This window comes from Pleurodeles waltl, chromosome 7 (genome assembly GCF_031143425.1).
Source record: "Pleurodeles waltl isolate 20211129_DDA chromosome 7, aPleWal1.hap1.20221129, whole genome shotgun sequence".
Taxonomy (NCBI): domain Eukaryota; kingdom Metazoa; phylum Chordata; class Amphibia; order Caudata; family Salamandridae; genus Pleurodeles; species Pleurodeles waltl.
The window spans coordinates 793,407,483-793,479,571 of NC_090446.1; the positions used below are offsets into that span (position 1 = coordinate 793,407,483).

General features: G+C 47.3%; 1 protein-coding gene across 1 annotated transcript; it reads right to left on the reverse strand.

Moving 5' to 3' along the window:
* Positions 1-23,428: 23,428 nt before the first annotated feature.
* Positions 23,429-36,619, reverse strand: TLX3 (T cell leukemia homeobox 3). The gene is made up of 3 exons (XM_069199332.1): positions 36,140-36,619; positions 31,198-31,438; positions 23,429-25,049 (listed from the first exon to the last, which is right to left on the reverse strand). Exons 1-3 carry the CDS (start codon positions 36,528-36,530, stop codon positions 24,839-24,841), a joined length of 843 nt encoding a protein of 280 aa, XP_069055433.1. The 5' UTR covers positions 36,531-36,619; the 3' UTR covers positions 23,429-24,838.
* Positions 36,620-72,089: the final 35,470 nt, after the last annotated feature.

A 72,089-nucleotide genomic window follows, 5' to 3' on the forward strand; every position in this document is an offset into this window, starting at 1 on the left:
TTCTGACTCCCGCCGGCCGCGGTAACCGTGGTGCCGGCGGGAGCCGCCAGAATACCGCTGCGCGGTCAGACGACCGCCGCGGTTATTCTGTGTTTCCCGCTGGGCTGGCGGGCGACCGCCAGAAGGCCGCCCGCCAGCCCAGCGGGAAACCCCTTCCCACGAGGAAGCTGGCTCCGAATGGAGCCGGCGGAGTGGGAAGGGTGCGACGGGTGCAGTAGCACCCGTCGCGATTTTCAGTGACTGCATGGCAGACACTGAAAATCTTTGTGGGGCCCTCTTACGGGGGCCCCTGCAGTGCCCATGCCATTGGCCATTGGCATGGGCACTGCAGGGCCCCCCAGGGGCCCCACGACACCCCTCACTGCCATCCTGTTCCTGGCGGTGAAAACCGCCAGGAACAGGATGGCGGTGAGGGGGTCAGAATCCCCATGGCAGCGCATCCGTCTCTGACCGCGGCCATACCGCCGCGGTCAGAATGCCCTTGGGAGCACCGCCAGCCTGTTGGCGGTGCTCCCGCGGTCCCCGGCCCTGGCGGTCCAGGACCGCCAGGGTCAGAATGACCGCCTAAGTGTCCGTCATTTTCAGTGGAGGATTAGAGGACTGCACATGGGAGAGATTTCTTTATTTAGGATTGCTGCTCCAGATTTTTTACTACTGGGTGCTGGAATATTGGGATGAGCTAATAGGGGTTGATGGACATAGTTGGAGCTGTATATTTCTTTCCTAACCTAGTCCCTCTTAAATTGTTTGGTTTCCTACATTGTCAAGTGCATCTCTTGTATTAAAGCTATACCAACTTTCTTGGAGAGGGGATAAGATGGGATTTTCTTTCTCTTAATGCAGTTTATCAAACCGTTCACGGTTATTGTGATAATAGTAAGCAGTTCAGGAACCATTTTGGGGTCAAGGAGGAAAAAGCGAAGGGAGACAGTGGGATGCTCAATCTGTCCACAAGAAGGGTATAGAGAATGTAATGCAAGTCTAAAAGTTGTTTTGATAATTTAGAGAGGTATGATATCAGATAGAAGAAGCTGGGATGGGGAGGACAATGATAGATAATGGGCATTGACTATGGTGAGGTAAGGTAAGGTAAAAGAGGGGGTCAGGGCAGTATTATCTCTTTATACCTGATGGGTGCTGGCAGTGTATCTGTGTTGATTTAGCTAGGACAGGCACCAGCCTGTATCGTTCTAATGCGATCCATGTATGGTCAAGGCCAAGGATAGAATGATAGTAGAATTGTAAAAGTTTGTACTATCTGTTGTCTTGTCAGCGGCTTGACAAACTTCTCTAGACGGTGCAAAATGTCACAAGGGGAAGCACCGCAACTGAAATAGGCGATACAAGTGATGCCACAGGGCATGTAAGGGATTGTCTGAGAGCAAATGGGGAATGAGGGTATTCAGGGGACTAGCGAATCATGGTGAATATAGGTGGGGTGAAGAGATGAAGTAGCCATTAGGGAACCATAAAAATCTAAGTAGTGATAAGTGGTCAGTGGGAGGAGGTCTGTGGTTGGTAGTTAGAACCCGGAAATTAAGCAGGGGGTATATGAATATAAATAGTTAAAGGGGGATGGGCATTTGATTAGGTCCCAGGAGTGGAGACAATATGATGATTGTGTCTCTTTTTTTTTTTTTCTCGGTTAGTGAGCTGTCCATTACATTGTTGCTAACTGTTCCGGAGTTGAGTGTGATCAGACTTCAGAGCCATGTATTTCAGGGTCATGACTGATAGTGTGAAAGCTGAATTAATTACTAATAAATTTGCATTGATTAATAGTTAAGGATTTACATGAATTAGGCTAACAGAGAAAATTGTGTGTCCTGGAGAGTGTGCCCACTTGAGTGGCCACAATAACGCGTACGACAATTAATAAAGAACTCGCACTTGTAGAATAAAATGTATTAATGGATCATACTAATAAGTCGATGTTATGTATTTGCTTAAATAATATTAGACCTTGATTGTTTTCGAGGTTTGGACCTAGTTGACAGAGCCTCATGTTAAGTTGCATGGCACAAATAAATATTCGTAAATGTTTTGTGAAAGCAGAGAATTAATGTTGTTCATTGTTCACATAGAGCTGACCAAGCGATTTGTAAATGTCTTAAACTTTCTCATGAGAACTGCTTGTTGAAATGTCCTGCACTAGAGTTTAATACTTTGTAGATTTGATGCGTGAGAAGAAGGTGTTCCCAGGATTCAACAATGGCCTCACTGACTACAGCTAGGATTGCAACAAAAAAGTTACCTGACGAAGATGACGATGGGAACGGGAGAAGAGGAGCCAATCATCGACGTGTGAAAGATTGACTAGTTAAATTTTAGATTAAGGATTCAGAATCTATTGGTCCTACTGCAAATGTACGATTTCCTGACCAATGACGGAGTGAGAAAATGCTTTATGGATTTTAGTATAGCCAGACTACACTTTTGCAGGAGAGTCAGTCGCTTTCCCATTCTAGTCAGTCAGTTCAGTAGTTCTATCCCATTCTCTATCCCTTAGCGTTCCAGTCCGAGGAACTGAGCATTTCCTGATGTTTTCTTTTCCTTATATTTTTAGCCCCAAAGAGTAATTGTGTTAATGCTGATTCTTTAGCTTGATGCCCTTTAAGCTTGGTCAGTTAAGTTAGAACCCAACTGTGGCTGAGCCATTTCCTTTAATTATCCCGTGGCTTATGCTGGCCAGGCGGATGTCCAACTGACAAAGAAATCGCAGCTTATTGATCCATTCAGGAGAGGTATAACAAAATGTTATTGTTTCTGTTATAGATTTTTGTTCTTTTCTTTTAAGGTACCAACCGCTATTTTGATAGAGCCCTAGTTAGATGTTTTCCAAATTAACTTTTGACTAAATTACTTTTGCATGAAGCTCAAACATGCTATTTGGATCAGAGGGTTAGTTAGAGTGTCACGTGTTTAGAAATGTTATTAACATGTGGTTCGGTTATTGATGCTACTAATTTGTACTGTAAATCTTGAATGATTATTAATTGATGTTTTAGTTAAATTGAGATTCTTTCGCCACTTTGGTCTGCCTGTGTTGTTTGTATATGCTTATCTTTGGTTTGGAGACTAATCTACATATTACCATTTTTAATAGAGGGAAATAAATATTCTAATTTTAATAAAAGGTGTGGATATTCATGGCCACATGGGTCATGGTGCGGAAAGTTTATTGACTCCGAAATGTTGATGATGTTTTATTGAGTATGTTGCTGTATTGCTGATTGAAGTTATGATCCATGGTGGAATCACTCTAAGCGTAGTCAAAAGGTCTATCGAACCTCTAACGTGTCCCCTTATAAATAAATAACTTCACAGATCTTGGTAGCAGAGTCGGATGGTTAGTCTCCTTAAGAGGCCACTATAATTTTCCAGTTATTGATAGAAAAGTGGGATGGTACGTCTCCTTAAGAGGCCACCATAAATTTGTTAGATTTTGGTAGCAGTAACAGAGTGTTGCCTCTCCTTAAGTGACCACTATGATTTCCAAGATATAACAGCCATAATATTCCAGATTTGGTAGAGGAAACAAAAGGTTATGTCTCCCTAAGAACCTACCATGACTTTCCCTAAACCTTGGAGTTTGCCAGTGCTTGTTTGAAGATGTTCTCAGCGTTCCTAGTGAGAGTGTGAATGGAATAGGATTTGTGCTTGCACAGCTTAAGCAAATCAAAAGTTTGAGAGTAAATAGGGAGTCTGTGTTTTCCAAATGAGGTTGTTTAAGAAGTATCGTACTCCAATGAGTTGTTTAGGGAGTTTGCTTACTCCAAAGAGTGTGTGTAGGGAAGTCCTCGTACTTCACATGTCTGTTGCCCTTTGTGGTCACAATTTGCCCACGTGGTTGTTGGTACACAGGCTCTGCGTGGTCTAAGACTCCGGAATACTGGTTATTGTATGAGTGTATGAGACACTTGGTTGATATTGTAATTTGTTTAATAGGTCAATCAGGCGTGGTTGACAAACTCAGAGTGCATGTTAATGTGAGTGTTCGTTTTCGAGGGAGATTTGGTGAATCCTATGTGCACCAAAAGAATCCAATGATAAGTTAAGGGTAAAATTTGCTGGTCGAATTTTGCTTGGAAGTCAGGGAAACTGAGATAGAAGGAGTATCTGTTAGATCTAAAAGCCACAGTTGAAAATTCAGTACGGTTTTTCAAGCGATTGTGCTACCTACCTACAATGAACAGACAAGTTGTGTGTTGATTTTTATTTAGTGTTCGCAATATTTGCTTTTAGTTTGGTGCGGATCTGAATTGAGGAAGACAAGCCGAAGGGCTCACAATGTGAGTGAGACATCACTAGATCCACGCTGGGATAGGTTAGTTGGTGAGAAAAGCCGCAAACGGATTGGTGGACAACCATGAAGCATTATTGGTTAAGAAGACAGACAAAAAGGATTTTGGGATTGAAATTTACTTCCTGATTCAATTGAACATCTGCATATGTTGTATTCAAAGAACAAGGTGCTGCGCCATGTCTTTGGCTAAAACAGTGGTGCAAAGAGACAGAGAAAGAAGGGAGTATAGCATTTCCTGCTCATGGAACATTTAATCTGAGAATCTTAGAGAATTTGAGGAGCGTACTATATGATTTGAAACCTCCTCACAGACCTGCAGATTTGAAACTTTAGCGATTTGGGAGTTAGTGGCCAGACGGCAACAGCAGCAGAAATTTGAGAGATGAATGAGAAAAGCTGAGAAAACTGTAGCGAGGTGAGATGGGATAGTGAGCAGGAATTTTGGAGAACTGAGACTGTTTCCTGCAATTACACAAGAGAACGAAAGCCATGCCAGAAAGAGTACCAAAAAGAAGGACTCGTATCCTTCTGAGGAAAGGGAGCAGAGCTCAAAAGAATCTAAAAAATCCTTGACCTATGATGAAGAATCAGATGATGAAGAGTTTATTTTGCAGCTACCAAGTCGTCCGCCACCGTATGCAGCACATGAAACAGGTCCAAGTACTAGTGCAGATCCTACAGCTCCGGAACCTATTGAAACTACACCAAGGCAAGTACAGGTTAGCCACAATGTTCCTCACGCCTCCATAATTCGACACCTATGCTGCACGTTGAGATACCCAGAATTTATCCAGATGTACCTATTGTAGATACTGCAACAAGTTTAATGGTGCCGGAAAGACAAGCTGCCCAAATGAGACAGATTTATCAGAAGTCGACATTGATTCAGATAGAATCTACACCTAATCTGCTACCCCAAATGTAAACTCACACAATCCCGAGGTACTCCCCCATAGCCATGTCACAGACAAATACAGCTGCACTGACAAGTCAGAATGCATGGGTAATATACCCTCAAGACCAAAACGGCTGACCGAGTCCAGAAGCTGTGTCAGTAACTGTTACTATTGGTCCCATCATACCATTGTTTGCCCAGGCAAACAATAAAAGCAATGAACAGAAGATTAAATATAAACACAGAGATCACGTCTCCGATCAACCAGACATATGACATGACAGGCCCTTTAATTGACTTGAATTATTCCAGGACTCCACTGAATAATCCGGGGAGATCAGATATAGGTCCTACTCCATTTTTGATAACACCAGAGACTCCATGCCTAACGTTGTAACAAGTGCCCAATGTGAGCAATAACCAAATCTCGTTACAAGGTTTGACAGCCTAACAATTAACTGAGTGGCTGGAAAAGCTGAATAGCACACCAGGGGATTCAAGTGGAGGCAGTCCACTAAATTTGACCCGGTTTAAATTAGAAGTAGAAGAATTAATTTAGGGAACAATTGGATTGAACAGACTTGACTCATATAGAGATGATGAGTTGCGCTTTTTGTGCAAACAAATTACCAACAAAGCAGGATTGGTACATCAGAAATTAGCAGATCTGGCAGAGAAATACAACATAGAGATTGAGAAAAAAAAACATTTGAGAAGAAGTTACAGATTAGAATTTTACTCAAAAGACATTGAGAATACCAGGAATGAAAATTCACATTAGGAAATTAATCCAGAGTAATCAAACATGGGGAGCATGAGAAAAATGGGAAGGCAGATGGGTAAAGAAATTAACAAGAAGAAAAGGGATTCTGCAAATTTAACTGCTAGTGTGCAGCAGATTGATAACCCAGTAAAAATATTACTAAATGAGAGAAATTCCGGGAGGGAATTTTGTCCATGTGCCTTGGAGCAGAAGTGACATTCTTTCATTTAGCAATGATTACCCCAGGATGAGAGAGAAACCAGAAGAATGGTACCAGCAAACAGACAGGTTTGTGAAGCTTGTGAAATGCGTGTGGAAGGATTTAAACACTCTATTGGAAATAGTGGTTCCAGCAGATTTATGGGTGGAATGCAAAAGAAGTGTAGATTGGCCGACAGGAGAACCTCCTGAGATCCAGCTACAGGTGCACCATCTCCTGATGTAATGAAATACTACTATAAGGTGGTTTAATTTTTGAAAAATTAGAATTTCTCCCAAGAATATTGATTGGCAAAGAATAGACAGGACAGCTCAGGAATGAAAGGAGTCCATACATGTGTACTATGAGAGATTGTTGCAGGCATTCAAACATTAAAGTGGTACTGAAACAAATGAGCCGAAAGACATGATTAATTTTGTGTTCAGATCTGTTGAAGGATTGAGGCCTGAAATTAGCCAGATGATGAAGAGTCATTTGACTTGTTGGCAAGCGAAGCCGATTGATGAAATATTGCAATATGCCATGTACTGTAATGATGAGATTGAACTGAAGGAGAGAAAGTTGAAAGAGAAGGCAATGGTGATGCAGATTAAAGCAGCACAATCAGGAATGCAAGGGAGTTTTCCAAAGCAGCAGGAAAACATGTGGTTTCACAATCAGGCGAAAGGTAGAGGTGGAAATGGAAATGTGAATCGGGGTGTTGATTTGAATACGGTAGTTACTCAGAATGATACACAGGCAATGAAAAGAACGTTACCTTGTCATGCTTGCGGAGGCCTCGGTCATTGGAAGCAGAAGTGTCCGACACTAGGCCAGGAAGGTGTTGTCCCACAGAAGAATTAAATCAATTCTTTTTCAAACATGAGAGGACCAAGAGTGAGAGTTTAAAATTTTGGTTTCCAAAACAATGTGAATCAGGTGCAATGTCCTCAGCCCATGCAACAGATGCAAATGCAATGCTTACAGATGCCATAGTCAGAGCAAATGCAACCCCAAGTTCAAATGGTACCAAGGCAACGAATTCAGATACCTCAAGCCCCAATGAATCAGAAGCAAATGATACTTCCTCAGCAGAGCACAGGTCAACGGTTTAACACAAGTAATAACACAATACACCAATACCCATTAAATAGTGAGGATAAAGCGAATGAGGACTGGGTGAGTGAGAGTTTTAGTTAAGAAGAATGCGTGTTAGAAGCTTCATTAGAAGTAGACCAGAGAGGTCCTTGTGTGAAGGGAAAGGTGAGGGGTCACAAAGTCTCGTTCCTAGTTCATATAGGAGCTACACACTCTACTGTGAGAAGTGCAGAAGTCCCTAACTTACCTCTTTTAGGGAAAACAGTACAGATTGTATGAGTTGCAAACCAGTATTTGACAAATCCGATCACAGAACCAGTTACAGTTAAAACTGGAAATTTCAAAGGATTACACAAATTTGTAGTTTGTGGCTCGAGTCCGGTTTCCTTATTAGGAAGAGATTTGCTATGCAAAATGAGATGTTCGATTACCTGTTCAAATGATGCGATTGCCATTCAGACAAATAGTGATGACAAAGATGAATAATTTGAGGCAACAGATTGTAACTCAGCTTCTTTCCTGCCTTTACTGTACAAGATCTTCCTTCCAACTTACAGGAAACAGTCCAAATGAAAATATGGGATTTTTCAGGGAAATGCATTGGTCTAACTAAAGGAGTTGAGCCAGTCAAAGTCCCAGCTAAGCCAAATGCATTTTTTCCCCAGATTCCCCAATACCGCATGACTATTGAAGGGATTGCCCCTATAATTGCAGAATCCGTAAGGCAAGGTGTCTTAAAGGAACTATTTAGCAGCCCATGTAACTCACCTATAATGGGATTGCAAAAGCTATGAAAGAAATTTTGAATTGTTCAGGATTTGAGGAAAATCAACAAAATTGTGATTAAATGTTGTCCAGTGGTGCCAAAACCAGCAGTGATATTATTTCAGATCCCATGTGTTGCTGAATGGTTCACCATAATGGGCCTATCACAAGCATTATTTTCTGTACCTCTTCACAAGGATAGCCAGTTTCTCTTTTGTTTTAAATTTCTTGATCGCGTACATTGTTGGTGCAGAATTTCTCAAGGGTTTTCAGAGGCACTGCCCAACTTTAATCAAATACTGAAGAAGAATCTGGAGTCACTGGAAATGCCTTTCCAATCGACATTGGTTCAATACATTGATGATTTGTTAGTCACTTCAAAGATGTAGGAAGAGTGCAGGCAAGATACTATTGCCTTATTGTTAGAAATGGGGTCTTTGGTTGGCAGTCAGGTTACCCCAAGTACAAGCAAGAACCTTCACTCTAGTCAGAGTAAAGGAGAATCACCCTCAGTTAACCCCCGCTTACCACCTTGATAGCTTGGCACAAGCAGGCAGGCTTAACTTCTGAAGCAATGTGTAAAGTATTTGTACCAACACACACAGTAATACAGTGAAAACACTATAAAATGGACACCACACCAGTTTGAAAAAATAGGTAATATTTATCTAAATCAAAACGACAAAACTCCAACATACAAAAGTCAAGATATGAATTTTCAAAAGAATAAGAGTTTTAATCCTTAGAAAACAGTGAGAATGCTGTTCTTACACAAAGTACCTGGTTAGCGTCAAAAATAAAGCCGCATGGGCGAGCGTGTGTCAGAAAAGGGTAGCGATGTGTCAATTCCTTACTTGCAACTGAGGCCGTGCATCGTTTCCTTCTCTGGTCGGGTCGGCGATGTGTCTTTTTTTGTCCCTTGCAAGAGAGCGATGCGTCGATTTTCGGACGGGCACCATGGATCTGCGCAGAGTCGGGTTTACTTGGACGCCCAGGGACAATGCATGGAAAATCCATTTGCGCAGTATTAGAAAACCGTGCTGTGTGGGGTTTGCGTTGTTATCAGCCTGCGTAAGCGGGTGTTGTGCATTATTCCCCAGCCGTGTTGCGTCTATCTCACCACCGCGATGCAGGTGGAGCATAGATTTCAGCTGTGGAATCAGCGGTGCGTCGTTTAGCAGCCATTGTGCAGAAGGTGCAATCATTTCCCCGCATGGCAGTCTGTGCATGGATTTTCAGTTCTTGTCTGCCAGCTTCACCTTTTCTGGGACCATGGACTGGATAGAGCACCACTTGGCAGGGCAAGAGTCTCATCAGAGAATCCAGGTGCTGGCAGGGGAAGTCTTTGATGGCCCTGAGACTTCAACAACAGGAGGCAAGCTCAATTCAAGCCCTTGGAGAGTCTTCTCAAGCAGAAATTGACAACAAAGTCCAGTCTTTGTCCCCTTTCACAGGCAGAAGAAGCAACTGCAGGATAGCCAACAAAGCACAGTCACAGGCAGGAGCAGCACTTCCTCTTCAGCTCTTCTCCTTGGCAGGGGTTCCTCTTGATTCCAGAAGTGATCTAATTTTCAGGGGTTTTGGGTCTACTACTTCTACTCCTCTCTGCCTTTGAAGTAGGTAAACTTCAAAGGAAAGTCTCTCTTGTTTGTAAGATCCTGCCTTGCTCAGGCCAGGCCCCAGACACACACAGAGGGTTGGAGACTGCATTGTGTGAGGGCAGGCACAGCCCTTTCGGGTGTGAGTGACCACTCCTCCCCTCCCTTGCAGCACATATGGCTCATCAGGCTATGTAGGCTACACCCCAGCTCCCTTTGTGTCACTGTCTGGAGAGAGGTGCAAACAGCCCAACTGTCAAACTGTCCCAAATAGGGAATCCACAAACAGGTAAAATCACAGAATGGTTTAAGCAAGAAAATGCCTACTCTCTAAAAGTGGCATTTTGAAACACACAATCTAAAAACAAACTTTACTGAAAGATGTATTTTTGAATTGCGAGTTCAGAGACCCTAAACTCCATATTTCTATCTGCTCTCAAAGGGAATCTGCACTTTAATAATATTTCAAGGCAGCCCCAATGTTAACCTATGAGAGAGGTAGGCCTTGCACAGTGAAAACCGAATTTGGCAGTATTTCACTGTTAGGACATACAAAACACCTTAGTATATGTCCTACCTTAAACGTACACTGCATCCTGCCCATGGGGCTACCTATGGCCTACTTCAGGGGTGCCTTACATGTAAAAAAGGGAAGGTTTAGGCCTGGCAAGTGGTTACACTTGCCAAGTCGAATTGGCAGTTTGAAACTGCACCCTCAGACACTGCAGTGGCAGGTCTGAGCGCTGTTTGCAGGGCTACTCATGTGGGTGGCACAACCAAATCGGCAGGCCCACTAGTATCATTTGATTTACAGGCCCTGGGCACCTCTAGTGCACTGTACTAGGGACTTACTAGTAATCAAATATGCCAATCAGGAATAAACCAACTACACATACATTTTACATAGCAGCACTTGCACTTTAGCACTGGATACAGTGGTAAAGTGTCCAGAGTATCAAAAACAGCATACACAGACTCCAGCACACATCAACAACCTGGGAAACAGAGGCAAAAGGTTAGGGGAGACCACGCCAAGGATGCCAAGTCTAACACTTATTAAATAATTTGGGAAAGAACAGTCATAAAGTGTTCCCAGCAAAATTACAGTATTGCCAATAAGAAGTGAAATATTTGGGACACCAAATTGGAAAGGGAGCTAGAAAGATTTCCAGAGAGCGAGTCACAGCCATATTACAGATGAATCCCCCCGTTATGCAGAGAGATGTCGGGATGTTTCTGGGAATGGTGAGCTACTGTCACCAGTGGATTCCAAATTTTTCAATCATTTAAAAACAATTGCAGAGGCTGACTCACAAACAAGTTATTGATCCCCCAGCGTTAGACCAAGCTTGCATGAAAGCCTTTACTGAGCTGAGGGAAAGTCTGTGCAAAGCTCTGGCTTTGGGAATGTCTGACTACACAAAGCCATTCATGTTGTTTTGTCATGAGCGTGATGCATGTTCCTTGTCTGTTTTGACTCAGATGCATGGTGGTGTAAACCACCCAGTAGTATATTATTGAGCTACTTTGGACCCAGTTGCAGCAGCGTTACCTGGCTGTTTGCGAACTCTAGCAGCAGTTGGATTGAGCTTCACTCAGAGTGAGAGCACTGTGATGGGACATCCCTTAACTGTTTTGATTCCTCACGCCATTGAAGTTTTGCTTACCCAAACTAAGACCCAACATCTTACAAATGCGAGATTGACTCGATGTGAATCTATAATTTCGGGTTCAACCAAGGTTACTCTGAAAAGTTGTACAGTGCTTCACCCAGCAACCTTGTTTCCAAAAGAAAATGTTGAAACTGATAAATTGAAAGATGCTGAACATGACTGTCTGGAGGTTACTGATTTGTGCACAAAACCTAGACCTGATATTCGAGATTTCTGATTGGAAGAAAATTACCAAATTATTTTTGTTGATGGTTCCCGTTTAAGAGATAACGTGGGAACATTGAAAGCAGGATATGCTGTGTGCACAATTTCTGGTGTACACAAAGCTTCCTGGCTTCGAGGAGTGTATTCTGCACAAGTGGCTGAATTGGTAGCTCTTACTAGAGCATGCCATGTCTCTGCAAAGCTTAAAGTTACCATTTATCAGAAAGCCAATACAGATTTGGAATAGTCCATGATTTCAGTCAGCTGTGGTCACAGAGAAGTTTCCTGACTTATTCTGGTTTGCCAGTTAGAAATGGTGATAGAATACATGATTTGTTAGAAGCTTTACAAATGCCTTAAAAGATTGCTGTGGTGAAATGCAGTGCACAACAGAGATCACAATATTTTGTGTCAATGGGAAATGGATATGTAGATCAGGTCGCAAGGTTTTGCGCATTGAATTGTATATCTTTCAAGGACAAAATGGGAACTGTTACCTGAAGAAGAGATTTGTACGAATTATGCTTTAACTGTGATTGACACTTGGGAAGAGCAGAAAGCTCTCTAAGAAAATGTTGACAAAGATGAAAAGAGAATGTGGGTTAAATTGAAATGTGTACAGAGAGAAGATGGCGTTTGGGTTTCAGGGGAGGGCCAAATAGTCCTCCCAAATAACCTGTTGACTCAAATGGCTAGATACTACCATGGTCAAGCACATGTTGGGAGGGATGCCATGATTCGCACCTTTAAGCAGTTTTGGTTTAATCCAGGATTTGGACGGGTTGCCAAAGTAGTTTGCCACTGTTGTATCATCTGTCAACAGATGAATGTGGGTAAAAGGACAGTGTTTAATATGAGCCACATTGGAAGAGTGGGAGGTCCATTTAGCAGAATTCAGATGGATTTCATTGAAATGCCTGTGTGTGGAGGATTGAGATATGTGCTGGTGATTGTTTGCATTTATAGTCACTTGATTAAAGCTTACCCCACACGAAGAAATTACACCCTTACTGTAGCAAACTTATTGGGAACTGATACCTCGTTTTGGTTTTCGGGGCTCTTTAGAATCGGATAGAGGAAGTCACTTCAATAATGATGTAATTACATTACTATGTTCAGCCTTAAACATTGAGCAGAAGTTGCATTCTAGTTCCCACCCTGAAGCATCAGGACTTGTAGAGCAAATGAATGGTACCCATAAGTCACGACATGCAAAGATGTGTGTGTCCACAAATCTGAAATGGCCAAATGCACTATACCATTAGTTCTGATGAGTATGACAAACACACCCAACAGGAAGACTGGACTGTCGCCACATGAAATCCTCATGGGCAGAGCAATGAGGCTGCCAGCAGCTCCTGCCAATGCTCTTGTGAACATAACAGATGATATGGTGTTGGACTACTGCAAGGGTCTGGCTGATGTGGTTCGCTCTTTCTCTCATCAGGTGGAGGCCACAACTGTGCAGCCATCCCAAAACCAGAGTCACAACCTGAGAGCTGGAGACTGGGTTGTGATGAGAAAACACATAAGTAAGATTTGTCTGGAGCCTAGGTGAAAAGAGCCTCACCATTTTAGTACTGGTTACTACTACTGCTGTGAAGTGTGCAGGAGTCCCGAACTGGATTCATGTCTGTCATACTCGAAAAGTACCCTGTCCGCTGGACAATGAAGAACAGTTGATGAGAGTACCAACAACATCCTGACAAACTCCAGAATCAGAGGAGGAAGCTGGAGAATCAGAGACAGACTCTGAGCAGATCAAAGAAAATACGGACATTCATGTAAGAGACAAGACAGAGGACCTACAGGAGAGTGACATCGAACCAACCTCAACTGAGGTAGCAGGAGAGTCTAATCAGAGGAGGGCTCTCCTAGAAGCAGATGTGCTTGAAAGACAAGTAGAGCAACCTGCAGACCCGGTGGAAGGAGTTGAGTTGGATCAAAGTCAAACCTATCTGATTCCTCCAAAACAAATCATAGGTACATCAAGTCAAAATCCTACAGAACTAGAAAAAGCTGAAACATTGAAAGGAGCAGTAACCAAGAGTTCACTGAAAGCAGATAAGTGGCCGAAATCACAAGCTAATAGAAAAGAACCGATTACAGTGTCACAATTGAAGAAGAAGTAGACACCACAAGAAAGAAAGATTTGAGTGATGGAGAATTAAGTGGAGCTTGAAGACTGTAAACAAAAAAAATAACAAATCGAAGGTACGCAGGTCCTGAATGAGCGTATGCGACAACTAGTGATTGGCAAAGTGAATTTTTGTAATTTTGTTTCGATCAGGAGCTTCAAAGTCAATATTTTGGCATGTGAAGTTGGCCAATTAACTGAACATTGAAAATCCTGTGAAACTGAAAACTGAAAAGCGACAATTGAAATAACCTGAAAAGACTTTGGAAATAACCTGATTTGACAAGCTGTTAACCCGATTTTGAGAACAGTTACTGATTTTTGACAAAGAAGTTCTGGAAAAGTGACTGAAAGCTGTAAATAATTGCAAAGAAGATTTTTGTTTTGCTGCATAGTTGTATTTATTATTCCTTTTTCTCCTTCTACTTTCTGGTTCTTTACAGATCATGAGCAACTACAACAAGCAGATTAGAAGTAGGTGTTGTACATACTTAAGTATGGGATTGGCAATTGAATGTATGATAGTATGTTTGCTATTGATTGTGAGTGTGAGCTTTTTCAATAAAGCTGTAGCTTATCATACCTTTGCTTTAGAAACTACCACTACCAGTACCCTTACAGAGTTAGACAAGTTTAGAAGCTATGAGATATATTTACACCTAGATAATTCCCAAGGAGATCTTTCCACCAATTTTTTCTATCGCTTATTACGTGAATATGTTGAAACAATGAATGAGAGAGAATGTTATGTTTGCACCAAATTCCTTCATCAGTAGAGGAAGGAATAACCTATCATAGCGTTCCACTAACGCATGGAATTACTTGCAGTCTTCTATTAACAAGGTTCTATAACCAAGAATACATACAGTGTTTTTATTCAAATCATGATTTGGTGTTTCTGTTTGTTCCTATTATTAAATACCTGAGTAGAGTGGCTAAGGAGAATAATATAGAATTAGTGAGGGGTTTCTTTGAACCAACACTGACATTTGGCACAGCTTACGCGCACAGGAACAATCTCACATGCCTGCTTACACTAGTAGAAAAGAGTTTTCTAGACCAGACTGATGACAGGAGAAAGGCATTAATGGAGAAATTAGATATGGGCTTAGTGAGAAGGACATTTAGAAATGATTATGCATTTAGTGAAATCAAAACACAATGGAAGTTAGCTTCATATGCACAACACGTAGGGATGCTTTGTATATCTAGGCCAAAATCTAGAACTAATACACTGTTTGTGGGAACAAGTGAATGCAGACATGTGTTTCTCTTCCAGAGTAAATGGACTTTCATATTAAATCGACAAGACCCAGCAATTCCAGGGGTTTATTACGTACGTGGATCTAATGCTTATTATTGTCTCCCGAGAGGATGGTATGGAACATGTTACTTGGGAATAGTTTTCCCAAAGATTTATCAACTTGAAAGCTTAAACAAGACACCTAAACTGAATGAATTACACCTTACTAGACCAAAGAGAGAATCTTTCTCTGGCATAATTGGAGATATATTTGGAACTATCGTTCCCTCAGTGGAAACTATCCTAACTTCCATGTAAATTCTAAAGTTGTTTACTATTGTGAATAACATGCCGACTCGTTTTTCAGGAGCCATTATCCTAATGGACACTGAAATGGCTACAGTAGGATCTATGACTCTTCACAACAGCCTTGCGTTAGACATCCTTTCAGCAAAGGAGGGCGGAGTTTTCAAAATGCTGAAATCACAACATTGTTGCACATTTATCCCCGACAATAGTAGAGGGATTAAAAGCTTTTTTAACAATCTAACTAATATTAGCTCCGACTTAAAAGTTCTGAAATAACCTGGAGTTTGGGAAAAGGTTAGCAAAGGTTTTGCTTCTGTGGGAAATTGGCTGGGCAACCTAGGGAAAGGTATAATCATGAAAATAATACAGATTATGTTGATTATTATAATTTGTATCATTGGATTATGGGGAATTCATAAATTGTATACCGTGATTAAAATGCGGAAGTTGAAAAATGATCAGAGGAGGGAAGAAATTAAACTAGAAAAATACTTTAGAGAAAATTGGGGAAAGAAAAGAAATGTAAAAGGTTATAATGAAACAAAATTTTAGGTTAACAAAATTGGTGTGATGTAAAGTGTGATGACACATTTAGTCATCAGAGGAGGGATTGTGAAAGCTGAATTAATTACTAATAAATGTGCATTGATTAATGGTTAAGGATTTACATGAATTAGGCTAACAGAGAAAATTGTGTGTCTTGGAGAATGTGCCCACTTGAGTTGCCACAATAACACATACGACAATTAATAAAGAACTTGCACTTACAGTTTAAGTAATGTGCACATGTAGAATAAAATGTATTAATGGATCATACTAATAAGTTGACGTTATGTATGTGCTTAAATAATATTAGGCATTGATTAATTTCGAGGTTTGTGCCTAGTCGACAGAGCCTCATGTTAAGTTGCATGCACAAATAAATATTCGTAAATGTTTTGTGAAAGCAGAGAATTAATGTTGTTCATTGTTCACACAGGGCTGACCAAGCAATTTTTGAAATTACTTAAACTTTCTCATGAGAACTGCTTTTTGAAATGTCCTGCACTAGAGTTTGTTACTTTGTAGATTTGATGCGTGAGAAGAAGGTGTTCCCAGGATTCAACAATGGCTGCACTGACTACAGCTAGGATTGCAACTAAAAAGTTACCTGACGAAGCTGACGATGAGAACGGGAGAAGAGGAACCAATCATCGACATGTGAAAGACTGTCTAGTTATATTTTAGATTTAGGATTTAGAATTTATTGGTCCTACTGCGAACGTACGATTTCCTAACCAATGATGGCGTGAGAAAATGCCTTATGGATTTTAGTATATCCAGACTACATTTTGCAGGAGAGTCAGTCACTTTTCCATTCGAGTCCTGTTCATGTCCATTCCCTGTCTCTTGTCAGTCAGTTCAGTAGTTCTATCCCATTCTCTATCCCTTAGCGTTCCAGTCCGAGGAACTGAGCATTTCCTGATGTTTTCTTTTCCTTATATTTTTATCCTCATAGAGTAATTGTGTTAATGCTGATTCTTTAGCTTGATGCCCTTTAAGCTTGTTCAGGTAAGTTAGAACCCAACCGTGGCTGAGTCATTTCCTTTTACTATCCCGTAGCTTATGCTAACCAGGCGGATGTCCAACTGACAAAGAAATCGCAGCTTGTCAATCCATTCAGGAGAGATATAACAAAATGTTATTGTTTTTTTTATAGATTTGTGTTCTTTTCCTTTAAGGTACCAACCACTATTTTGATAGAGCCCTGGTTAGATGTTTTCCAAATTAACTTTTGACTAAATTACTTTTGCATGAAGCTCAAACATGCTATTCAGATTAGAGGGTTAGTTAGAGTGCCACATATTTACAAATGTTATTAACAAATAATTGATTTTGTTCACCTGTTGAATCTAGATGTATGCTATTTCTGTGGTTCAGTTATTGATGCTACTAATTTGTACTGTAAGTCTTGAATGTCCAATAGTTGATATTTTAATTAAATTGAGATTATTTTGCCGCTTTGGTCAGCCTGTGTTGTTTGTATATACTTATTGTTTGGTTTTGAGACTAATCTACGTGATATTAGCATTGTTAATGTAGGGAAAGAAATCTTATAATTTTACTAAAAGGTGTGAGTATTCATGGCTGCATGGGTCATGGTGCATAAAGTTTATTGACTCCGAAATGTAGATGATGTTTTATTGAGTATGTTGCTGTATTGCTGATTGAAGTTATGATCCATGGTGGAATCACTTCAAGCGTAGTCAAAAGGTCCATCGAACCTCTAACGCGTCCCCCTATAAATAAATTGCTACAGACCAAATAAGGCCAGACGCGCTCACAACAGCGAGCCCTTACAATCACCTATTCTAAGTGATGTTAAGAGTAGGATTGTCTTTGAAGCAGTTTATGGGTTTTAATGGTGACTGAAATTTGTATCAAGAAAAAACAGTTTGTGTGATCTCTTCTATTGTTTTGAGTACTTTTTCTCCTTTGGAGTCTTGTTGCAAGATATTGGTGGGGCTCTCCTGTGTCTCATCTGTTGGCATTTTGGCTGTAATTTGGTTGATGACATTGGGGAGATTGTGTTCATTTCTGGATTTTCTAAACTGGTGAAGAAGCAGTACAAGTCCTCTGGCTTGGTAAGGTCATTTGAAGTACCATCTTTTGTTATCCACATCTTGCTGGTTCAAGACGGCCATACTTTTATCCCATTTTTTGAGCTGAGGGTAAAGAGCGGAAAGGCTGTACACTTGACATTATTGTCAAAAAGGAGCCTCCGTGATCTGAACTTCATTCCTTTTCAGGTTTTATGGTCCATGCTTATGTACCTCAGAGACAATTTGTTGCATATGCCTATAGCGAAGAGCAGGTTATGACTAACCTGGGCCTGTGGGGATCTTTATTAGGTGGTAGGCAGGAATGTAACCTGTGTGATCTTTGGGTCTCTAGCTGTGGTGAGAAAAAGAGACCAGTGATGAGCGGTATGAGGTCAATTAGAAAGCCTTTCCCATCTTTCCTTACCATTTTCTATGGTATGCCATCTAAATTGACATTGTCACACCTTGAGTGATCTTCTAGATCCACAAGCTTTTTTTTCAGATACCATAACTCTGGTCCCATATTTTCCAGCTGTTCTAATCTCTCCCCTGTATGAATTAGTCCCTGATCAATCTCTGCTACCTTTTCATAGAACAACCCCATATCTGCCTTGATGATTTTAAACTCTTGGGTCGAGATCAATATTCTTGTTGTCCACTGTCAGCAGAAAGGTCCCTCTTTGAGGATCATGTCCAGGGAGGCTAGGCTGGGGAGGGATATTTCCTGATGCCATTGTTCATCTCTTCTAGGAAATGATCACCAAGAAAGAGGAAAGGCAGGTCAGCTCCTAGGGTTCAGTCACTTATAGGGCGTATTCAAGTAGAAAAAGATTGGTATAGTGTACACTGTTACTCTTGTTACTGTCTTCCCTTGCGGAGAAGATAGTCTAAGACACCCAGCCACAGCTGCGGATGCCGATCCCTGATGTAGTGCGAGGCCTAGGCCAGGGGTGTCAATGGAAGCAGGCAATGTTGTGGGTGACACTCTCGGCAAAAGGTAGCTCTGCTCTTTCAAAATGCACCAGTGGCCTGGAGAGAGGGAGCAGTGACAGGGGCGGGCCAGTGTGCAACAGAAACGGCAGTTACCGGGTTTATCTCTAAAATCAGTCTTCACACAATGGCCCTGCCAGAGGGGGCAGAGAAGCTGTTGCATGGAAGTTGTATTAAGTGTGTCATGACAGAAGGTGGAGGTGCCTAATCAGGAAAGGTCCAGTCTCCACTTAACTCCTGTCTTGTCGGGGTGGTTCCTCGGGGCTCCGGTGTCACCACGATGACCCAGCAGGTCCCTCTGCGTGTGCTGTGCTTCCCCCTCCCCCCCCCCCCACACTCGCACTGTAAGCAGAGAGACCAGCCGAGGCTCGTCCACAGGGCGGTCCTCTAAATCCAACTCCTGGACTCCATAACAGTCGGCGGTTTGTTAGGCACATTTCCAGTCAGGAAATGACGGTGAAATGAGGAGGCCTGCAGCTCGCTTCAACTGCCTCAGGATCACATGGTCTTCGTCCACACCGTTGCCACAAGGGGAAGGTTAGGGAATGGGCACGCCTCAGTGCAACGACGCCTTACTGTTGTTGGGTGACCAGATTTTGAAAAGAAAAAACCGGGACAGCTTAGACATAAAAGTAGGACTAAAGCCTTTAGTCTCCCTTTTATATCCAGCCTGTCCTATAAATGTGCGTGTGTGTCCCAGGTGGACCTGACCTTTGTCCCAAAAACCGGGACAATTATTTTAAATTGACAGAAGCGTTGGCAAGTTGACCTGACCTTTGCCCCAAAAAAACGGGACATTCCTGTCTGCTGCTAATTTTGCTGTAAAAGGAGGCCTTATTTTAATTCACCACAGCAATACATGCAATAAATATGACACAAGAAGTATGTTTTTTCCAAGCAAAAGCAATGTATTGATCCGAGGCTTGTTGTGTGTGTTGTGTTGTGGTCAGTTGAGGCGCTAGACGATCCCTCCACAAAACCAATGGTAAAACGAGGCCAGTGGATGAAGAGCGCTGGCTGAAAGGCCTCATAAGTAAGTATTTTATATACGGAATTTTAGTCAAATCAAAAGGTCTTGGTTAATGCCAGACCTAAAAAAGCCAGCAGCTATTGTCATCTCCAAGCTAGCACCACAAATAACCGATGCATTGTAGTATGTATGAGATATCTAGCATATGATTTGCACTGGAATGCTACTATAACAGTACAAAATTCTATGCCTAGACGAATTCTAATACATCTCTAAATTGGAGTTTTGCTGTGCAGAGCAGCACGCTTGAAATGGGTGAAATGTTTGGTGATCTAACTTAATAGATCAGGCTTTCCCTCTAAAACTGTGGTTCTGGCAGTAATCCGCCAATTTTGCACCCTTGTGAGGTCCCCTTAGCACAGAGACTCAAAGAGGCACAAAGCAGTACTTGCACGAGAAAAGGCACCTTTCCACCTCAAAACGCGTACCTTTAGCTTTGAAGAGTGAGAGCTGTGTGCGGGTGTGGCATGTCCATACATACTCGCGAGCAAAGAACTGTAATGCAGGGGCACCGTATATGCAAATGGTACGAAACTATCACCTGATGGATTTATTGGCGCCTTTTTTAATAACAAACATTGTTTTGGGAAAGGGGTTATGAAGAGTAGAGGTAATTACGAGAGGGGGCGAGGGCTATCTTGTGGGTGCGCCTCCTTATTCCATCAGCCACCAGCCCACATCCATGACAGAGTTGAAAATAGACATATTCACGGCTTCTCTAGCTCCATCAATAACTGCATAAAACCTACCGGAGTTATGCAAGCGCTGAGATGGCAGAAAACACTTGTAACCAATCCAATGCTACTCATTTCATGTCCTCAGAAAGAAGAGAGTTGACTGCGCAGGTTCGGTTTTCCGACAAGGAATTCACAGGCGCATAAACACGCCGAACTATCTTGACAACTATTGATTCGTATTTTTTTCAGAAATCTGTTGACCTTTACATGTTGGCTGCCAGTTACTGTCAACGGGCTAAATTTACTTCAACGAAATGGGGTGTTGGTTCCTGCTTTTTCCTATTGGAAAAAAACGTCAGAGGAAAAGGTCATGTTTCACACGTTTTAGTTAATTTTTCCTCGAGGCTTGCAATCGTTTAAAATGATATTTTCAAAATGTAAAAATCTGAATGTGCTGCCTCGAAGCTTCATTTGAAAATAGCTTTCGCGTATTTATGCAGACGCTTTTGTTTAAATAAAAATCTGCTTAGAGCATAGAGCAGTTGCTGATTTGAACGAAGGTTTTGCATCACGCTTTGCATATTCAGGCAATTGAAACTGTTGAAGTCATAAAAATAAAGTAGTGTCTTTTTGAGCGTTTCGATGTCTTAGACACGTGACCTGAGACAGCTTCTAGCCGCGCTATTTGACTGCGTCTTAACAAATCATTCGTTAGCATCATGAGAAAAGCAAGCGTTGAACAATTAATGTTTAGTTTTGCGGTATGGAAAGTGGGCTGAGTTGGCATCGCTCCCCAAACTTGTTATTTTAAGGGTGCACCAAACACCGACGGCGAAGTGTCTCAATTCAGCTACAGTGCTTTCACTTTGCAGAAAATACCACACCGCCCAGACAACTGCGGAAATTGTCAACGCCAGCTTGTGCTCAGGAAGTTTTCGTTATCATTGGGGGGTTTCAATCGCTGTTTGCTTTACATTGCTTTCTTTGTTTGTTCCTGTTCTTTACTTGTCGCCTTTTATTTTTTTATCATCCTTCAATATGCCTTTCGTCCATATTTTATTAATTTCTTTCCTTTTCGTTCTCGTTTCTTTGTCATTCTTTCTTTTTCGTTAGTCTTTGCCCTTTCCATTTTTCTTTACTTTTAAAGTTGTTTTTTTAGTACTACTGCATTCCAGTCTTCGTTTTCATTTACTTGTTTGCCTCGTTTCTTCCTTTTTTCATTTTCTTTTTCATATATTCGCTATTCCCTTTTCCGTCATCATTTCCTTTGTGTTGTTCCTTTTCCCCTTTTTCTTCTTTAATTCTTCTTTTGTCCTTGTTTCATTCTCTTTCAGATCTTCTCCCGTCTGTAGAAAGCAATTCTTCGACGATATACAAATGCAAATTTCAGTATTTCTTTCAACTCGCTGCTTCCCCCGATTCAAGCGAGGGTAGCCCATTCTCATCAAGGTTCAAGATTACTTTGTTTGCGCGTGCCGTTTTTTTAACATCGCAGCCTCTTAAAGCAAGAAAAGTCCCATAAACTCTCATCGGTACTTACTGGTTGTCAAGTGCTGGGTGTCGACCCGCTATAAAAACGAAACTCTTCTCTTTGACAAAGAATATGGATCTGTTATTTAGAACTACGATAAGATGTTCGGTTCTTAAAGTGAAACGTTCATTTAGAAACCATGAGCAACATAAAATAAACTATCCTTTATTTAACTATTTAACGCATTTCCGTCGACGCGCCACTGAGCTGTAAATAAAAGTATATACACGTATTTATCCATTGCTGGCACTGTCAGTTGTTTCCTGATGAACTTCATGCGACGAGGCGTGGCACTAAATAACAGGTGTGTACTCTCTGTGTGTAGCGTGTCGAGCGATCTGGCAGAAAGAAGCGCGCTCCGCCAGATGCGTAAGAAGGGGGTCGGGCGGCGCGAGGGCCTCGCCGTCCTGTGGTGGTTGCGGGTGGATTACGTCACTAGACGAGTTCCTGACGTCACAGCTCTTCAAGCTGCTGCGCGTCCCTGTCATCACGTCAGAGTGTCCCCTATCTGTAAGTTGAACTATGAACTTCTACCTCACAAAGGTTCCTGCAAAGTGCCAAGTGGCTGAAAATGTAGCGCCTCACTGTGCACCCACCAAGGTCCGCTAGGAGTAAACCTTTCTCCCTCGAAAGGAGGTATGGAGTCCATGCCAAGAACACTAGAGCCTGAGAAAGAACCAGCCTGGTAGGAGAGCTCCTCTAAAGACTAAGACACATATTTGGCGCTCTGCGTGACTGATAGTGTCAGGTGACAAAGGCAACCGGTGTTGAATGAAAATATAATATATGTGTTCGATTCTGTTGTAGGTTAATAGCCCTCTTTAGTACTACCTCTGAATGGTGACGTACCGCGGCTCTCCGATCGGCCTGTTCAGGCCCGCGCTGTCGCCAGGGGGCGCAGTCTTGTGTACACTGGTAGTGGTGCGCCACCTACTGGCTGCCTGCGAACACACTTCGTCCCCGGGTATCGGACGCCTGGGGTTGTGTTCTGCTGAAGGCTCGGGGTCGGCTGATTTATCTGAATAAACAAATCCCTTTCACAAATCTAACTCGAAGGGGTGGGGGGTCAGCTGGTTAGGATTCTTTAACACCAGTAGTTCTTCAACGACCTTAAACATTATCCTTTTTAAAAACCATTTAAGGAGATTTATTTATTTTAGGTGTTTCAATATTTTAATTCGAAAAAGTAGCAGCCCATTACAGAAAACACCTTATATTGCAGCAATAGGTTCCCGAACGCGAGAAGCTGTCATGGGTGTGGTGTCTAATGGAGTCCCCATTACAGACCAGGATGAGGTGAAGGCTGTAACTGGGAGACCAATATGCAGTTTGTTTGTACTTATTTACGTGAAATGTAGCAACATTATACAGCGCTTCATTACAATCTGAAACGCAAAAGAGAAACTGAGTTGTTCAGAATCACATCAATATTTTAAAGAAAATGTTTATTTACACATTTCAGCAAGTATAAATTGTATCTATAGGTCGTGTCAACTCCAGGTCCTCTTCAGTAAGAAACATAAGGCGCTTTTCAAATACCATATTTTTAAAATTGGTTGTTGTTTTTGTAAATAACCGATATCGAGTTAAGCATTCTAATAAAAAATAAGAACTAATACTTCTCAATTTTTTTGAATTTGCGGTCAATTAGAGGGCTAAATTCCGGTAGACATCAGTACTTACGTAGTCAACTAAGACGTTCAAATTTTGATATAGACCACGGGTTGCAACATTACTACCGCTCTAAGAATGTGATTGTGCTCAAATGTTGAAGAATAACAGCAATAAATATTTGTTCAAGGGTCAACGTAAAATCTGTATGCTCACCCTGACATAAATAATAAACAGCAATATATTTATATATTTGTAAATTTATATTAACAGTGAGAGCTCAAATGCAGAAATAAATTAAATAATTTTACGCATTTATCTTACAAAATTCGTGTTACTTATATTTACCATTCAGAAGAACATCATCAACATGGAAATACGAAATAAACGAATGCACCGTACCCCCAAAGCACTCCGAAAGTCAATCCCACCCTCTCATAGACTTGACTTTGACGAGCTTTACATGCCAGCCGGGCATAATTGGCTGGAAAATTATTTATAGTAAAATATGTTTTGTCCTTGATGCATTTTAAGTCTATTTAGGGGATAATACCCTGCTTTGAAATCCAGTGCAGCCGCAGGCTCTTCACTCGGGGTGTGCTTTGAGGGTCCAAGAGCTCCTCTCCTCACAAGAAGAGCTGTCCTCGGTGCAGGATGCGGGGTATGAGAGCGGCCCTTGACTCCATGCGTTCACCTCAGGTGAAAACACCGCAGACCGGAAGCAGCACGTGTCGCGCTGGGTAACCCCCTGACCCGGGAGGGGATCCCGAGGCTTCCCCGGAGGCGGAGTAGAGGTGGAGCCTTCTCCCCTCCAGGGGCAGACAAGCGGCCTCCTCCATCGGTGCAGCTCCGCAGTGCATGGAGCCTGGCGGCTTCTCGCCTCGGGTCCTGCCGCGCAGCCCCTCCGCCCTCATGCTGCTCCCCTCCCCCGGGTGGTCTGAGCGGGGCAGGCCCGTGCTCCGGCACATCCGGTCCCGGCTCGAAGGGCGGCTTCCGCCCCGGAAGTTGTGCTCGCACTCATGCAGCCCCCAGTAGGACTGAGCCGGCCTGTGCCCTCTGCCCCTGCAGCCCCGGAAGTCCTGAGCTCTGCTCACGCCGCGCAGAAGGTGCATGAGAATGTCCCGCATTCTGGGCTTCAAGGCGCCCCAGCCAAGAGCCCCCTCATAGAGGCACTGAGTCCGGCTGAGCTCCGGGGCGTCCTAGGCCCTTCCTGTGCCCCAGTCCTCCTCACACCAGCGACGTGACAGGCGGGATCTTGGAGGACTCCTCCTCCCAGGGCTGCAGGTTCTGCAGAGCGAAGAGGGACGAGTTGTGCAGGCACAGGGGGTCGGGCTGGATGGAGTCGTTGAGGGACTTCTGGAAGGCGTCGTGCTGCAGCTGGAGCATGAGTCTGCTGGCCTGTTGCCTCTCGGCCTCGCGCTCCTCCGCCGTCTGCCTCCTGCAAAGCAAGCAAGAGCCGAATCAGACATGCAGACCCACAGGCGCGCCCTGCTATAGAAGGCCCACAAGCACAGGCCTGACAGCCAAAGAACCTCTACGAGAGCTCCCCGGAGCATGCACGTCTGTGCCTTAATACCACCAATCCATTATTCATGGCTGCTGCTTAGTGCAGGAAGTACATTTATTATTGTTGTACATAAAACACCATAAACATATAGACAACAAACACTAGCTGGGTATTTTGCAAAGGAAATGCTCGTTGTTTCTCACTGGAAACAAAATAACTAGTTTAAGCCATCCATTGCTGTTTTCTAAGCATATAATACACAATTGATTGCAAAGAATTAATAAATGATTCAGGAGTATCCAGATTTTGCAGAACAATTAAAAAAACGTGTCTCATGAAAATCGAAGGCCTGTCTCCCCACCTATCCTCGATTACATGTCTGCAGCACGAGGGATGAAAACGCCTAAAATATGCAGGAGAAATGTAAATACTTTCTTAGTGCCTAGAAAGGCACTAAATAACTTGAAATGCTATGCTATATCATAGGGCTTGGAAGAATTACTTTAATAATGTCACAGCCCGAAGAAGGTTGACCGGAAAGGAACCTGTGGGCCAAAACATGCCAACACGTTGTACTTTTTGCTGCCTGTTTTTAAAAAATATTATTAAGTGGTTATAGATCTGATGATAAAACGTGTGTACTAAAAATACTATTGGTGAACTAACTGCAGGTACTGAACAGACACAAGCACTGCATGTTAATAATATTTTTATATTATACTTTTTCCCTCGGAAATCGTAATTGGTTGAAATGTGTATTTTACTGCGACTACATCATTCCTCTGAACTACTGAAAATAATTCAAGGACATGACACAATTTTTGGAGTTATGTTCAAGTGAATAATGTGACACCTGTGACTGTTTAAAGAATTCATGGGATTTACACGTTTCTGTAAATTATCGATTCTAATTAACGGGAAACCTAGAAAATGTGTACCTCAGCCTGATTTCCCTATCCGTTGATTTATTTACTTGTTCTTTAACCTAGGGCGATGTAAATAATCACAACACATTGTCCATATGAATCAACCCCATATTTAAGTAGAAGAGTAACCATGAACGGTAAACCAAAACCTATCACCCCAAGCATTCAGCTGGCACCGAAGAGAAGCTGCTAAAATACTAAGACAAAACATGGCTTTAAACATTGATATACAAACACAAAAAAAGTCTTCACTAAAATCTTTCCTACTTACACGGTGTCACAGTTAATTATACTACAGACTACAGGTAACCAACCCAGCAGTTCGCTGTTCATTTAATAAAAACAGCTATGGATTTACCCCGCTCAATCATTTATACTGTAATAGCAAAAACATAAAATAGCCAAACCGGTGTTTTAGCCCCATATGCCACTGGAGCTTTGTTGATATTGTAAAGGGTTCAGCCCTTATCTTTGAGTTCATTATGTAAACAGAACACATTGTTAAAGTATGCTATACTGACAAGTATTATTTCACAACCAGCGGAGAGTTCAAACCCCATAATTAATCGGGACGAAGTCAGACTTTTGAATTATTTTAGAACATTTCCTAGTAATACGTCAAGCGAGTGAATTATGAATTGCTGCAAAATGTACGCATACCAATATTTTTTCAGTTTGATGTTGTTTTCGAAAAGTGATTTGTCTCAATTTATGACAAAGCCTTTCAAAATTCAAAAATGTTAAATCAGTTGTCCATCTTAATGGCTGCCTTTTGTGTATTCAGAATTTTCCATCTAAGGCACAAAATGTGAACACTGCATCTTGCTGGCAGTAACTCGTTGTTAGCAGAACATAGCAGACGTGGCTGCAAAATAGATGAAGTATGCCTCAAGACGCAAATGGAATCTGCACTATAGCCATGTGATACAGCCAACAGAAAGACTTGTATTGGAAATAAATCCCACCTAGCAAAAAAGTGTATCATAGTCCAACCACTTATCAAGAGGGCCTTCTGATGTTTTATCATCTAACCAGGACTGCCAATTATATTGCCGAACAATTCAGATACACTGGGACATCATTACTGTCCCGCAGTGGTCAGTTGCAGCACCACGAGCTGAGCAGTCACTGCCGCGTCGGTTCCACGTAGCAGCCATTTTATGGAGAAAGGCAGGGGCTATGCTCACAGACGTTTAACGAGAGTGTAGAGCACTGTACAGTTTAACACCTCCCTCCCATCCCCCATCCCCGGAGCTAGGTCTAGCAAATAACTTTACAACGTCTTCACATGAAAAAATACATGCGATAAACTATGCATAAAGATTCGCTAACTGTGTGTATAATTATCACGCTTCTACCAAATGACATCCGTTGTGGCTGGTGGCCCTAAGAGGCGCCCCTCAGAGGCCTCATCCCTTCAATAAGTGCAGCCAGACGATACCCATCTGCATCTGCACCCGAGGCCTAGAAATACTAAATACAGGAATCTCCAAACTCCTCCCTGCGCAGGAACGGGCACCCGGGCCGAACCGGGGATGATTGTCACCGTGGCGGGCTGCGTGTGCTGTGCAAGGTTACTTCAATGCAAAAGCGGGCGAAATGCCAGCTATATTATGATTATGACTATTATTAGTGTTATCAGTATTATCATTACCATAACTGTGTTTGCTTTGGTATTATTTGTATTGTTATTTATAATAATATCCCATTTTAGAACTCAGTCGGCTGTTGAATAAGGCTCCCTGGCATAATGGGGTCCGAGATTCTTGCCCTGACGACCTTTAATACGTTTGAAATAGAATGTTTTAAATACCGTTATTCCTTTAATTTATTTTTTATGTGGGTGATGTGTGAGAGTCTATCAAAAGACATTTTGCAGAGAAAAATGTGTTTATGATTCACCCAACATTCATAAAAAGTTTCTTTTAGAATAAAACTGGACCTCAGATATGAGAAAAGGGACGGTGCCACAGGTATTAGCTACAGTAATATTAGTGAGATGCTGCTGTGTCTAAATATTGAAAACACACATCAGTATCTGTGAATGTTAGATATAAACACGTTTAGAATTTGCAGGAGTGTGCCTGCCACTGTCACTGACTTGGCCAAAGAGGACATGAAAGAGCTGAAACTGAATGATGAATTCAAAGCTCTTCCGAACAGAGGCCTCCAAAATATATGTGGTCCGGGGTCCCCGAAATCCTTATAATGCCCCTGTGATGGACGACGCCCTCCCAGTGTTTTGGCCCTCGGCGGTAGCCATACCTCGGCCACAATGGTATTCCCGGCTCCTTCTGTGGTCCTTGCCCCTTAGATCACACGCCTGGCAGTGCTGCCCACGGCGCCCCCTCCGCTGCACACTCTGTGCCCACTTTCCAATGGGCATATACCTCCCTTCCTTGAAGCAGAAGGAGGTGGCGGGAACTTGTATTTTTGGCTCCTAGAGAACCTCTTGCAGACAGAGCCCCACTCACGCGCCGGGCTACCCTGCATCAGTGGCGTTACACCTCTCCATATAAAGTGTCGGGATTGAATTTACTCCGACCGGTTCAATACCCGCGGCGGGAGATTTCCCGCCACAAATGCAACCGGTGACTTCACTCTCCACAGAGATCTAGCGCTCTCAAGTCGGCCCCCGCACCCGGGCACCACTGACGCGAACGTTTTTAGATTACTGGGGCCCACCCGCGGCCCCATCTCCCTGATTTTAAATCACAGGGCCGGGAACGAGGGTTACCCCCTTAATACATCCGTGCAGTGGAAGCACGCGGCTGTAACCCCGGCAGCGCCTGGTCGCACGGGTTCACCCGCTCTCCGCCTGCGGAATGTCTTCAGAAATGGTCACGTGAAAAGGTTCGGGGAGCAGGGACGTGGGGTGAAGCAGGTGCAGTGGCAACAGAGGCCTGAGGGCCCCTCTGTACCCCGGCTATTGCTGGATTGTATCATTCAGACAGGATACGGGGCATTTCCTTCCTTACGGTAGGGCATATGACAGGCTAATTTAGACATTGTAGTGTCCTTTAAATATGTTACTTGTTAAGAAGGAATGTCTGTCCAAGGACCCGCATCCAAGAAGGCGACAGGAGGAGCCCCTGGGACACGGTCCTGGTACCTGGGTCTAGGGTGGTCTGCTCACCTCCAAGCATAAGCTACACTAAAGATCGACCCCACAACACCTTCTTAAATACTCGTGCAGATCGCAGACAGTCCTGTTGCCACATGGTAACCTCTGTCTTTCTGTGTCTGACTGCGGTGCATCATTGCGCTGCCGCTGTCCAGGTTCAACACCGCGGGAAACACAACGCCACCCAGGTTACCGCCGTGTTTTTATATCGCTTGATTTTAACGCGCGAAGAGGTCGAAAATGTCCGCGACAATACCTGCGTGCACCAGGGAGTTAGGGAGTAAAGCCTGCAAATAAAACAAGCTGTATGTAACACTAGCTCAACTTGAGATAGCTTAGCAATGTATACAAACACGTTTGCAGCCGGGATTACAGGACAGTAGCAGGCGCTCCGGAGATGTGTTAAAAACAGAGTAAATTGCTAAACGCAACAAAAAAAACAAAAAGCAAATAACAAGAGAAGTGATGGCCCAGAGAGGTTTTAAGAAATAGGCAAAATGGACTCTGGCCCAGGGCCTCAGCATTTCAGTGGGTCCATCAAAGAGCAACCTCTTGCCTGATGCCCTTTAATAATTCTGAAATAGATTGTTTTAAATACCGTTATTCCTTTATTTATTTTTAATGTGGGTGATGTGCTAGAGTCTATTAAAGACATTTTGCAGAAAAATGTGTTTTTGTGTTTCATGGGACATTCATTAAAAACGTTTATTTTGGATTAAAACGGGATATCACATATAAGAAATGGGAGGTGACCACAGAGATTATTTGCAGTAATATTCGCGACCTGCTGTTTTGTGTGATTGAAAACACACATCACTATCCCTGAATATTAAATGTAAACAAATTTAGAAATTGGACACGTATCTGCGCACTGACCTGGCCAACGGCATGAAAGAGCTGAAACTGGATGATAAATTCAAAGCTGTTCCAAACAGGGACCTCCAAAATACATTTGGCCCAGGTCCCCAAAAATCCGTAGGATGCCTCTGTGAAGTAGCTCGTGCTCCTTCTGTGGCCCTTGCCCCTTAGGTCATACGTTTGGCAGTGCTGCCCACGGAGCCCCCTCCGCTGCTCAATCTGTGCCCAATTTCTAATGGGCATATACAGTTTCCCATGTACAGGATGAGCATCTTATATACTCCCTCTTTACTCCTTCCCATGTACATGCTGTGCCAAGCTTCACCCATGCCCTCTGTGCCTATCTGCACTCACCAGCCTTACCACGTGCCCCTAGTGTCTCTCGTGTACCCCATGTGTATCCCTGTGCTCCCTATGTCCTCTCTGACCTTTGTGTTCACCCGATGCTTCATGGGTAATCTCTGTGTTTCCTGTGCTCTCCCACGAACTTCCCGCTGGAGCAGTCTACCAGCAGCTCTCAGGGTACCCTGTTACTCTTTGTCTTTCCACTATATTCTGGGCTTCATGGGCTGTGCCAGTGCTTCCAGGCGCTATGTCTTCTCTATGTCCTCCCGCTTCCTGTAGTTCTAATGCACCGAGAGCTTCTTTCTGCCACCGCCCACCGTGCTTCCCACGTGCAGCCAGGACCCTACTTTGCAGAGCACACCGTGTCCTCCGCGCTGTCCCTCAAAGCCCCCCTCGAGTCTGCAGTTTGTGAAAATCTTCTGTGGGATCTGTGACAGAGACGGGGGTCTACACCTCCTACAATGGAGACTAAAACCTACCGTGCTCGTATGATTACAGAATTTACAGCAGAGAGAGGAAGCCCCGGCTCATGTCCCCTCTCATAGACTGTGCTTCTAGGTTTGCACTATTTACAGCAGAGGACAGCAACACCCCTCCCCACCCACCCATACACACACACAGCTCAGGGCCTCCTCTCATGGACTGTTCTCGTAGGTATGCATTACTTACAGCAGAGAGAACGTCCCCCTCCCCACACACACTCCACACCTGGCTCATGTTTCCCCCATGGATGAACTGTTTCTTGGCCTCCTCCTCCTGTTCACAGTTCTCCCCCTCAGCAGCGCCGGTGTCTTACCCCCAAACCCCCACCCCGCCGGGTCCTCACCTCCACTTGGTCCTGCGGTTCTGGAACCAGGTCTTGACCTGCGCGTCCGTCATCTTGAGGGACTTGGCGAGCGCCGCCCTCTCGGCCGAGGCCAGGTACTTCTGCCGGTGGAAGCGCTTCTCCAGCTCGCAGATCTGCACCCGGGAGAAGGAGGTGCGCGGCTTCTTGCGCTTGGGCGGAGTGCGGTTCTGGTACGGGTGCCCGATCCTCCGGGTGACGGTGAAGGGGGTGAGGGCCGCTGCTGTGGGCACAAACGGGGCACGTCAGGGCTCAGGGAGAGGCTCGAGGAGCACAGCACGAAGACAGACGTCAAGCTACACATGTCAGTGACCGAGTGCACTGTAAGCAGCAGACACCAGGCCACAGCAAAACACCACAGAGTGAAATGAAGTGCAGCTCAGCAAAGCTAACATAACAATGCAAAACACGACGAGGCATAGCTTCCACAGTACTACGTAATGCAAAGTATAACATTATAAAACATGCAAGTGCAGATCAAAACACTGTCGCATAGTATTCTACCACACAACAAACATGCTGCAACATATAAAACACACAGCAATGCCACGCAAAATTAGCATAACATCACAAAACACAACATACACCACAAACGAAGCTCAGCACGCCAGCCTATAACATATCAACACTCAGAACATTAAAAAACAAAACGCAACTAGCACACCAAAATATAAAAAAGTAAGCGTTAATATCACAGCACAACACATATTTAACATAAAAAAACGAAATATCGTTAGCACACAACAGCAGAATAATACAGGACATAAATAACATTAAACAATAAAACATAGCTAGTGCACCACAGAATGCCAAAAACAAAACGGTCATAAAATGACGAAGCATAACATAACTAACACTCAACGCTATAATATAGCAACGCTTAGAACGTCAGATAAATATACCTAAAAAGCAAAACACAGCTCGGACATCAAAGAACAACAATACGACAAAGACAAAACACCATAAAACAAGCATAACTAACACATCAACATATAACAGACTGCAACATTCCAAAACATACATATATATTTTTTTCGGAAGACAGCTCGCACACCACAGCCCAACAAAATCACACGTTCACACGATTCACAACAGACAAGGGGCATGGGCACCTGCGATTAAAGCGCTAGCATGTACGTGTGTCGTTAAAGCGCTATGAGAACTTTATCAATCCTGCCTTTTCGCCAAAAGACCGTTCAGTGCGTAGCACTAGGCCCTTGTCTGGGTCACCAGTGGATCCCAAGCCCTAGCTTTAGAGGGAGATCACCTGCCACGGGTGGCGCCAGAACGGGCCGTGGTGGTGAGAGGATGGTGGATTCAAGCAGGCGGAGTTATATCATGCTTCAGGTTCACACTCGTACGTTCTTACTAACGTTTGTACATAAACACCGACAGAAAACAACCGTTTCCATGGTTGCGTTTATTTTTAAAAGTCGGAGAAAATAAAAATAAATCTTCTTCTGAGAGACTTTCAATGTCACAAATGTATATAGACTAAAAGCTTCGGAAGTTAAAAAAAGAGGGCGGGCGCTTCAATGGCTCAAGGGCTTCCGCTCTCCAAGCCCTTGCACTACAAGGCTAATGTCTAATTTGTTGTATTATTTAGCTGATGATACACTACGATTCTGAGGCATCCGAGGCAAAATGTACATTTGTTGTTTAACTCGGTATGGAATACTTGTTGCAGTCTCATTGTTTTCTAGGAGCGCAGCATAAAGACGGATGAGCAACAACAAGATGAACCAAAATTCGGACTGAAAGGTCACCAAAACGAACACTATAAACTTGAGAGCCAAGCCATCTTACTATTGATGTGTGTTATGCAATATTATCATAAATAAATTGCGGCATCTCTCTGCCCTGTGTCTGTTTCGGTGTTTCTTGTATGTCAGTTACCGTGTGTGTCAGTGTCTTCTGTCTTGAGAGTGTATGTTTTTCAGTGTTTTAGTATGTCAGTCACCGCGTGCGTCAGTGTCCCTTTGTTTCAGTGTCCCTGTGTTTCAGTGTTTTTTGTATGTCAGTCACTGTGTGCGTCAGTGTCCCTCTGCCCTGTGTCTGTTTCGGTGTTTCTTGTATGTCAGTTACCGTATGTGTCAGTGTCTTCTGTCCTGAGAGTGCATGTATTTCAGTCTTTTAGTATGTCAGTCCCTGCGTGTCTCCCTTTGCCCTGTGTTTGTTTCAGTGTTCCTTGTATGTTAGTTACAGTGTGTGTCAGTGTCCTCTGGCCTCCTGGTTTCTTGCATGTCAGTTACTGTGTGTGTCAGTGCCCTCTGGCCGGCGTGTGTATGTTTTTCCATGATTTCTTCTATCTCAATTGCTGTGTGTGTGTCAGTGTCCTCTGGCCTGCGCGTGTTTTTTCCTGTGTTTCGTGAATGTTAGTAACGGTGGGTGTCAGTGCCCCAATGGCCCGTGTGCGTGTTTCCAGTGTCAGTTACTGTGTGCCAGTGTCCTCTGGCTTCCTGATGCTGACTGTTACCTGCTGGTTGTAGGGCGGTCCCTTTTGTAACAACTTTACAGCAGGTGCACCAGGCTTTATTATCTCCCAGAGACCCGCGTGTGTTCTGTTTTAAGTTACTATGTGCTTGAGCTGATCGCACGTCACTCACTACGGCTGTCTTGTTTTCCCGACGGCGGATTTTACTTTTGTGAATTTCTACCATATCCACGTGAAAGTGAGCAGCGCGCTTTGTAATGTATGTGTGGGTGAACCCCTCCCTCTTAGAGCGCAGATTGACTTCTTCTGCGGTTAGATTTCCTGGTGGTTGGTAGCTGCGCCTTAAAACCTTTCACTAAGAGAGACCGAGTGCAGTCTGTGTGTATTGTGTTTCAGTCCCGGGGTAGTGTTTCCTGTCACAAACCCTGAGCTTCTGTGTGTATCAGTGTGTCTTGGACTCACGTGCCCCTGGCTCGGTGCCTTACCTTGTGTCTATGTCTCCCTGTCAGAGTGGCACACGCTCCCATTCAGTGGGTGAGTCAATTTCCGGGTCCATCGTGTGAATCTGAGCCTCACTCTGATGTGAGTCTTTCTGCTGTTGACTACTGCACAGGATAGGTGGCAAGCGCGACAACTCTGCACGGGACTCATGTTATCTGGACATAGTTGTTTTAAAGAGTAAAGCAATTAACAGAAATCGGGATGCTATAAAGCGCTGAGAAGTGCTACCGATGGCGCTTAGACTGGCTTGTGGAGGCCGAATGGGGTTGACAGGCCCACTCAATGGGTCCACTCTGTTGCAGCGAGGCGCTTCGAGGTCCGAAGGGTTATGTTCCTGGAGACATATGAGGAAGGTCAGGTAGGGAGGAGGGTGGTCTGATGCCCCGAGCCTGAATGCCAGGGGAGATCAGGGCCTCACCCACTATGCAGCTGACCAGGTGCCCAGCAGAAGGACCCGAGAGAGGCCTGCGCTTGGCCCTGGCAAACCCGGTGACTTTCGGCTTCTCTCCCCGCACTTGCACCACTGTCACGCAGGCCTCGGAGCATCGTTCAGTGTAGAATCACTCTCACAGCGTGACGCCAGGGAAAGCGCTTCCCTGTTTACGATGCTCTTATTGACAATACGCGTACACATATTAATGTTTATTTGAAGAAGGGAAGGCGGCTATGAAAAGGCGCTCCTCCGGGAGGAACATTCGCCTGCCCTGAGCGTGTAGAATTTGTTGAATTTTCCTCGCAGATCTTGATTTAGTACACACCAGTGTCGGATGGCTCGGCGCTGTGGGATGCTCTCTCCCCAGTAAACAATGTACTTTCCACACACCTGAGTGTATCAACGACCGTTCGCCTTGGCTAGAAGCCTTCCCTTTAGTTCTTTGCCTTCAGACAAACATAGGCGGCCTGGGCCGTCTGTCCTGCCGGTTACCGGGGGAGGTGCAACCGCTGGCACCGGGGCAGCCACATCACCGCAGGGACACAAATGTAGCTTTCGTTTTCGGTTGTTCGTTGCGGTCCTCGCACCCTGCAGGTACCCGCCCTCCACTACAGTAGCCGGGGTTCACCTGCCAGCCGGGAAACGGGCGTGTGTGTGTTTTCTCTGTACTCGCTGCACTTCAGTGAGCTCCTGTATCCGGACACCCACTGTGTCAAGCGCACCGGGTTTGTAAACTCGTCTCCCTGCAGCCTCCCTCCCGCGCAGTGCTCCGGAAGTATGGGGAAATATTTCGTTTCTGGGTGTTTCTTATCTTAGGGCCATAAATAGAAGGCGCCTCGCAGTACCTTCGTCAGGCAGGTGCTAAAACACTGGACCCGTGCCCGTCTGTCGGTCACTCACACACCACAAGTCTGTACACGTGCAGTCTCAGATCACACACACACACACATCGATCTCGTGAAACACGCGCTAACTTGCAACAAATATACATCACAAACAAGGGAAACCGCAGGCACGATACAGCAGTGTAAATGTTTAGTGAGACACCTCACTTTTCTTGTCCCCGTCGCACGCCCTACTTCTCTTTTCATAAGCTGTGGAGTTGGGCACCTTTATTTGACTATTAGGTGGCACTGGGCGCTAAAGAAGTACAATAACTCGACATAGTGCCACCTAAGAAGTTTCGCATTACCTGCATGTCCACATTGTGGGCATCCCAACTATAAGCTGAGTACTTTTTGGGAGGGGTGGTGTCGCCCTGACAATGACTATCTGCACCTGGGGGTTTGGATGAGGTGATAGTGTCATAGCTCCTAGAAAACGGGAAGATAGCGATGACGAATCTTAATATGGTGGGATCTGAAGCTCTAAAGATGGGGCGGTGCCACAGTGAGAGATAGTGCTCAGAAACAAGTGTTGGTGACAGACTGGAATATAATAGCCAGGCTCCTGAAGGGAAAGTCAGGATGACACATAGCGCCATGAACCCAGGAGAAGAGGAATAGCCCCATGCCAGGTAATAGCGCCAAGAGGCGCCACACCAAACCTGCTCCTACCTGTGAAGCGCTCCTTGACAAAGCGCCGGCTGCTTTCCATCCAGGGGAAGTTGAGGCTGCCCAGGCCGGGCACGGAGCTGGCCAGGGGCGGGGGTACGGCTCCGGGGAGGGGTCTATGAGCCGGTACCCGGATCACCCCAGCGGGGGCCAGACTCAAATTCACCCCATAGGAGCCCGAATCCTCGAAGGCAGCGCCCAGGCCCGGGAAGGCGGCGGTGAGGTGGTGATAGGGTGCGCTGGCCCTGTGGCCGCCCAGGTAGCCGTCGGGGCCCCGGGGGGCGCTCTCCTGCTCGGGGCTGTTCAGGATCTGGTCGATGCCGAAGCTGATGGGCTCGTGGGGTGGCTGGCTCTGGGGGGCTGCTGCCGGGGCCTCCATCCTCGGCGGGTCCATGCTCCCAGGGCTTGGCTCCGGACCCTGCGCCCCTCGATCCTCACTGCGCCTCCATGGGCCCCGCCGCCGCAGCCAGACTGAAACTTTGCCAACCCGGCTCCGGCCGCCAGGCGCTCTGTCATCTTCAGAACCCCGCCCCGCCGCCGCGCGCCCGCCTCCCCGCCCTCCCATTGGCTGACAAGGACCGGCCCCCGCGACGCTATTGGACGCCGCTTCCCAGTCGCTGCTAATTCACTGAAATCGGAGCCAAGGGACCGGGCCCGGTGACATCACTTTAATGAAGGAACAATGGGTCAAATTTATTAGCCGCGATAATTGTGTGGCAAATGCTCCAATTTCACCTGCTCCCTTTTTTTATTTGTAAGTAAGAAAAATCCGAATCTATTAACGATTTAACAAAACATAGCCGTGGCGCACAGTTCAATCTTAAAGAGCAAATTGAAACAGACAGGGAAACCCAGACATACTTAAGAGAGCCCCAGTATTTCTCAATTAACATCAAAAACTTCATTATGCACACTGTAAACATATTGGTTCGCGCTTCCAACAAAATAACGCTTGCATATTATTGTGTGCTCTGTTCACAAAATACTCCACAAATCGTTTGGATGAAAGAACGTCATCAATAAAATATGACAAATTAAATTGTAGTATAATCATATACATAAATAAAATACACAAAACATTTTCACCGCTTCTTATTTTTCCATTCATTCTTTGTTAACCATAGAATCATTCTTATTTAAAATACACGATTAGAACGCTTCATTCTGTGTGTTACGCGAAGTCGAGTACGCATCAGGCTCATTGACACCCACTTGTACGCCTACCCATGATGTCCGGTGTTAGTACACACATCCTGTGCACAGGGTGCATTAACCCGGTGGCATTGCTTATGTTGGGTGAGATCAGCTACAAGGAGCCTCTTCCACACTAATGGGATCTGCGCCAGTTTTGCAGTTTCCAAAATAAAAACGCTCAGCAGACTTTAGTTCCGTTTTTTTCTATAGAAAATAAAATAAACGAGGAAAAGTACAGACAATTACACCGATCTACTTGTTTTGCGACTTAAGGAGTAGGAGACGTGCATTTAAATAGTACTCATGCTGCCTGGTGGAAAGTCTGCTGTGCCTTCTGTGACCCCGCGGTGCCCCGTGGCGGAAGGTGAACGTGAAAAGGCGCATTCCTTATCCGCCCTGCGCCGCTCACTTCCTCTCAAACAGGTCAAACTGGTGTTTTCCTTCGGACGCAGACATGTACCTCGTGAAGCAGACAGACGGGCACCTGTGCACATCTCTCCAGTCTGACAGTGTCGCCAGACCTCGTTGTCACCCTGAAGCCAGCACTTCTTCCTCCACGAAGCGCCCAGAACATGCTAAGGCGCTATGCAGGCCTCAATACGCATTCAATATCAGTGTCCTGTGAGTGCAACAAAACAATGTTTTCGTTAACAATACATACTCTTGTACAAGTAATTTCTCTTGCTTCTACACATTTGCGTTTTCACAGTGCCGAAGTAATTGTAGTCGTATTTATGTAGGCTTACTACCTCTGACAAAGCGGCCAAGCGCATTTCAGCAAGTAGCAGGCTAGCTACCCTGGAACCCAAAAGGATTAGTGGTGGATTAGTGTAGGGAAATATGAGTACAGTATTAGTATTATTATAGGGAGGTGTGAGTTAATTTGAGAATAGTCTGTTAGTTGGATTGAATAGAATAATGGAAGGAAGAATCCAGAAGTGTTAATTGGGAGATCATAGTAGTTGGACAAGGTTTGGGATGAGTAAAGGAGTGGTGGAGGAGAGAAGAGTCTGTAGAAAAGGATTAGGGAGATCATAGCAGTAAAATGGGGTTTGGGACCAGTCAAAGGAAATATATATGAGGGTGGTTTGTGAGATCATAGTGGTAAACTCAGGTTTGGGGTGAGCCAGGAATGTTAGAGGAGGGGAGAACCTAGGAATGGTTATTTTGGAAATCATCCTAGTAGAATGAGGTTTGGGCTGAGTCAAAGAGTGGAGGTAGAGGCTAGATTGATAGAGGTATAGGATGAAACAGAGTAATGCATTGGAAAGCGTATTTTCTTTTACTTCTTTTTTTCTTCTGGACAGCAGGACTCTTGCTAGGATAAACCAGACCTAAAACATAGCTCCATCTTATTTCAGCATTCTTAGCTACAATTTTAGGCATTTTTCCTAATGGACAAGGTGCATTATTTCATGTTGGTAGCAGGACAAGCTGTCACATCTCTCAACCACTGTTATCATCCCTGAAGATTGTCTCCTCATCAGTTTTTCTCCTTCCAGTAGTAACTACAGAAGGGTTGCCCTGTACAACAGACAAGATGAGCAGGTGCAAACGGCGTAGCTTTTAGTCAGATCGGCTTTGTTGATATCCAGAGGTTTAAAGGCTGGCGAGCCCACTGAGCTTGTCATTTTGTCACCAACTGTTTGCCTATCTGTTTCTGTAGAAGACACACCTACCGACTGAGCTATATTCCTTGGGCCTATCATAGGGCGGGGTTATCCTACTGTCCACCAACGTCATGTGAGCGCGTGCACCCACGCGCGCACGTACACACACCACGCACCTCAGTGAACATAAAGAGGAATCAGACCCCGCCTATCAAGCGCCTCCAATGAACCGTGTGTTCAAAGACTTTAACATAAACAGCCTCGCGCCTCGGATTCATTGGCTCCAGCTCCGGCAGCGCTCGTCGCATCAGCCCAGGCCTGACACTCTCCCCAAGGAACCGGCCGGACTACAGGCGTTAAAAATCAAATAACCTTCACATTCATTTACTTAGGACCCCCTTTGCAAGGGGAAATGGAGGGAGGGAATAGAATTTTTCTTTAATAGATTGTAATAGTATTTGATCAGCACCTGTTAACGGTGGATTTGCGATTTGCTCAGGCTCCGACAAGAGGGGCCTTTATTAGTTTTAAAGCTTAGGATTCAATTACTTACAGCACTGAATAATTTAAGAGGCAGCAGTAAAGGCAAACAGACCTGTGGAGTTTGTAGGATGTAATGTATGACTCGATATCGTGAGTAAACACGTCTGAGATAGAACATTGGAAAGGTGACACACGAGAAACATGTGCACGAGAGAAAAATAATGTTATGTGAATTCCTTTGTGTTTCTGCAAGTGTGGAGGGAGCGAAAAGGACAGAGAAACAGAGGTAGAAAGGGACAGATAAGTCTATGAGAAGAAAAAGATTGTGGTGGCGAAAGGGAGGAAGGCTGAGGAAAAAAGAAGCGAAGCAAGGAAGGGAGAAAGAGAGAAAGAAAACGTATGATGTCACTGGGACTCACAAACAGACGAAAGGGACAGGCTGACCACAGAAAAAAGGAATGGATGAAAGAAAGAAAAAAAGATGGAGAGGGAGGGACAGGAAGAGAGGAAAGGAAGGAAAGGAAAAAGTGAAAGAGAGAAAGAATAACGAGAAAGCAACAGAGTGTGAAGATTGATTCGAGGGGCGTGAGGACATCCAGGGGTTCTTGGGCCTCAACTGTGTCAACTGAGGATTTTTGCCACTGGTGCTCCCTAAATTTCATAGCCCAAATAGAACATCCAGCACACATTATCAGCACTCGACTCTTAAGGTATTGACACGCACAATGTAAGCAGATTGTTTTTGTGCAGAAAAGGAAAGGCACAAAAACAATCATAGGAGGCATTTTCCTCTCTCTATGCGGGCTGCTTTAGTGGAAGAACAAGGAGAATGAGAGATTTTTCCACTCATTACACCTCTCCTGGGAGGCGTAGGCTTTTGAAACATTTGCAGGTCCAACAGTAATGATAAATCTGGGAATGCTCCAAATACCATGGGTGGATGCGTGGGAGCACCCATGCTCCACCCATGAAGCGCCTTCCCAGCAGAGTAACGCAACGCACCAATGTGGGCTGCGCCATGTTAGTTCACATTTATCTAACTTAAGAGTTGTGTAGCTCTTGCGCCTTGTTGCATTGCGCAAGAGGCATGCAACTCTTTGATAAATTTTGCCCATAATCCAAATGCCCGTGATTTACTAACTAAGGATGAATATCCACTGGGATTACCAGTCTATCAATCTAGAAAGGGAGGTTTAATCTTTCATGAGTCCCAGATAAATGAAAGTAACTAATATGTAAGCATACTATAGCTCCAATCTTATTTGGAGCAGGTTTCATATCAAGATCAGCCTGTCTTTTGTGAATAGCTTGAGCAGCCATAAAATGGGCTATGCCTTGTTTGTGTATGGTTTGTTAGGTTTAAAGTAGTGTAGAGACCAAAGGAAAATGATGGTGAGGAACAGTAATAGGCAGTACGTGTAAATGAAATTCATATGGATGAAAGAAGAAGAATCTAAAAGAGCTGTGCTCGAAAGTATAATAAACAAGGTCAGTAATAGGCAGCCTGCACACCCATTTTTCAGGATGAGAAGTTGAGAAACATCGTAGCTATTTTTGTAGATTTTCAACTGTGAGCACCCAGGATTCCTAACAAAGCAGACCTCAGTTTTGATGTAAACTATGTTTGTGATGATATCTTTTGAGACATGGGTATCTGACAATCTCTTTCATAAAGCTATCTATAAGTCGTGTGGCTGTAGGTGAGATGGACCAGGGTATGCAATATCCTTATTTGGTTATTAAGACAGTGACAATCAAAGTAGCAGGATAAGATTCCGATTTCTGTAAGTTTATAATGAAGTCCAAGGATATCAAAGGTCAAAGATGTTTTGGAATAGGCGAGGGTCGAGCAATCCCATTTTCCTGGTGTAGGATGCTTTTGGTCGCAAACACGTCACTGGTTTTCACATAATTTACAATGTTTTATCAATATCGAGGCCACCATAAAGATTTGGGCCCAGATTTATTAAGCCTTGATCTCACCCTTGCTTCATGTAGTGTGATACAGGGCAAGGCAATAAGTATTTGGGATTTACAAATCCCTGCACAGCCTGACTGCGAGGCCTAGCATGGCTTTGTAGAGAAATGTAGCACAGCGCGGTAGCCTGCGCTGCATTGTTTTACATTTATTATTGGTAGGCGTTCCATGGGTGGAGTACAGGGGTTCCTCTGCATCCACCCATGGATTGCAAGCAAATCCAGATTTACTATGGTTTGCAAATCTGTAGTTGCTTGACATCTGTATGCCTACCACAGGTAGGGGTAACAAGGAGAAATATGTTTATTTCTCCACATCATTTGCTCTTTCTATAAGTGATGCATTCTGCATCATGCATAGAAAGAGGAATATACATCTTACACATTCCTACCAGTAATGCAGGAACTCTTGCACCATGGTTCAAGAGTGTTGCATTGGCAATAGGCAGCCACAAATGGGTCAGCGCTAGGAGAACGCTGAAGAGTGCCCTATCTTAGTAGATATTGTGCTATTTAGCTCTCTTCCATTCATGCAATGCAGCACAACAGCCTTGCTTGCTGCCCTGCGTTACATGAACATATGATAAATATGATAAATATGCCCATTGGTTACTAACTCTCATGCAAGTTAAGTTCCAGGGTGAGCCGCTGCAGGTGTATTATTACACCAATGTAATACTTGTTTTAATGACTCAGAATGGGACAAATACTATTTGTTTTTCCTGACGAAACGTCCCTGTATTTCCTGCTTGAGCATGGATACAACTTATAAACATTCTCGAAGATGGGAGATGAGTTTGTTGCTGAGATTTCATAACTTGCATCATGAATGGATCTGTGACTGAGCACACTGTAGCAGCCAGGGGTAGTTTATGTGGGGAAGGTATTGCACCACCCGCATGATCTTTATTTCTCTAAAGAGCATCGGCTTTTCCATGTCAAGTTCCTTGGTCAATAATCTAAAGAAAAGCATTCATCGTGCATGCCTACGGCTCTCATACTCCAGGGATCCCACGAATCCCAATTTTCTATGATCAGTCGAGACTCATTTCATGTTGTGCTCCTTCTAAGTAATATAACCAGGGAGCAAAATATTTAGTAGCTCCCGATCATAGATAATATAATATTTCTCAGTAGGAGTGAGAGTTTGAGAACTGAAAATAAGTGGATGAAGGGCTGTAGTGTCAGAATGCCATTGTAAGAGGATTGCTCCTAGAGCTGTGGCAGAGGCACCCGTTTCCACAATAAAAGACAGAGGGACAAGATGTCGTAAAATAAGTGCAGTAGTAAAAGCATATATCAGAGCGGAAAAGGCTCGTTCTTGTTGTTTTACCCACAGAAATGGTATCCCTTTCTTCATTCGTTTTGAAAAAGAGTCAATGAGCAAGGAGAAGAGTTTTAGGAATTGCCAATACAAAATTACAAACCCCACAAATCGTTTATTTCTTTCACATTTGTGGGAGAGGCCCCTGCAAAACAGCCTTTAATATTTGCTGGTCCATACTGATGCTTTGCAGTGAGATGACAAATCCTAGAAAAAGAGATTTCATTGGTTTCAACCTGACATTCCTGTAATTTGACATACACAGCATGCCAATGTAAACTGATAAATACTCAACAGACATACCGACAATGTTCCTGTAAAGCTTCAGAAATATGAGAATGACAAGATAGGTTACAAGAAATTCATTAAATAGGTCTCACATAACGTCATTAACTAGATGTTAAAAGGGAGCAGGGCAGTACGTAGTTACAGTTAAGACCATGTTTCCGCAGAAAAAGTGTTTTTGACTTGCCCTTATCTTTGATGGGGTTTGATGAATCTTCACGAAACTTTCCCCAAAAAACTGTGCCGGTGATTCTTGTTACACATGTAAAGTTTCGGGGTGATCCGCCTAGCAGTGCAGAGAAAAAGGGGGGGGGATAAAAAAAAACTTATGTTTCCCATGTTAATTCCCATAGGAGGTTTGAACACGACTACAGCCTGAGCCCCTGGACGAAATTACACCAAATGTGGCAGAAAGGTAGCTTTTGGTACGCAGATTACACTTTGGATATTTTGTGTAAATCGGTTCAGTAGTTTACAAGAAATTAAGGAAAATTCAAATTTGTATATCTTTGGTCACAAATATATTGCGAATATTTGAAAATATTTGTGAAATGGTCCTGCGAATAGAAGTGCTGCAATTGACTGTCCACAACCTGACTAGAAAGTTGCGGCCACCATTTTAAGTTATGGGAGAGGGTTTCCGGGGCTGAAAATAGAAATGACAAGTGGCATTAGTGTCAGGGTACCTCCAGGGGTGTCATATAGGGGTGATTGAGGGTGAAATTATAGGTTTAAAATGACTTTTCTTCACCATGCGCAATACTTGCGAATATCCTTGGATACCCTCGAATATTTGAGAATATTTGAGAAGATATGCAAAACATTAAAAAAAAAAAATCACATACTCTTTCATACACTAATTCATTCACTCATTCATGCACTCAGAGACTCATGCACCCACTCACACACCAACTCAGACACTCATGCACCCACTCAGACCCACTCATAGACTCACACACCCACTTTCATACTGAGTCAACACTCACGCACCTACTCACAAATGGACTGACAGAGACAGGCCCTGTGGCCAAAGGCTGTGCACAGCTTTTGGTTGGGTGGTTAAAAGGGCTTGGTTGCAGGCTTTGTGGCCAGCCCTTGCCGTGCATGACTAGAGGCAGTGCATGGCTGTGGTTGGGTTAACATATGAAATTCACGGAAAAAAAACAAAGGTTACAGGGTCATTATAGTTAAGTTCTGAATGTACTCATACAAAACCATAGAATTCAGCAGTTATAGTTAGAGTTATTTCAAGTTACTATAACTCGCGCCCTAAGGTATCTATGGCTCGTGCATTTGCCATGCACAGCTAATTACTCCACATATTATATCTTATGACATCTTCTTTGGCATCGTTGATATTATCACTGCAACATTTGCAATAAAATTATTAGTAAGAAACCTTTGCATGGCGAGGGTGCGAGTTATAGTTACCTTAGGGGGCGAGTTATAGTTACATGAATTAACTCTAACAGCTGAGTTTCTATGATTTTGTATGAGTAAATACAGAACCTAACTATAACGTCCTTGTAACCTTTGGTTTTTTCAATGAACATATATATATATATATATATATATATATATATATATATATATATATATATATATATATAAATATAAAGAAAACCTGAAATGAAGTCATTACACTCACCCTAAAAGCTCACAAAAGAACTGCATGCTTCTCCAAAATCCAAGTAGAATACACACATTTGCTCAGGCCAAAGTCGGTAATGCTTGCTGATGTCAGATCTAAAAATTCTTAGTGCAACTTGATGATGTCTAATACCAAGATTCAAGCATAATGATTAGGAGAAACAGCAAAAAAATATAAAATGTTCAATGTTCTCAGTGATATTATAGAGTAATAATTACAAGTGGGAGAATCATCTCGATTAAACTGCCATTTGGAAGTAAAAGCTTTTACGGGTAAAATACTAAATCTAAATTTAACATAAAGGAATTTTGCTAAAGGAGGAGAATTATCGTCCAAATAGGATTCACATATAGGTGTAAGCTTATGGCACGGAAATTGATCAGAAAGATTGCTGCTTTTATTTGATTGATGCAATTGTTCTGTGACAAAGTTCCAATAAAATATGTTTAAAATATATTTAGTTGATTTACTACTAGATGAAGGATCTTGCTACAACAACTGCATACCTAACCTACAGAGCCAAGATTTCACATGGTGCAACCATCTCATATTTAGGTTTACATCAAATTCTGTGACCTCTTTCAATTTGGCTCTCTAAGATTACGTGTCATAATGGGACCACGTTCAAACCTAAAAAAACAAAGACTTCCAGCAAAAGGGTCTCTACCAGTAGCTCCCAACCTGTAGTCCAGGGACCTCTAGGGGTCCACAAAGCCTCCCGAGGGGGTCTGCAACTGCTTAGAAAATTAAATAATATTAACAGATTAATGAAGTGTATATAAATAAAGTGGCTAAATGTACAGCTGAAAAATTTAAAACATACTGTAAATGTCAGGGAATTTGAATTGGAGGGTAAAACTTCAATTAGTATCCTCAGATTGATTCGTGGGAGCAGTGCAGATGCATCAAATAGAAATTAGTATCGACGATCTGTGTCCTCAAGTGAATTTGGATAAGCTCCACTCTTCCTATTAAAATGTATTTTTTGATTTATAATTGAAAATTAAATAAAATGTGCTATCTTTTGCATATGTGTTTGATGAATGCTTGTTTCTGTATTTTTTGTTTGTATTGTTTTATGTTTCAAATCATCAACAATGTTTAGGAGGCTGGGGTCCCCAGCTTCCAATAATGACTTAGTGGGGGGGAGGGGGGGGTCACTGGACTCCAAAAATAATTCTGTGGGGGTCCCCGAGTTCCAGTAATGATAAACTGGGGGATAAACTGGGGGTCCACAGTCAAAAGGTTGGGAACCACTGGTCTCTACTTTTAATTCCTGTATCAAATATCCTGGGTAGATTTGCGGAGCTTTAAGGAGGGATATTTAATAGAGATATAGAGATAAAAAAAACTAATTCTCCATTGTGCTCAAACTTCTCACATTAGTCATGTCCCAAATTTCAGCTCTGTATAATGCAGCTTGGGCTGGCGTTGATAAACTTGCAGAGCTGGAGTGACTGATCTGGACTGGGAATACCTGCACATTTTCTGGAACGCAGCAGTTCTATGATCTATGCTGAACTAAGAGGCAACTCTTGTCGATTAGTGGACTCCAAGCTATTGAATCAGCCATCCTTAAACCCAGCTAATCAAAAGTTTGAACACACTCACTGGATGTGCTTCCTAGCCTTGGTGCATTCCTATAATCTTTGTGTGGATTAAAAACCATACATCTGGGCCCTCATTACAAGTCTGGCGGTCAGCGTACCACCGCAGTGGAGTTGGTGGTTGCACCGCCGCGGGCCCGGCAGTGAAGACTGCCACATTACAAGTCCCAGAAAGGTACCTGCAGAACACAGCCAAGTAACCGTCCGGCCCGCCACAGCAGAAGTGGTGGTGCGCCAGGCAGCAGCTACCCTCCAGCCTGGCGGTCAGGCAGCATCCCACAACCATATTATGAGGTTGCACACCGCCAGCATTTCCGGAGCGGAACCACCACCACCAAAACCCTGGCAGAAATGAACAAAATAAAGGGAACACCTACCTTCAGGAACATAAGCACGTCCGTAGGCGGCATGGCACATGAATTGCAACTCCTTCCAGTCCTCTACCTGGCCCTGCAACTCTCGGATCAGTGACAGTGACCACAACACCATCCGTAAGTACACCAGCCTACCACACACTGGAAGGAACGACATTAGTACACAAACACACAACACACACATGACACTGGAAGCCATGCCCACACACACACGCAAACAAACACCCGTACCAACACACACATACATCAATACCCACAACCACCACACATACATGGAGAATGAAAGCCATGACTAGGTAGGTTACAAAGACACCAACGGTGTGGTGCCGCTTGAAAAGCATATAATAAAAACACATGGGATAAAATGTATGTACATACAGGCCCAAGGGCCATACAAAATCCATACTGCCCTGAGCACACTGGGCACAAGATGACACCACAACTTGACTCCTGACTGCAAAGTGCAGGCCCCCACAGGTCATGGGCATCAATGGGGAATGCAGGCACCTCAGCTGTGAGGGGGTGTGTGGGTGGGGGTCCTTGGGCTTGGAGGGGGGGTTCCTTCCATCTGGGCCTGGAAGGGGGGCCCCTTAGGGGTGCCCTTAAATGGGTGGTCCCTGGGTTTTCTCTTGGATGGGGGTGCTTAGCAAGGGGAGTGGGCATGGGCTTGGCCTTGGAGGTGGAAGGAGTAGACTTGGCCTGGGAAGATGAGGGAGTGGGCTTGGGTTTGGCATCAGGAGCAGTGGACGTGACAGGGGCGTAAGTGGCAGGTGGTGGAGGGGCATGGGCAGGGGTAGTGGCAGACTGGGATGCAGAAGGCTGGGTCAGAGGAAGGGTAGCAGGGCGCTTGGGGGAAAGTGGGGAACAGGGAAAACTCTTGCAGGAAACATTTTTTGGGAACACATGGGATGTCGCAGGAAAGATGTTTGGGAGTGGAGGGAGTGGGTATGGTTGTGAGGTGTGTACGTGGGTGCGCCATTGGTGCAGGTGCATGGGTGGATGAAATGTGTGTGCTGGGGGACTGTTGGGTAGGTGAGTATGTGCGTTTAGATGTACTGGGAAAAGATGCAGGGAGATGGCAGGGTGAAGTGTGAGTGTATGTTGGGGTGGCATCTGAATGTAGGGGTGGATGTGCTGCATGTAGCTGTGTTGACAGTTGTGGTGTCTGCACTAGTGGTGTATGGGGTGCATGAATGGGGGTCAGAAGATGTGGTGACGGTGGCAGTGAGGGCACATGTGGCAGTAACAGTGACTGATGTGATGATAACTGCAGGTGTGAGTGTTGTGTCGACTGAGTGGAAGGTGGTTGGGGAGTCGGTGCAGGGTGTGGATGTTGACATGTCTGCATGGGTGTGTTGAGTGTGCACGTGGCGGTGGTGACATCTGTGGTGCCTATGTTTGTCCTCACTTACCAAGCCTGTTGATGTGGATGCATATGGGTCAGTAGGTGTGCTTTGGGTGGTTGAGGGGAGAGGGATGTGGAATTGGGAACAGGTAGCTGGAGGGGGAATGGAAGAAGAAGGGACACTGGCTGCCGTCAATGAGAAGGCCAGAGCCTGAAACGATCTCTGTGGGCCAAACAAGGCACAGTGAATGCCTTCTAGGAACGCATTAGTCTGTTGCAACTGGGATGCCAGACCCTGGATGGCATTCACGATAGTTGTCTGCCCCACAGAGATGGACCTCAGGAGGTCAATAGCCTCCTCATGGAGGGCAGCAGGGCTGACTGGGGCAGGGGCAGAGGTGCCTGCGGCAAAGGAGATGCCCACCATTTTGGGTGAGTGGGCACGGGCAACTGGGTGGGGAGCTACAGGGAGGGCAGTGCTGGTATGGGGGTGGCAGATAAGGATGGTGGTGGGGTGGTTCCAGATGGGTCCGCCACCACCAGGTAGCCACCATCGGAGGAGGAATCTGAAGATGTAGTAGTCGATCTGGTCTCCCTCGTAGCACTCCCCTCTCCCTCCGTCCCACTGGTCCCCTCAGCTCTGCTGGTGTCAGCCTCCTGGGTCACATGGGCTGCTGCTTCCCCTCTCGCCAGTGCCCCTTCTCCTATGCACACAAAGACAGAGGAGGACAGGGAGGGAGAGAGAGAGAGACAGGATGCAATCTTTCAATGCCAGCACAACAGTCACACAGGGTAGAACATCTGCATTTGATGCCATGCCATTATACATTATGCCCACCTCTGAATGTCCTACTACTTGGTGACACCATGGGGGGAAGAGCAACAATGCACATGTCAACCGCTGATGGTCTGACTGAGGCGTATCTCTACATAAGGAGTGCCAGACCCGCCACACCTGTCTAGTACCTGCCCACTATCCATGGCCGTTGTGACAAGCCTGCAAAGGACTGGACACCCAAGAGGATCCTGCACGGCTAGTTGAAGGCTCCTTTGGCTAATGTCAAGAAGCGCTGTCACCACTTGGTGCACCCACCCCACCATACATGCAGTGCCTGCCAGCTGATTGAGTTAATGAATACACTCCTGACACAGTGGTTGGCCAGGACCAATCACAATGCCCTGACACATCAGTTCTGAAGATCCAGTTCCCATGTGCTGGCAAGCAGATCTAGCAAGTAGGTGGCCACACAGTACGTCATTGAAGGAATCTGCTTGTAACCACTGACTGTATGGCATTACTCACACCTGTGATGTCAATCCTGCTCAGATGGACCAAACCCATTGTGGAGATCAGTGTACCTAGCATCCACAATACAGATACCCAATGGTGCACACCCAGAGCCACCATGTCAACACATGTTACAGGTGAGAGTGAGTACTCACCCCCATGTGGCTGCTGTGCTGCCCTCAAGCGCCCATCCACCTCAGGGTAGGCCACCGCTAATATGTGGGCCATTATGGGGGTCAGGGTCAGATGGGCACCTCTCCCTCGTTGGGAGGACGTCCCCAGCTGGGCCTCCACCATCTTCCAGGCCCAGCGTCTCTGGTCCTCCCACTGCTTTCTGAAGTTGGTGCTCCGCCGGGCATGGACCCCCAGGGTCCACACTTGCTTGGCGATGGCATGTCAAATCCCCTTCTTCTGATGGGTGCTGACCTGCATGAGTGACACAGACAGAAGAACACAGTCATCCTGGGACAGTAGAGGACAGCACACATCGCACATCCACACCCACACATCGTCAGCCAACCTAGCCCTCGGCCCATCACCCATGTCCGTTGCTCCATCACACAGCCACCTACCAAGGCCCTATCCCCATGCACGCAACTCACATGCAGGACAATGACAATGGACTCACCTGCTGCTCTGGTGCCCCATACAACTGTCCATACAGGGGCAGGACCCCATCCACAAGCCGTTCCAACTCTTCCTGAGTGAAGGCTTGGGCCCGGTCTCCTGCAGGACGTGGCATCTTGGCTACCAGAGTCAGTAAACAGCAGCACACGCAATGGAGGTCTTCAGTTCATGAGGTTCAGGAGTCAAGTGAGTATGAGCACATGAAATGGCGGTCAAGGCCGCCGCAGACATCACCGTCAGCGCCGGCAGCGATCACCATTGGCTCCTGCCTCCCATTGGCAACAGTGTGAGCCAATGGTGTGTAGCACAGCGGTCATGACCACCTACCACCATGACGTGTTACGCCGGCGGGAGGATCTCACTACCACCTGTTCCATGCATGCAGACAGGCAGCAACCATTTCACATTTAGGATGTGTGATGTGTGTGAAATTTACTGCGTCATACGTATATGCTGCACAACATGTTACCACCTGTTCCCAGATACATTGCACAGTTGAGGATGAGGAATTCACCGGCGTACAGGCCCCTAGTGGACCTTGCCACCCTGGAGGAGTGTCACACCATCCAGACCTATCACCTGATCCATGTGACCATAAAGGAACTAGTGGCCTAGTTGGAGCCAGATCTGTTGCCTGCCATACAAAATCCCAAAGCCATCGCTCCCACAGTGCAGGTGTTGTCAGTCCTCCACTGCCTTGCCTCTGGCTCCTTCCAGGTCATAGTGGGCTTCACAAGTGGGATGTCGCAGCCCATGTTCAGCAACGTCCTGAGGGATATACTGTGTGCCCTGATGAAACATATGGCCAGCTACATCTGGTCCCCCGACGTGCAGATTTGCCGACAGTCAAGGCTGAATTCTACGCTGTGGCACACATCCCACATGTAATTGGTGCAGTTGACGGCATGCACATTGCCCTGGTGCCACCCAGGAGGAATGAACAGGTGTACAGAAACCACAAGAACTTTAATTAGGTCACTGTGCAGGTGGTTTGCCTCGGGGACCAGTACATCTCCCAGGTGATGGCCAAGTACCCAGGCTCTGTGCATGATTCCTACATCCTGCGGAACAGCAGCGTCCCACACATGATGGCACCACGCCAGAGGGACGGGGCCTGGCTCATCCGTATAAACCCCTGCATATGTGCACCCCTCAGCTCACTGCACCCTTGTGTCCTTGCCCTATTGCCCTCCTGGTCTTGACATCACTCCTCCCTCTATGCACACAGGTGACTCTGGCTATCCCAATCTACCCTGGCTCCTGACACCTGTGAGGTGTCCAACCTCAGCTGCAGAGGACTGTTACAATGAGGCCCACAATCATATCAGACGGGCCATTGAGAGATGCTTTGGCCTGCTGAAGGCCAGGTTCCACTGTTTGCATGTCTCCGGGTTTAGGGGAGGGCTGCTCAACAACTCACAGAAGGTGTGCCAGATAATTGTGGCCTGCTGCATGCTGCACAACGTGGCCCTGAGGCATCAGATCCCATTGCTGGATGCAGAGGAGGGGGTAGCTGTGCCAGTGGCTGATGAAGGGGACATGGGGAGTGATGAAGAGAAGGATGCAGCTGACTCCAGGGCGGAGCTGATTCAACATTACTTCTGTCTAGATGCAAGTATGTGCAAATTGTGTGGTATGTTTCCTATACAAGTGTCTGCCATGTCCCTGCTGTCACCTGTTGTGTATGACCACTGACGGTATTGGTTGCAGCTCTGACTCAGGGTGGGATTTGGGGGGTGTCACATGTGCCCATGACTGAGGTAGTCACAGTGTACAGGTCAGGCCTATAGTCAGGCAGGTGTTGTGCTGGTGCACTAGTGCCACCAATGTGTATGTGGAATGTTCCCTGAGTTGCCAGTTCAAGTGCTATGTGTGTGCCACACAGGGTTGTTGCATGTGTGCAGCATTCATCCGGGAGTCGACATTGGGTGGCAGTGCAACATTGTTGTTGGTGGCAGTGGGTGTGGGGCCAGGTCTGACGCTGTGCGATGTGAAGGTAGGATCATTGGGTTGGGATGTGTTGTGTATGTGTGTTGGTACTGGCCATAGGGTTTCGGAACTGCCTGCCATGTCTGCCCTGGATTTCTGTTCCTACAGTGCATTTGTGTGGAGTTGGCATCTGTGACTTCTACTGTGATTGTTGTCCCTGTCTTGGTCTCCTTTCAGAACAATGTTGTGGTGTTCTGTGCTCTCTGCCTGGGCTGTTGCCTCTATTGACACGTATGTCCTGCCACTGCTAGCTCCACAATCGACATCCCAACATTTTGCTCCCCACGCTGTCACCCTCCCATGAATGTGCTGGGCGTGGGTTGCCACTTGTACACATATTGGCTGTTCCATACATACTCATGGGAAATAAACACATAGACATGAACTGTGCTCAGTTGTTGTTTATTTGTGTTGTACAGGTGCAAGGGGTGATGAGTGGGGTCATGGAGGCAGAGATCATCAGAATTGTAAGGTCAGCTGTAGGTAGTCCAGGTCCTGTCTGATGGCCATGGGTAGACGGTGATATGGGAGTGGACAGTCAACAGGGTGTCACACACAAGGGAGAATGTTCAGGAGAGAGTCACTTCCTGGCGGTGGTCTTGGTCTCGGCATCATGTCCGGCTGGATGTCTACTTGGACGCCCTTGCTTGCGTGGGTGTTCCTCTGCTACATGGGTAGTGGTGGTGGTGTCCTGCGAGACCTGTGGCGGGGCCTCCATACCACTGGCTGCCGCTGACGTGGAGGGCTGTGATGGGATGTGGCCAGTGTTAGGGACCTGCTGATGGGTGGTGGACTCACGCATGACAGAGGACAAGTTCTTGAGCACCCCTACAATGGAGGCCATGGTGGTATTGTGGGCCTGCCACTGTTGCATGGCCTCCTGAAGGTATTGCCCCTGCAGCCGCTGGGTCTCCTGCAGGGTGGCGAGGATCTGGGCCACTGTGTCCTGGGTGTGCTGGTATACACCCATGGCTTGGGTGAGTCCCTTCTGGGCAATCAGTTGGTGTGGCTGTGCTGACCCTTGGATCAAGGTTCCCCTCCCACTAGCCCTGGCCCCCTGTATCCCTGGCACAGTGTGTCCACTCCCAGTTTCAGTAGGGCCATCATCGTCTGATGTGGGTGCCCTTGACCCTGGATGCTGTACTATGGGGCACACCTCAAATTGTTGGGTCGTTGGGCCACAGGTTTAGAGTTCAGGGTCTGGCTGTGGTGTTGCTGCCACATAGGTAGGGTCTTTCAGTGTGTCCAGGGTGTGTGTGCCGTTAGTGGACTGCCCAGTGGCCCCAGATAGCCCAGGCAAGTCGTCTTCATCCAGACATCCAGTGGGGCCTTCATCCTGGGGTGGGCTGTCTGAGCCTGGCATCCTCTGCAGGGTGTTAGTGGCAGGGGTACCTGTGGATGGATACAGTAGATGTTAGTTGTGTGACTGTTGTTGTGTCCCTGTTGTGATGCATGTGGTGGCTTGACTTGTTACCCAGTGATCGCAACAACAGCTTCTGCACTGCAGACATTGGTTTGGATTGGATTGTTTGAGCTGTGGTGCTTCCACATTGTGCTCAACATCTGTTCATTTGGGGTGTGTGAGTAAGGATGGTGGGAGTGGGGTGGTGTGGCATGCAGAGGAGGGTCGTGGGGTGTTTGGGACGGGGCAGTGGGGTGGGATGCAATGGGTTGGAGAGTGGTCGGGAGGCATGCTGGGCATGGGTGGTTGGTGCTTGGGGGGTATTGCTGACTTACCAGAGTTAAGCCCTCCACTGATGCCAGTCAGGTCCTTGGGATACATGATGTCCAGGACCTTCTCCACCCAGGCTGCCAGCTGGAGGGGAGGAGGTGGAGGCCCACCGCCAATCTTATTAATGGCTATCCTCTGAGTGGACGCCATGGAATGGACCTTCCCCCTGAGGTTGTTCCACCTCTTTCTGATGTCCTCCCTTGTGCGTGGGAATGTTCCAACTGCATTGACCCTGTCGACGATCCTCTGCCTTAACTCCGTCTTTTTGGCTATTGATGTTTGTTGAACCTGGACTCCCATTAGCAGTGGCTCTACTCTGATGATCTAATCCACCATCACCTGCAACTCATTGTCGGTAAACCGTGGGTGCTTCTGGCGTGACATGTTGTGGGGTGGGTATGTGAAGTGCGTGTTGGGTGTAGTACTGCATGTGTGGTGATGTGGGGGTATTTGGCTGTGTGTACTGGTGGGCTGCGGTGTTGATTTGTGCAATGTGTGCAATGCGATGTTTGTTAGCTGTGTTTGGGGTATGCTTGTTCTCGGGTTTGGCTGTGGCTGCTCGATTCTGACGGGAGGGATTGTAGGTGGGTGGGGGGTAATTATATGGTGGCGTGGTCAGTTGTCCGTGGTGTACGCATGGCTATCAGGTGTGGGTTATTTGAACTGGACAATGTGGTGCTGGCTACTTTCCACAGTGCCTTTTTGTTCCGCTGGGGTGCGAACCACCAACGTTTTCCGCCGTGCATGTTCCACTGTGCTGGAGGTTGCCTCATAATATGATGGTCAGAATGGTCTCAGCGTGGTGGGGCTGCAGTTGATCAGTCACTCTTTCACTGTGGGTTGACCTAGCGGTGTTGGTTTTGTGTCTGTATTTGGGCGGTTTGTGTTTTGTGACTCGTAATACGGCAGTAGCTCTACCGCCGCCACTGCTGGTATGATGGCGGCATTTCGCATGGCAGTCTTGCCCGGAGACCGCCAAACTCATAATGAGAGCCTTGGTGTTTTGGAGATTTATTTCCAGCCCTTTATGGTTACAAAATTCATCAAACTTGTTTACGAGATTTTGCAACCCCATTAGGGTCATGGATAGTAGAAGGGTGTCGACTGCAAATAGAAGTACTGGGCCTTTTCTGCATTCAACTAGGAGAATACATACTTCGGCACATTCTCATAATTTAGCCAAACCAGATTGTAAGCTCCTTTTAAATCCAACTTGGTGACACAGTAGGTTGAATGTATTTGGTTTAAGAGAACAAAAAAAAATGGAAAAGAATATTGATTTCTAATGGTAATCACATTTATTTGTGATAATTAATACAAGGTCTTAATTCTACATGGTGTTGTAAGAAAAATATAGGAGCACCAGCTGGGAAGATTAAGGCCCATATTTATACTTTTTCACGCAAATCAGCGCCAGGGCAGATTTGCGTCAAAAAGTTTACTGCCGGCTAACGCCATTCCAACGCGCCAGCCGGGCGCCTTATTTATGGAAAGACATTAGCCGGCGCTGCGGCCTGGTTAGTGTCAAAATAAATGACTCTAACTGTTAGAAATGGGGTCTTTGGTTTACAGTCAGGTTACCCCCTGTTCAAGCAAGGACCCTCACTCTAGTCAGGGTAAAAGAGAATCACCCTCAGCTAACCCCTGCTTACCCCCTTGGTAGCTTGGCAGAGCAGTAGGCTTAACTTCAGAGTGCTAGGTGTAAAGTATTTGTACCAACACACACAGTAACTTAATAAAAACACTACAAAATGACACAACACCAGTTTAGAAAAATAGGAAATATTTATCTAAACAAGACAAGACCAAAACGACAAAAATCCAACATACACAAGTCAAGTTATGAATTTTTAAAGATTAAGCTAAAAAATAGCGCTTATAAACAAAAATGCTTCGATGAGGTGTTAACACGGCGTCGTTCCCAACAAGCCGACACCAGTGGCGCCGGACACGGAGTCGCGTAGACCCCCAAGTACAGTACCTTTGGTGAAGAGTGAAAACAAGCCGTTGAATCCGTGCACTTCGAGGGGCGTCGGTCACGACGTGGTGCGGCGACTTCCACGGAGTCGCAGACTTCAGCGGGGCTGCAGCGGCGTCGGGCCTGCGAAGAGCATCGCGTTCCAGCGATGGTCACTACGTGGGGTGCAGGCGGCGTCACCGGATTCAGCAGTGGCGTCGGTCCAAAGTCGTCCGAAGTCGATTTCCTTGGATTTCCACCAGCTTTCCTTTCAAGGTCCCAGGGACTGGATAGGGCACCACTTGTCAGAGCAGGAGTCTCTCCAGAGACTCCAGGTGCTGGCAGAGAGAAATCTTTGTTGTCCCTGAGACTTCAAACAACAGGAGGCAAGCTCTAAATCAAGCCCATGGAGATTTCTTCACAAGATGGAAGGCACACAAAGTCCAGTCTTTGCCCTCTTACTCTGGCAGAAGCAGCACTGCAGGAAAGCTCCACAAAGCACAGTCACAGGCAGGTCAGCACTTCTTCCTCAGCTATTCAGCTCTTCTCCAGGGAGAGGTTCCACTTGGTTCCAGAAGTATTTCTAAAGTCTGTGGTTTTGGGTGCCCTTCTTAAACCCAATTTCTCCTTTGAAGTAGGCCTACTTCAAAGTAAAGTCTCTTTTGAATGTGAAATCCTGCCTTGCTCAAGCCAGGCCCCAGACACTCACCAGGGGGTTGGAGACTGCATTGTGTGAGGGCAGGCACAGCCCTTTCAGGTGTGAATGACCACTCCTCCCCACCCTCCTAGCACAGATGGCTCATCAGGATATGCAGGCTACACCCCAGCTCCCTTTGTGTCACTGTCTATTGTGAGGTGCAACCAGCCCAACTGTCAAACTGACCCAGACAGGGAATACACAAACAGGCAGAGTCACAGAAATGGTATAAGCAAGAAAATGCTCACTTTCTAAAAGTGGCATTTTCAAACACACAGTCTTAAAATCAACTTTACTAAAAGATGTATTTTTAAATTGTGAGCTCAGAGACCCCAAACTCCACATGTCCATCCGCTCCCAAAGGGAATCTACACTTTAATCAGATTTAAAGGTAGCCTCCATGTTAACCTATGAGAGGGACAGGCCTTGCAACAGTGAAAAACTAATTTAGCCATATTTCACTGTTAGGACATATAAAACACATTACTATGGGGGTCATTCTAACCCTGGCGGTCGGTGATAAAGCGGCGGCCAATCCGCCAACAGGCAGGCGGTAAAAAAAAAGGAATTCTGGCCCTGGCGGGAACCGCCAACACAGCCCACCACTTTAACACTCCGACCGCCACGGCGGGACAGACAAACAGCGCGGCGGTCACCGCCAACAGGCAGGCGGCAGACAATGTACCGCCCACCCTATCACAACTCACCAATCCGCCACCTTTTCCGGGGCGGGAGCCCCGCCGATAAAAACACGGCGGAAACAGGGGAGGGGGGAGGAGGAAAGATTACGTGCACACACATACGCCATACACCCACCCACCCCCCTCACCCCCGCGACTATCTACACACCAATGCAGAGCAACAACTCAGAGGTTCATTGAAGTGATGGAAAATCATCTATTTTAAATATTTAAAAAAACAAATGAACAGTGCTAAATCTAAATACATAGGCAAGAAGTCCAGCTCATTTCGTTAAAGTTCCACAGTCCGTGGGCCAATGTCCACAAACACATGGGCAAAGCCCACACAGGAGACCAGATACCGTTGGAGAGAACACTGCTGGGGCATCAGATGATAAAACTACAGGCACCTCAGGGGGAAAGGAAGGGGGGGCACCTCAGCCACAGGAGTCCACGACGCCAGATCCACGAGGGTCCTCCATGCCCACTGTGCCATCCTGGGGAGTGCAAAGCCACAGTCTCACAAATCTCTACAGTGGGTGGATTGCCCACTGTGCCATCCTGGGGAGTGCAAAGCCACAGTCTCACAAGTCTCTATGGTGGGTGGCTTGCCCACTGTGCCATCCTGGGGAGTTCAAAGCCACCGGCCATCAGATGGATAACCGACTCCACTGGTATTGGAGGAGGCAGGGTGCTCAGAGTGCAGCGTGAACACCAGCTTGACACAGAACCGGCACTGTCAATGGGCCAGCGGTGCTTGAGATGGCGGGGCCCAGCGGAGCGGTGCTTGACAGGAAGGGCCCAGCGGAGCGGTGCTAGAGTTGAAGGGCCCAGCGGAGCGGTGCTTGAGATGAAGGGCCCAGCGGAGCGGTGCTTGAGATGGCGGGGCCCAGCGGAGCGGTGCTTGACAGGAAGGGCCCAGCGGAGCGGTGCTTGACAGGAAGGGCCCAGCGGAGCGGTGCTAGAGTTGAAGGGCCCAGCGGAGCGGTGCTTGAGATGAAGGGCCCAGCGGAGCGGTGCTTGACAGGAAGGGCCCAGCGGAGCGGTGCTTGACAGGAAGGGCCCAGCGGAGCGGTGCTAGAGTTGAAGGGCCCAGCGGAGCGGTGCTTGAGATGAAGGGCCCAGCGGAGCGGTGCTTGACAGGAAGGGCCCAGCGTAGCGGTGCTTGACAGGAAGGGCCCAGCGGAGCGGTGCTTGAGATGAAGGGCCCAGCGGAGCGGTGCTTGACAGGAAGGGCCCAGCGGAGCGGTGCTTGAGACGGCGGGGCCCAGCGGAGCGGTGCTTGACAGGAAGGGCCCAGCGGAGCGGTGCTTGAGACGGCGGGGCCCAGCGGAGCGGTGCTTGACAGGAAGGGCCCAGCGGAGCGGTGCTTGAGACGGCGGGGCCCAGCGGAGCGGTGCTTGACAGGAAGGGCCTAGTGGAGCGGTGCTTGACAGGAAGGGCCCAGCGGAGCGGTGCTAGAGTTGAAGGGCCCAGCGGAGCGGTGCTTGACAGGAAGGGCCCAGCGGAGCGGTGCTTGAGACGGCGGGGCCCTCTTCAGCGGTGCCTGTCTTGGCGGGGCCCACTTCAGCGGTGCTCTTCACGGCGGGGCCCTCTTCAGCGGTGCCTGTCTTGGCAGGGCCCACTTCAGCTGTGCTCTTCACGGCGGGGCCCTCTTCAGCGGTGCTCTTCACGGCGGGGCCCTCTTCAGCGGTGCTCTTCACGGCGGGGCCCTCTTCAGCGGTGCCTGTCTTGGCGGGGCCCTCTTCAGCGGTGCCTGTCTTGGCGGGGCCCTCTTCAGCGGTGCTTGTCCTGTCTTTCAAGGGAGCCAGACCTGGCCAGGACTCCCCGCCTAGTCGCCCTCCGACCATGCGGTTGCTGGCCCCTCCTGTGATGGAGTCCTGGGCCCGTGGGTGTCCTCCGTCACACCCGGTATGGGGCTGGTGGGGCCCTCCTGGTCCGCGCGCCTGCTGGCTGACTTCTCCGCCCTGCTGCCCTTGCCCTCCTTCGATGAAGCTCTCTGGCCCTTGCCTCCCCTTGATGTTGTGGCAGGTGACGGGCCACGACTACGCTCCTTGGTGGCAGCCGTCTCAGCCTTCTCGCGCCGGCCCTTTGTTTTTCGGGTTCTCTTCCCAGGGGGTGGGCTGGCTGTCCCCTTGCTGCTGGCCGATGTATCTGCACTCGGGAAAGGTGGACTCCAAAACCCGTGCACAATGGTCACCCTCGATGCAGGGCTGGTGGTGGCTGAGGTGCTCTTAGGACTCTTACCAGATGGAGGGGGTGGGTCAGTGACTGGAACGAGCTCAAGGTTGGAAAGGAACTGCACTTGGGAAGGACAGGGACGGGTAGGTGTAGTGGGTATGGGAGTGGAGGAAGAGGATGTGGTTGTAGGAGAGTCAAGTGTGCTGTCTTTGGGTGCAGGTGCTTGTGACGGAGGCTGTGGTGAGGTGGATGGCTGTTGGGTGGGTGGCTGCCTGCGTTTGTGTGTTTTGGAAGAGGGGGTGACAGACACACTGGGAGAGGACACAGGGGACATGTAAATGGCAGTGGGGGTGGGGACTGTACTGGAGGGTGTGCTGGTGATGGAAGTACTGGCTGATGGTGGTGTGCATGCAGGTGTGAGTGGAGTCGTCACAGGGAGGGAGGAGGGAGACGAGGAGGAGGGGGACACAGAGGTGGTAGTGACTGTTGCCATGTCTGCATCTGGATGTTGTTTGTGTGAATGCTTGTGGGATCTGTGGTGCTTATGTCTGGATGAGCTGCCCTTGGGTGTTGAGGTGTGTGCAGGCTGGTCTGATGGTGTGGATGGGATAGGGAGAGGAACAGGAGACTGGGACTGGGTGGAGGCAGTTAGAAGAGGGAGGCTGGAAACCGGGACAATGGCTGCCGTCAGTGCTGAGGCCAGAGCATTGAACGATCGTTGATGGGCAGCCTGACCCGAATGAATGCCCTCCAGGTATGCATTGCTCCGATGCACCTCCCTTTCTACACCCTGGATGGCATTCAAGAGGGTAGACTGCCCAACAATGAGTGTCCTGAGGAGGTCAATGACCTCCTCACTGAGGGCAGCAGGGGTAACTGGGGCAGGGCCTGAGGTGCCTGGGGCGAAGGAGATGCCCGCCTTCCTGGGCGAGCGGGCACGGAGCGAAGGCCGAGGGGCTGCTGGGAGGGCGGGGCTGGTGCGCTGGGTGGCGGCTGTACCTGTTGTGGCGGTGGGCACGGATGTTGCCGCCAACGCAAGGGAGCTCCCTTCCGAGGACGTGTCGGTGTCGCTGACGTCTCCACGGGTCCCCGTTGTGGAGCTCCCCTCGCCCTCCGTCTCACTGGTGAACTCGGTGTCTGTAGCATGGCCCTCCGGGGCCATGTGAGTTGCAGCTCCCTCGTGCTCTGATGGCAATTCTCCTCTGCCTGATGATGCTAATGCACACATGCACAGGACGATAAAGAAAATGGGTGGGGGGAGAAATAAAGACAGGTTGAATGCATGCATTGGCAACACCGTTGGCGGAGAGGACAGACACAGAAGCCCTCTGCACTACGCCGCGCAATCGGGGTACACTACTCGGTACTTGTGACTAGGCCTACAGGTCTATGGACAACAAATGCACACATGGGTGATGCAGGACCATGGATAGCTCGACTTGGCACCCTACAGAGGTGGGGGGCGGGGGCACAGGGCCATGCCTAAAGGAGGGGACTAGCCTACAGAAAGCGCCCTGGCCTAAAGTCACCCACAGCCCTCCTCCCCAACCCAGACACCTCCACTGTGCGCAAAGATAGCAGAATGTGCTGATACTCACCCCCTTGTGTCTGTTGTGATGTCCTCACGCGCCCATCCAAATCGGGGTAGGCCACCACCAGGATCCGGGACATCAGGGGGGTCAATTGGTGGCTGGCACCCCTCCTACGTTGGGAGGCCATCCCCAGCAGAGACTCGGCGGTCTTCCTGGTCCCGCGGCGGATGTCCTCCCACCTCTTTAGGCAGTGGGTGCCCCGTCTGTTGTGGACCCCCAGGGCCCGGACGTCCTTGGCGATGGCACGCCAAATGTCAATCTTCTGATGGGCGCTGACCTATGTGACATGTACAGGGTGGGAAACAAAATATCATCACTTTTCTGCATGGTAGATGTGAGTGGCCGCCCCTCCCCAACCTTGGCATGTGGCACATGCTCTCATCTGTCGTGCGTTGCACTCCTCATTCGCTCCCCTCCCCACCATCTTACATACACCCCACTCAACACAGGCATAGCCCATTCAACGTGCACCCAGTGTACTCACCTGTTGGTCTGGAGGACCGTAGAGTAGCGCATACTGGGGGAGGACCCCATCAACAAGTTTCTCCAACTCTTCTGAAGTGAAGGCAGGGGCCCTTTCCCCAGTCGCAGCAGCCATAGTATCTCCCAGACTGAGGTCACAGCAGCACTTGCAGTATAGGTCCTCTCCTGTGGATGATCAGGTCTCGAGTGATTAAGCGGCAAGAAAATGGCGGTCACGCCCGCGGCGGTGCGTACCGCCGCGGTGCGTACCGCGACCGCCGGCGCACATCGTCATTGGCTACTGAAATCCATAGGGTTCAATGTTAACCAATGCGGCTTCGCACCGCGGTCTTCGACCGCCTACCGCCACGGTGTGCCACGCCAGCGCATTGACCTCACATCCCATTGTCACACTTCACAGGTCAGGCAGCCGCCATTTCAAAGGCCCACATGGCTTAATTTCTACTGCGCCACACAGGCCTAGGCCGTGCATTGCCACTCATACACGCCTTTCACTGCATTGCGATTCATTTACTGTGCAAGCTGTTTGAACGAACCTGTGGCTTGCTTGACTCTGTACTCCATGTTGTCCTTCCTAGGCACCGTCCGCTGGGACTTGCGAGGAGAAGGATGAATCCTCCCGTGTACCGACCGCTGGTGGACCTGTCGACAATGGAAGAATGACATATTATACTTCGTTACAGACTTGACAGAGCCACTATTCATGAACTGTGTGCCCAGCTGGAGCCAGACCTGATGTCCCCCATCCGCCAACCCACAGGGATTCCCCCTCTGGTGCAGGTTCTGTCAGTACTCCATTTTTTGGCAAGTGGATCTTTTCAGACAACAGTGGCCATGTCATCAGGGATGTCTCAGCCTATGTTTTCTAAGGTTTTGTCCAGAGTGTTGTCTGCCCTGATGAAATACATGCGGAGCTACATTGTTTTCCCTGAGGAGGATGAGTTGGCTACAGTGAAGGGTGATTTCTATGCCCTTGGACATAGCCCCAACATCATTGGTGCCATTGATGGGACCCATGTGGCTTTGGTACCCCCCAAAGGCAGTGAGCAGGTGTACAGAAATAGAAAGAGTTATCATTCGATGAATGTCCAGGTGGTCTGTTTGGCAGACCAGTACATCTCCCATGTGAATGCCAAGTTCCCTGGGTCAGTGCATGACGCGTATGTTATGCGAAATAGCAGCGTCCCCTATGTGATGGAACAGCTACAGAGACACCGTGTGTGGTTATTAGGTGACTCTGGTTACCCCAACCTCTCCTGGCTATTGACCCCAGTGAGGAATCCCAGGACAAGGGCAGAGGAACGGTACAATGAGGCCCATGGGTGAACTAGGAGGATAATAGAAAGGACCTTTGGGGTCCTGAAGGCCAGGTTTAGGTGCCTGCATATGACAGGTGGATCCCTAATATACTCACCAAAGAAGGTGTGCCATATCATCGTGGCCTGCTGTATGCTTCACAATCTTGCATTGCAACGCCAGGTGCCTTTTGTTCAGGAGGATGGTCCAGATGGTGGTGTTGTAGCAGCTGTGGAGCCTGTGGAGAGTGAAGAGGAGGAAGACGACGGGGACGACACGGACAACAGGGATACAGTTATACAACAGTATTTTCAGTAGCACACAGGTAAGATTCACCCACGCCATTTTACATTTACTTGAGGCCTCCTGCGTCTCTACTTTCTGTGTTTCCCCCCATTTCCTTTTAACTGAATTGTGTCTTTCCCTTCACTTTTCAGAGCTGTTTGACCAACTGCGTGACTTCTGCTTTGTTTGCCCATGGACTACAGCTTGTTGTCATTGGTATGTTGTCATTACAATGTAACAGAACATTATTGCACCGTTATGTGTGATACATAATAGTAAAATAAAAGCAGACTCCTGTAATTGTAAGTGCAATAAGTGATTTATTATAAGTGCTACATATATGTACATGATAGTAAAACGGTGATGGGTGGGGGTGGACAAATGTCCATGGCAGAGTCCAGTTCTCAGTCGCACAGGTGCATTGTCCATATGCCTGTGGAAGGATGGAGAAGGGGCAGTTCAAGGTTGGACAGGGTGACAATGTGGGACAGTGGGATGACATCAGGGGGTATCTTATGCTGGCGGGGGTCTTGCAATCCTACTCTGTCTTCTTGTGTGATCTCAGGTTCCGCTTGCGGTGTGGTTGTTCTTCAGCAGGAGGTGGGGTTCTGGTGGCCTGACGTTGTGTGGGGGCCTCCTGTCCACTAGCGCCGGCGGAGGTGGTAGGCTGTTCCTGGCCTGGGCTAGTGACAGGGGCCCTTTGGGGTGCCACATGGTCCCGCAATGTGGTGACTATCTGGTTAAGGGCCAGGACGATGGTCCCCATTGCGGTACCGATGTTCCTCAGTTCCTCTCTGAACCCCATGTACCGTTCCTCCTGCTGTGCCTGGATCTCCTGGAACCTGGCCAGTACCGTCGCCATCGTCTCCTGGGAGTGGTGGTATGCTCCCATGATGGTGGTGAGGGCCTCTTGGAGAGTCGGTTCCCTGGGCCTGTCCCCCCCCCTGTCGCACAGCAGCCCTCCCAGTTCCCCTGTTTCCCTGGGCCTCTGTCCCCTGGCCGGTGTGCCCACTACCACTGCCCCCAGGTCCCTGATGTTGTCGGGGTGGTGGGTCAACCTGGGTGCCCTGTAGTGGCGGACACACCGCTGATTGACGTGTCCTGGAGACAGAGGCATGGGCCCGCTGGGTGGGAGCTGTGTTGGTGTTCCCAGAGGGAGTTCGGTCTGGTGTAGCCTGTGGCTGTCTGTGGGGAACCGACTGTCCAGAGGTCCCCGATGGGCTGGGCTGGTCATCTGGTTCCAGGTCGACAGAGCTGCTGTCATCGCTGGGGGCCTCTTCTGGGGGTGGGATGGACATCTCTGGACCCTCCGTGGCAGTGTGGTGGCGTTCGGGTCCTGCAGGGGTATAAGGGTATGGTTATTGGTTCTGTGTGTGGCTTTTCGTGTGATGGGTGGGTGTCCGTGTACCCAAGTGCAGGCATTCCCGTGTGGGGGCTTTTGTGAGGGTGGCTTGTGGGGGAGATGGTTATGTGCAGTGGGCATGCTTTGGTGATGGGTGTCCATGCTTTGTGGTCGCATGCAGGTCTAGGTGTTGGGATGGGTGGGTTGTGATGGTGGTGCATTTGGAAGGAGTTGGTGTGATGGGGGTGGGGGTGAGGGTGGGGCTATGTGCTGGCATGCAGATGGGGTGGGGGTGGGAAGTAGTAGTTAAGATTTGACTTACCAGAGTCCATTCCTCCAGCTACTCCTGCGAGGCCCTCAGGATGCAGGATGTGCAAGACTTCCTCCTCCCATGCTGTGAATTCTGGGGGAGTAGGTGGGGGTCCACCGCCAGTCTTCTGCACCGCAATGTTGTGCCTTGATACCATGGAAAGCACCTTCCCCCGTAGGTCGTTCCATCTCTTCCTGATGTCCTCCCGATTGCGTGGATGCTGTCCCACCGCGTTGACCCTGTCGACTATCCTTTGCCATAGCTCCATCTTCCTAGCAATTGTTGTATGCTGCACCTGTGCCCCGAAGAGCTGGGGCTCTACAGGTACTATTTCCTCCACCATGACCCTGAGTTCTGCGTCAGAGAACCTGGGGTGTCTTTGAGGTGCCATGGGGTGGTGTGGATGAGGTGAGGGATGTTGTATGTGTTGTCGAGTGTGATGTGTGTGATGGTGTATGGTGTTTTGTGCGTTGTAATTGTGTGGGTGATGTTGTGATTAGCCTCTGTGTGATGGTCTACTCTAAGCAGTGCTGTCTCTCTCTGTCCTTGATTCGCTATTGTGGAAGTAAGGGTTTGTGGGTAATGTGGGTGTGTGTTATTTATTGTATTGGGTGTGTGGGTGTGGTGTGTGTATGTGTATCAGGTGTGTGTATTTCAAACTGTCCAATGTGGTTGTGTTTTGTAAGGGTGTGTGTATTTTGAGTGCGGCGGTGTGTACCGCTAATGGAATACCGCGGTTGAAAGACCGCCGCGTGGATTCGTGGGTCGTAATGGTATGGGCGTATTTCTGTTGGCGTGACGGTGGAGGTTTGGTCATCGCCATTTTTTCGCTGACCTTTGGTGTGGCGGACTTCTGTGGATGTCAGGTTTTTGGCGGTTTGCCAGTTGCGGGTCAGAATGACCGTGGCGGTTTACCGCGGCCGCGGCGGTGTTATGGCGGTCTTCTGGCCGGCGGTAAGCGCCTTTTACCGCCGAGGTCAGAATGACCGCCTATATGTCCTACCTTAACCATACACTGCACCCTGCCCTTGGGGCCACCTAGGGCCTACCCTAGGGGTGTCTTACATGTAAGAAAAGGGAAGGTTTAGGCCTGGCAAGTGGGTACACTTGCCAAGTCGAATTTACAGATAAAACTGCACACACAGACACTGCAGTGGCAGGTCTAAGACATGAATACAGAGCTATTTATGTGGGTGGCACAACCATTGCTGCAAGCCCACTAGTAGCATTTGATTTACAGGCCCTGGGCACCTTTAGTGCACTGTACTAGGGACTTACTAATAAATCAAATATGCCAATCATGGATAAACCAAACACATACACATTTTTGTAAAGGAGCACTTGCACTTTAGTACTGGTTAGCAGTGGTAAAGTGCCCAGAGTAACAAAAACAGTTAAATCAGAGTCCAGCACACATCAACAACCTGGGGAACAGAGGCAAAAAGTTAAGGGAGACCACGACAAGGATGAAAAGTCTAACACGTGTCCCCCCCAGCTGAAAGTGGGGAGCAACTACCCAACCTCATGGGAGTTCTCATCACTAAGGCGGAAGAACCTGGACAGAGCGTCAGCATTGGCGTGCTCTGTACCAGGACGGTGTTCCACCGTAAAGTCGATCCCCTGTAGGGAAATGGACCACCTCAACAGTTTTGGATTCTCACCCCTCATCTGCATTAACCATCTGAGGGGCCTGTGGTCGGTCTGAACTCGGAAGTGAGCCCCAAACAAGTAGGGTCTTAGCTTCTTCAGTGCCCAGACCACAGCAAACACTTCACGTTCTATGGCACTCCACCTACGTTCCCTGGGTAGTAACCTCCTGCTAATGAGGGCTACGGGTTGATCTAGGCCCTCTTCATTAAGCTGTGAGAGTACTGCTCCAATACCATGCTCTGAGGCATCTGTTTGCACAACAAACTCCTTGGAGTAGTCAGGTGCCTTCAGCACAAGTGCTGTGCACATGGCAGCCTTCAGGGCATCAAAAGCGTTCTGGCAAGCCTCTGTCCAGATCACTTTCCGGGGTTGCTTCTTAGAAGTCAACTCAGTTAAGGGGGTAACAATGGTACCATATCCCTTAACAAACCTCCTGTAATATCCTGTGAGACCTAAAAAGGCTCCCAAGCCAGAATCTTGTCAATCTTAGGCTGTAGGGGTTCCACCTGGCCACTTCCCACCTGGTGTCCTAAGTACACCACAGAACCCTGCCCTATTTGGCACTTGCTCGCCTTAATAGTGAGGCCTGCCTTCTTCAGGGCCTCTAACACTCTCCAGAGGTGTTGCAGGTGTTCCTCCCATGTGGAACTAAACACAGCAATGTCATCCAGGTAGGCGGCACTGAACTCATCCAGTCCTGCCAACACCTGGTTGACCAACCTCTGAAAGGTGGCAGGGGCATTCTTCATCCCAAATGGCATCACTTTAAATTGAAAGTGTCCATCTGGTGTAGAGAATGCTGACCTCTCCTTGGCCCCCTCAGTTAAGGCAATCTGCCAGTACCCAGAGGTTAAATCAAACGTACTGAGGTACTTGGAAGCTCCCAAACGGTCAATGAGCTCATCAGCTCGGGGGATGGGGTGTGCATCAGTCTTGCTGACCGCATTGAGTCCCCGGTAGTCCACACAGAACCTGAGTTCTGGAGTGGCACCAGGTGCAGCAGCCTTTGGGACCAATACCACTGGGCTGGCCCAAGGACTGCTGAAGTGCTCAATAACCCCTATGGTAAGCATTTTGGATACCTCATCCTTAATGCATGCCCTGCCCCTGTCAGTCACCCTGTGAACCTTCTGTTTAATAGGTGTACTGTCCCCAGTGTCCACATCATGTGTGCACCAGTGTGTGACTCCTGGGATCAGGGAAAACAGTGAGGAAAACTGTCCCAACACATGGCGACAGTCACCTTGCTGCTCCTCAGTCAGGGAGGGGGAGAGGATCACTCCCTCCGCTGACCCATCTTTTTCTCCTGCAGACAGGAGGTCAGGAAGAGGCTCACTCTCCTCCTCTACCCCATCATCTGTCGCAAGGAGCATGGACAGTTCAGTCCACTCAAAGTGAGGTTTGAGGCGGTTGACATGCAGGACCCTTAAAGGGTTCCTTGGAGACCGCAAGTCCACCAGGTAGGTGACTTCACTCTTGCACTCCACCACCTCAAATGGCCCAGTCCACTTATCCTGGAGCGCCCTAGGCTCCACTGGTGCCATCACCCACACTTTTTGACCAGGTTGAAACTCGACCAGAGTGGCATTCTGGTCACACCATCATTTCATATCCTCCTGGCTTGCTTCCAGGTTCTCCTGAGCGAGACTCCTGAAGCGGGCAGTCTGGTTTCTCAAAGCCAGCATGTAACTGAATACATCCTGGGGGGGTTTACTAGGAGCTTTCGCCAAAGCTTCCTTAACCAGACTCAAGGGTCCCCTCACAGGGTGGCCATAAATCAGCTCAAAGGGACTAAACCCAAGTCCCTTTTGAGGCACCTCCCTGTAGGCGAACAGAAGGCATGGTAAGAGGAGGTCCCACTTCTGCCTCAAGGGCTCTGACAGGCCCATGATCATGCCTTTTAAGGTGCGGTTGAATCTCTCAACCAGACCATTACTTTGGGGGTGGTAAGGGGTGGTGAACTTGTAGGTTACCCCACACTCCTTCCATAGAGACTTCATATACGTGGATATGAAGTTGGTACCCCTATCAGATACCACTTCCTTGGGGAACCCCATGTGGGTAAAAACCCCCATCAATGCACGACCCACCACAGGGGAAGTGATTGATCTCAAGGGAATGGCTTCTGGGTGCCGGGTGGCGTGGTCCACCAAGACCAGGATAAACCTGTTGCCCATGGCTGTCTTGGGGTCCAGAGGCCCCACAATGTCAATGCCTACCCTCTCAAAGGGAGTACTGACAACAGGCAAAGGCTGGAGGGGAGCTTTACATTTCCTCCCACTCTTGCCTCTTGCCTGACAAGTCTGACAAGACCTGCAATGTCCATCTGAGTGCCTGCGCATTAGGGGCCAGTAAAAGTGGGTGACAAGCCTCTTAAAGGTCTTGTCCTGCCCCAAATGTCCAGCTAAAGGCACATCATGAGCCAACCCCAGTAGGAAGGCCCTGAGTCACAGGGGTACCACCAGCACACGGGCTGACCCAGGCTCAGGAACCTTAGGCTCGCTATACAGGAGGTCATCCTCCCAATAAATCAGGTGTGATCCTGGCTCCTTGCCAGCTGCCTGGTCTGCCGACTGCTGCCGCAAACCCTCCAAAGTAGGGCATGACTTCTGTGCTGCACAGAATGCTTCCCTGGTAGGCCCCCCTTCCTGCTGCCACTGCGACAGATCAGGGACCTCCCCCAGTTCAGCCACCTGTTCCCCTGTAGGTTCCTGGGAGTCACCCTCAGGCTCTGCCTCCTCCCGGACCGTGGGAACTTCTGGGGCCGGTTTCCCGCACCCCCTGCCCTTCTTCTTCTTTTCGGTCCCCTGGCCCACTGTTTCAGGCTCCAGGGGCTCTTGATTACCCTGACGGGCTGCCATTGACCGGGTGGATACGCATAACCCAACCCAGGCACACCCAACATCTCCAAGTAGGACCTGTGTTCCACCTCCTTCCAAGGGGAATCCTCCAGGTCATTGCCTAGCAGACAATCAACAGGCATGGTTGGACTCACAGCTACCTTCAAGGAACCTGAGACCGCTCCCCCCCCCATTCAAAGGGAACCTGCGCCACTCTGCACAGGCGCTCTGAGTTGTCCACTGCAACTACTTGGTGAAGTACCCGGGGATCAATCTGCTCTTCAGACACCAGCTGACTCCTCACTGTAGTCACACTGGCTCCTGTGTCTTTCAGAGCCTCCACCCTCTGTCCATTAATGGTCACCCACTGCCTGTACTTCTTAGTGTTTTCAGGCACTAGGGTTCTCTGGACCATCTCACTGTCCCCTAATGAGACAAGGGTCATCTCAGCTGGTTCCCACCCACCTGAAACCAACTCCTCCCCAAACGCTACACTGGCCAAACCCTGGGACGGGGCACCAGTGGGTGCCGGTATACTTTTGGGGCATTTGGGGTCCCCCCTCACATGACCCACCTGGTCACATGCATAACACTTACGTGGGGGACCACCTGCCACTGGCTTCCCTTTGGAGAACCATGGCTTCTTTTCACCATGGGTTGGGTTGGGAATCCTTACCCTTGGAATCAGTTTGGGGCCCTTTAGAGAACTCCCCCTGTTTGCCCTTACCCCCCCCCTTTCTTCTGAGAGGGACCCTGCCCACCCTTGGCGTGGTCTCCCCCATACCTCTTCTGGACCCTGGTGCTCTCCCAGCGGTCCGCTTCCTGCGCAAGCTTCCTGGGGTCAGTCAGCTTGCTGTCAATCAGGTGTTGACGCAGCTCTGGAAAACATAAACTGTACAAGTGCTCCCAAGCAATCAGATTGTAAAGCCCCTCATACGTAGTTACCTTACTGCCCTTCACCCAACCATCCAGTGACCTGCAATAAGAATCAACACATTCCAACCATGTTTGGGATTCCTTCTTCTTGTAGGACCTAAACTTATCCTTGTACTGCTCAGGGGTAAGACCATACCTTGTAAGCAAGGCATCCTTCATGTTAGAGTAGGTGAGACTCTGAGCATCCCCTAAGGCTGTCAGTGTATCCCTCCCCTCTACCTCAAAGTGCTTCCACAGACCCGCCCCCCAATGAGCTTCAGGGACCAGATTCATGTGGAGAGCAGACTCATACCCCTTGAACCACAAGTATATGTCACCCTCCCTCTTGTAATCTTTCACAAGGTCTTTAGGAATGTGCACCCTCCTCTCAGGCGGCACTCTAGGGTTGCTGCCACCATCTCTACTGGACTGGCTTCTATGATCCATCTCTTTCAAGCTAAGCTCATGAGCCATCGCTAACTTCCTCTCCTCAAGGGCTAACCTCCTCTGCTCCATTGGTACTCCCTTTCTGCCTGTCTGTCCTGTAACTCCTCAGGTGTCAGACCCTTGGATGAGACACTGCTACCTGCCCTGGAGACCTTCTCCCTGGACATAACAGGCCCACCCACAATAACATTGTGTACTGAACACTCTTCCTCATCCTCCTCATCTCCCTCATCCTCTGTGTGCCCTTCAGTGCTCTTGGCTGTCACCCAGGCCCTCAGCGCCTTTTGCAGCTCCTCCTTCCTGGATTAGCTCTTAATGGGACAGTCAAAACTTTTACAGAACTGCTTCAACTGAGCTTTGGTATAACTCTCCAATTTCTTAAGGTCAAAGTCAGCTCCAACTGATGGATCTCCAGCATTGGACATGATGAAGATTCCAAAACAAGTGCAAAGTTCCGAAGGCAGAAAAAAAAGTTCCCAAATGAAGTTCCAAAGAAAGTCAATCAAGGAATCAGCGATAAAAAATGGAAGTAGAACAAAAACAGTCCCAAAGAGAAAAAATCAAAAGATCACCAAACAAGTAGTATGTGGTCACATAGTGGTCTGAACTCAAACAGTAGTGTACACTTAATCACTATGGGGGTTATTCTAACTTTGGAGGAGTGTTAATCCGTCCCAAAAGTGACGGTAAAGTGACGGATATACCACCAGCCGTATTATGAGTTCCATAGGATATAATGGACTCATAATACGGCTGGTGGTAAATCCGTCACTTTTCCGTCACTTTTGGGACGGATTAACACCTCCTCCAAAGTTAGAATAACCCCCTTTATGTCAAGTACAAATACAAGTCAAAATCCCAACCGCTGATCACCAATGTTAGAAATGGGGTCTTTGGTTGACAGTCAGGTTACCCCCTGCTCAAGCAAGGACCCTCACTCTAGTCAGGGTAAAAGAGAATCACCCTCAGCTAACCCCTGCTTACCCCCTTGGTAGCTTGGCAGAGCAGTAGGCTTAACTTCAGAGTGCTAGGTGTAAAGTATTTGTACCAACACACACAGTAACTTAATAAAAACACTACAAAATGACACAACACCAGTTTAGAAAAATAGGAAATATTTATCTAAACAAAACAAGACCAAAACGACAAAAATCCAACATACACAAGTTATGAATTTTTAAAGATTAAACTCAAAAATAGCGCTTAGAAACAAAAATGCTTCGATGAGGTGTTAACACGGCGTCGTGACGGAGTCATTCCCAACAAGCCGACACCAGTGGCGCCGGACACGGAGTCGCGTAGACCCCCAAGTACAGTACCTTTGGTGAAGAGTGAAAACAAGCCGATGCGCAAAGTCGGCGATCGCGACGTCTGTGCGAAACGTTGAATCCGCGCTCTCAGAGCGGCGTCGGTCATGACGTGGTGCGGCCACTTCCACGGAGTCGCGGACTTCAGCGGGGCTGCAACGGCGTTGGGCCTGCGAAGAGCATCGCGTTCCGGCGAAGGTCACGGCGTGGGGTGCAGGCGGCGTCACCGGATTCAGCAGCGGCGTCAGTCCGAAGTCGTCCGAAGTCGATTTCCTTGGATTTCCACCAGCTTTCCTTTCAAGGGCCCAGGGACTGGATAGGGCACCACTTGTCAGAGCAGGAGTCTCTCCAGAGACTCCAGGTGCTGGCAGAGAGAGAAGTCTTTGTTGTCCCTGAGACTTCAAACAACAGGAGGCAAGCTCTAAATCAAGCCCTTGGAGATTTCTTCACAAGATGGAAGGCACACAAAGTCCAGTCTTTGCCCG

Bases quoted from the DNA above. Each gene is read 5' to 3' on its own strand.
- TLX3 (XM_069199332.1), bottom strand. From the start codon at position 36,530: ATGGACCCGCCGAGGATGGAGGCCCCGGCAGCAGCCCCCCAGAGCCAG. The intron at 31,439-36,139 runs GTAGGAGCAGGT...TTGTGCCCACAG, and splicing joins TGTCAAGGAGCGCTTCACAG to CAGCGGCCCTCACCCCCTTC. The intron at 25,050-31,197 runs GTGAGGACCCGG...CTTGCTTTGCAG, and splicing joins AACCGCAGGACCAAGTGGAG to GAGGCAGACGGCGGAGGAGC.